The 71,821-nt window shown below is 42.3% G+C and overlaps 1 protein-coding gene and 1 long non-coding RNA gene across 4 annotated transcripts in view; both read left to right on the top strand.

Annotated features, from left to right (window-relative positions):
- The first annotated feature begins 21,237 nt into the window (after positions 1-21,237).
- On the top strand, positions 21,238-54,016 carry LOC139828908 (glutamate-rich protein 1-like). Of its 3 annotated transcripts, XM_071813688.1 has the most exons (6): positions 21,238-21,610; positions 24,025-24,219; positions 28,756-28,948; positions 30,127-30,295; positions 51,049-51,129; positions 52,845-54,016. In XM_071813688.1, exons 1-3 carry the CDS (start codon positions 21,337-21,339, stop codon positions 28,827-28,829), a joined length of 543 nt encoding a protein of 180 aa, XP_071669789.1. In that variant the 5' UTR covers positions 21,238-21,336; the 3' UTR covers positions 28,830-28,948; positions 30,127-30,295; positions 51,049-51,129; positions 52,845-54,016. The 3 variants fall into 3 exon arrangements, with proteins under 3 accessions (XP_071669789.1, XP_071669790.1, XP_071669788.1); XM_071813689.1 differs by lacking the exon at positions 30,127-30,295; XM_071813687.1 differs by having other exon boundaries at positions 28,756-30,295.
- A 13,445-nt stretch (positions 54,017-67,461) lies between these two features.
- LOC136100098 (uncharacterized) overlaps positions 67,462-71,821 on the top strand; it is a 7,344-nt gene continuing 2,984 nt past the window's right edge. The window contains exon 1 of the long non-coding RNA XR_010651153.2: positions 67,462-67,632. This is a non-coding gene — a long non-coding RNA (uncharacterized lncRNA). The remainder of the gene's footprint in view (positions 67,633-71,821) is intronic.

Below are 71,821 nucleotides of genomic sequence, written 5' to 3'. Positions count from 1 at the left end.
CCCTGGAGCCCCAGGGACACATGGAGGGAACCCAGAGGGGACAGAGAAAGGGACATCATGGGCTGTTCCTGTGCTGCTGAGCTGGGCTGGGCTCCTGGGACAGAGGGAGCTCCTGGCAAGCGGCAGCGCTGCAGAGAGACAGCTCTGCCCAGGAGCAGCTCCTCTGCACAGCGCAGCAGGGCTGAGGGCTCTGCCTGCAGCACCGAGGGGACAGGAGCCAGGCACAGAGAGGGGAAAGGCAATGTAGGTGGTTCGTTGCTGAGGGCTCATTGAGAGACAAATCTTCACAGTCCTTACATGGTAAGTCTCTGGCTGTAGGACAATGCAGCTGCATTTCCTGGAGAGAGACCCTAAAGATGATTCATCCCACAATCTACAGGATCTGTCAGGTCTCTCTCACAGTATCTCTGTTGTAGAGAAGAACACACTCCAGAGCAGGGCTTCCCTGCGGCATCATCAATGGGAAAGGGCATCATGGCACCTTCTGCTGAGGGTGACTGCAGGGGGAGCTCCCAGGGGTGCCCAGGGCTGTCCTGCAGAGCAGGGTCCCTGCACCCCAGGGCTGTGCCAGGACAGGGACTCTGCCGCCTGCCAGGGTCAGCGCTCAGCCTGCCCGGGGAGATCCCAACAATACTGAGGGGAGAAGATGTCACATGAAGGAGCAAGCCCGATAGGGCAGGAAATGTGTTTCTGCTGTGGAGAGGGTGCTGTGTGGGTCAGGGCTGCTCACACCTCCAGATCACCCCAAGATTTTTCCAGGGGGATGCCTCAAGGACAAGATCAGTGCAAGGATTACCAGACAGAAAAGGAGCTTTCCTGAGCCTGTCTTTTCAGTTTCCTCTCCCAAGGAGTGGGGGGTGCAGGAAAGGATAAAATGAAAATGAGCTATCATGCTTAAACAAGTCACTGAGACTCGAGAACTGCAACTCTGAGTGATCAGTACATCTGCCAGAAGGCTCATAACATCCCTTCACCACCCCTCTGCCTGTGCACAGCACCTGCATCACCTTTGCTGGACCCCTCAGCCTAGTCTGACCTGTCCTGTTTTCCAGCCTGCAAACAGGAAGATGCCCCCAGGCAGTGCCCTGGGAACAGGCAGGATCTGTAGGGCCAGGGGGAGGGCACAGAGGGTGGGATGGGGTCTGTGAGTACTGACAGGGAAGAGACATGGACAGGGAAACACCTCCCAGGGGGACAATCTCCAGGCAGCAGGGAAATGATCAGAAATGAGAGGAAACTAAACCTGGAGTGGTTATGGGAGGGAGAACAGAGAAAAGACCCTGTGAACCTCTGCAGTGCAGATCCCTCCTGTGAGCAGCCCCCTGGCCTCCTCTCCCCGCCAGCAAAGCCTCTGCCCTCAGGGCCGGGGGCTCCAAGGCATGAAGCAGCTCCTGTGCAGCCAGAGCTCCAGTTCCTCTGCAGAGCACAGGGGCTGAGAGCAGCTGCCCAGCAATGTCGGTGTCTGGGAGGTGGCTGCACAGCTGGGGAAGGGTGACGCTGTCTGAGTGCCCGGCTGCCTCTGCCCTGGCCTCTCTCACACCCACCCTCACCGCATTGTCCTTCTTGCTCCCCTGCTCTGGGTCACTGCTGTTGGGATCTTGTTCTTGCTCTCAGGCTCTCTGGGGATGGCAGTTTCAGCTGCAGAGTCACAGCCTGACCTTGTGGGTCCTTTCCTGCAGGTGTGTCCATGGGAACAGTTGTCCCAGCTTTTCTCTGCCCTGTGGAGCCGTGGGCAATGCAGTCTGTGGGGCTGGGGAATGAGCTGAATCTCCCTGAATCAAATGCCGACATTAGGACTGTTGGCTGTGTCACTGAGGTTTCCTTCCAAGCTGTGAGTTTCCATCCAGGATGCAAACCTGTCCTACAGCATCTGTGTGTTAAGTGAAATCCCCACAGATAAGCACAAAGCTGCTGTGACAGAGAAAATGCTGTTTGGTTTTTGAAATGAGCCATGTGTGTCCTGGTTCGAATGTGAATGCTGAGACCTTAGGAAAGGGTGAGACATGTTTTGGTTCCATTTGACAAAGATGAACCCCAGCTGGAGGAAGGTCTGGAAGAAGGAGAAGGGGGTGTGGAGTAGGGGAGGATGTGTGAGAAATGGCTTTGATTTCCTCAGAGAAGTCTCCTCTTACTTGTCTGTTTTGCCCTGTGACAGTGCCCCATGTGCAGAGCCAGCAAATGCCCAACAGCAGCTCCATCACCCAGTTCCTCCTCCTGCTGTTCACAGACACACAGGAGCTGCAGCTCTTGCACTTCTGGCTCTTCCTGGGCATCTACCTGGCTGCCCTGCTGGGCAACGGCCTCATCATCACCACCATAGCCTGGGACCAGCACCTCCACACCCCCATGTACTTCTTCCTCCTCAACCTCTCCCTCCTCGACCTGGGCTCCATCTCCACCACTCTCCCCAAGTCCATGGTCAATTCCCTCTGGGACACCAGGAACATCTCCTATACAGGATGTGCTGCCCAGCTCTTTTTTCTCTTGTTCTGTGCTACAGCAGAATATTCTCTCCTCACCTTCATGTCCTACGACCGCTACGTTGCCATCTGCAAACCCCTGCACTACGGGACCCTCCTGGGCAGCAGAGCTTGTGTCCACATGGCAGCAGCTGCCTGGGCCACTGGGTTTCTCAATGCTCTGCTGCACACGGCCAATACATTTTCACTGCCACTGTGCAAGGGCAATGTCCTGGGCCAGTTCTTCTGTGAAATCCCCCAGATTCTCAAGCTCTCCTGCTCACACTCCTACCTCAAGGAAGCTGGGTTTATTGTTGTCAGAGTCTTCTTAGTTTTTTTCTGTTTTGTGTTCATTGTGGTGTCCTATGTTCACATCTTCAGGGCCGTGCTGAGGATCCCCTCTCAGCAGGGATGGCACAAACCCTTTTCCACCTGCCTCCCTCACCTGGCCGTGGTCTCCCTGTTTGTCAGTACCGCCGTATTTGCCCACCTGAAGCCCCCCTCTCTTTCTTCCCCATCCCTGGATCTGGTGGTGTCTGTTCTGTACTCGGTGGTGCCTCCAGCAGTGAACCCTCTCATCTACAGCATGAGGAACCAGGAGCTCAAGGATGCCCTGAGGAAACTAATGACGGGATGCATTTAAAGTGCTCATCAACTGCTCTCTAACAGACAACAGTTTTAATGTAACTCATTAGAGGCCCAGACTTCTGGGTGTGTGTGTTAGTGGTATTTATTTTTTAATAAATCATGACATTTTTGTCATCTGCTTTCTAATCCATCACTTCAGACAAGCCAGAAGGGAAAAACTCCAGCCTGGCTGAACAGAGAGTTTCAGGTGGAACTCAGGAATAAAAGAATTCAAAACCTATAGAAGGAGAGACTGGCAACTCAGGAGATACACAGGGATGTCATGAAGCTGTTCAGGAAGGAATCAGAAGGGCCAAAGCCCAACTGGAGCTGAATCTGTCCAGTGCCATAAAGGAAAAATAATATTTCTATAAATACATTATCCACACAAGGAAGGTAAAGAGAAACGTCATCCTTTATTGGATGCAGGAGGAAACACAGTGACGAGGATTAGGAAAAGGCTGAGGTACTAAATGCCTTCTTGCCTCAGTCTTTAATAGTCAGAACAGTTTTGCTCCAGGTCCCCAGCCCCCTGAGCCATAAAACAGGGATGGGGAGCAAATTGAAGCTCAAAAAATCCAAGGGAAATGGTTGGTGACCTACTACAACACTTGAACACCCACAAGTCTATGGGGCCAGATGGGATACACCAAGGGTGCTGAGGGAGCTGACGGAGGTGATCACTGAGCCTCCTTCCATTATCTACCAGCAATCCTGGCTAAGTGGGGCGGTCCCGGTTCACTGGAAGTTCGTGAAAGTGACACCCATCTACGAGACAGGACATAAGAAGGATCTAGGGAACTACAGTCCTGTCAACCTGACCTCAGTCCCAGGGAATAGTATGGATCATATCATCCTGATCATCTCTAGAGGAAGCAGCAAACAAAGTGAAAACATCTCAATTCTTAGTACTCAAATGTAGCATCTATTCTTTTCCAGCCTTCATTCAATATACTAACAAGCTTAGTTCTTTTATGCTTACCTAACAAATTTAGATTAGTTTTCTATTAGCTCAGCTTTTAAGTCTTTAATTTGTCTCATTTCAGTCATACCTATTCCCTTAAGTCTTTATATCTCTGTCCATCATCTATACTGATGCTGACACAGGAAGCTCAAACATATTTGGGTGCTGGTTTAATAAACATTTGTGTTGGGTTTGAAGGCAAAGTAGCTGAATTAAGTATGTACCTTTATTAAGAATCATTCCCCAGAGAACTTGACTTTCCTGAATGCTCAGATCAATGCCCTTTTCATATCCCAAGCTATGTAAAATAGTAAAGATTCTGCTGTGAAAGCCCAAACATATAAAGACAGGAGCGAAAGTACGCATATAGGAATGTGGTTGCAATTGAGACAGTAATGATGGATCAACACAGAGAGGCAGCAAGTGCTGCAGGCTCCAGGGCTGGTCTGCAGGTCTCTAACACCTCATACCCTGAGCTGTGGCAGTTTGTGCAGGGACCTGATTTTATTCTGCCTCTTTGCTGAAAGCGTATGAGAATACCCTACTAAGCTGCTCGTATAATTAGAAGAGTGAGGCAGCTAGTGATATTATAACAAGTGATGATAATGAAGTCTAGCTTGGATCAGACACAGCCTTTGGAGGAGCCTGTTTCTGTGACCACAGAAAGGAGAGTGAATATTATGGTAACTTACATGTCTCAGTTAAGTACCTTAGCTGAACTGTAGCACTTTTACTCGAAAGAACATAGTGTCCATCATTCCTGTTCTTCTGCCAGAGAAAAGAATTGATTAATTCTTTGTTCAGTACTTCTTTATTTGCTATATAGGTGAACACTGTAGAGGAGAGAAGTGTTAATTTGTGCTTGTTACAGCTCTTTAAGAAATGAAAATACATAGCCTTAGGATAAACAAGAAGACTTAAAGTAATAAAACAGCGATACAGCTCTTCCACTTTCATCTCCAGATCCAGGTTTAATATTGTCCTTTTTTTTTTTTTTTTTTCTCCCCAGCTTTTGTCCTGAAAAAAATGCCAGATTTTCTTTTTTCTTGGCATCTCCTTTGTAACACTTGCCAGTGGAAATCTCATGTTTACCTCCATTGCTATCTCACTGTCCCTCAAGGCTGGTGGTTTGTTTGGATTTTTTGGTGGTATTTTTTGGTGGGTTTTGTGTTTGTTTTGCTTTTTGGTTTTTTGTGGTGTTTTTTTTTGTTTTGGTTTGGTTTTGTGGGTTGTTTTTTTGGGGGGAGGGGTAGTTTTGTTTAGTTTCTTTGTTGTTTCTTTTTCCCCAGACATTTTCTGATGCCCCTTCTGGTTTTACTGTTCTTAATGATTCTTTAACTACGTTTGCCTATGATTGTTTTAAGGTGTACAGGTGCCTGGTGAAGTAGGTACTCCTAGTCAGTTCTGAAATGCTGCTCAGCTGAACTTTGATACCATAATCTTGTATATACTATTGATGGGTGAACTTTTTAATGCTAAGTATTATACAGCTTTGGATGGAGATTATTTTTTTTTTTTAAAGAGGAAAAATATATAAAGGAAGAATGAAAGGTTATCAAACACAATATGCAGTGTTTAGTTACTTTGTATGTGTTACGTACATATGTGTGTATCTGTTTGTAATTTCAAGCAAGTTGTGAGGTATTTTAGTGATCGCATGACATTTAGATATATAGAATCATTTTGTTTGGAAGAAACCCTCAAGATCGTGAAGTCCAACCATTAACCTAACTCAGGCACTAAACCATGTCCCTAAGAACCTCATCTGCGCATCTTTTAAACACCTCCAGGGATGGTGACTCCACCACTTCCCTGGGCAGCCTGTTCCAATGCCTGACAACCCTTTCCATGAAGAATTTTTCCTCGTGTCCAATCTGAACCTCCCCTGGTGCAACTTGGGGCCATTTCCTCTTGTCCTGCATATGCAAGTAATCTCAGAAATTACTTTTCCCAAGAAAAACTTCTGTTACGGTATTTTCTTTGACATATATCTAGAAATCATAATGCTATACAGCATCCAGTAATAATAAGAAAGGTTTGCATTTGAAGATAAAAATCACACTTTGTTTAGTGCAAAACCATGTATATATGGATGGAGAACTTCAGCAAATGCATTAGAGATGGTGTTATAACTTTTGCACATATGCAGAAACATATCTAAGTAAAAATGCAATGGTTAAATTACTTGAATGTGTTCTGTAGTGATCACCTACAGTGCTTTTCCTTTGCACTCTACCTCTGGCATTTTTGTTTTATTAAATACATTCTTGATTAAATATGTGTATTAAAGTGAAATGCCTGTAGCAGTTATATTACAAGCTGTATAAACTTTAATTGTGTATTATATATCTGTTCAAATGTATTTACACGGATTTTATACTTCCCTTTTTTATACTTTCGCTTTTAATGGCAGTAATTCCGTACACTTAAACTTGCTTGCAGTGAAATGCTTATTTGGAAAGCCCTGAATTATTTTGAGCTATTTGCAATCTATTTTCTGGTGAACTCCTGCCAGCATTTTGTGTCACCATACTTGCTAGTACTGCAAAAGTTCTCTCTACCTGCTACAGTATAAGGTAAATGGCAGAAATAAATCTTATCTGAAGACTTATTAGTGTGTATCTCCAGAGGATGAATGAGGAGTAAAACTTAGGCTGTGATCTTCCTTGATGTTGTTCAGCCAGAGAAGGAGCCACCACCACAGAGCTGGGCACCTGCTGTCCCCATCGAGGTGGCCACTCCTCCCAGTCCTGCTTCCGCAGAGGTCAGTGCTCTGGCCCATAGATCTCCAGAGAACTAAAGCCATTGCTACGGCTTGTTGGTCATGTCACTTCCTGCAAGATTTTTGTGAACTCTTTGATGTTCCAGAATGAAAAAAGCCCTGTGAACACAGGAACTGACTCCTGAAGTCAAAATGCCAATTCTTTGAGGAGGCAGAAACCTGTGTGGTCTGGCCTCTTGTCCAGCTTCACTGAAGGTGGCTTTTATGAAGGGTCCAGAAGGGGGGACTTATCAACCACTGCTTGTGGTGATTTCGAATTCAATGTTCCAGTGAAACCTTAAGAAACTTGGTTTTGCTAATGAGATGTGCAGATAGCTTATAAACTTACTACAGATTTCTTGGACTTCATTTTTTTGTTTGTTGAGTTTCTGTCCTGCTTTCCCTTTGCTGTTCTTCAGTGTATAAGAAAATGTCACGCTTTTCCATGGTTCTTTTTGCATCTCTTTCAGTTGTCCTTTGGAAAGAGTTGAAATGGAGCTGAGCTGTGCATAAAACCCTGTATCTGTTGGATCTGCATGAAACGTAGTACCTTGGGTTTATTTTGCTGGAGTTTTTTGCTTGTGTTTGGTGGGGGTTTTTTAAAGCACTTTTTCATAAAATAAACAGCCATCCAGGTGTCTTTATACAAAAAATAAAACCATACTTTTCAGTAAAACGATTTTGATCTCCCGTATCCCTGCAGAAAATATTCAGGGTGATACACATGCAATAAATGTTTGTGTGCCTCATGAATAACATGTGATACAGCCATAAGAGTAATGGTAGTATAGTATGAAAACACTTGATAATTCGTGCAGATAGGAAAAGCAACGATCATGTAATATATATAATTATTCCCAAAGCACACAGATCTTTTAAAATTTATGATACCTACTTAGCCAGCCTGCATTTTCTAATCAGCTGTAAAAATTTATGTATTCTCAAGGTGAAAAAGAAAAGGCTAAATAAAGCTATAATCTTTAGCAAAATATTTGCATTTGCAATGAATTTTTTTTTTTTACCAGATTTGCATTTGTTAATTAAAGTTAAGGCAACTGTTACTCCTTAAACAAACTGGAAATTGTTCTCTGACCTGTGTTCCTTGCATCTAAATCCAACATCTTCACCGTATGCAGTTGACTTAAGAATGTAGGGGACGATCTTGTAACTGGAGTCTATATCAGGCTTCCTTGTGTTCTATATGAGTAAAATGAAGAAACAGTTTTTACATTTTCTCATTTAAACAAAATTCTGCATTGGACATCTCATTGCACTCTGAATATAAAAATATAATATTCCTTTAGTGGAAGAAAATTTTATGTAGTTTAGTAGCTGTCTTGGGAAAAATCTGATACAACTTGGCTGTCCGAAGTATTGGTGGAAGCAATTTCTGCAGCTTAACCGTAGGAAGCCTGAATACCCTTTTGACAACAAGCATAAGTCAGATGAGAGAGACCAGAAGCGAAGTCTTTGGGGAAAACGGAGAAGCTATATCTTGTAATTAGTTTCCAGCTTTTGAAAAGGTTCAGATTAAAGCATAGCAGATATCCAATGTACAGGATATAACATCTCAAGTAATGTGATTTTGTAACCTTGTCACGAGGCTAAAAGAACAGTGTGATTGGCTTCAAGCTGAGTATCTTAGTTGTGCTAAAGGTCTGAGTAAGTTCAGAGTACCTCTCTAGTACAACGATGGTGAGATACTCCGGTTCCAGAAACAGGAAGCAGTGTGCTTTTTCACTCCAGACTGGAAGCAACAATGTCAAATGGCAAAAATGGAAACAAGAATTTTGCATCCCATGTCAAATTGCTTCTAGGTGTAACCAGACTAGGAGGACAGAAGCAGTGGGGGCAGGGAAGGGGGGGCGCTGTTCGTGTCCGCTTGTTAAAGGTTTAGCTTCGGATCTGTAGTCTGAAAATGTAATTGCATCTCTTCAGGAAAAATTTACCAGGTAGATTTTAGTGATGAACTGCAGCAATGTTAGAGGCATTGCATAAATACTGACAGTTCAATAAAAGGGAACTCGTGTTGACTAGAAGAGGAGGCACTCAGAACTGTAATGGCAGGAGGATGAGATGACCAAAACAATTCTGCTCATGTTTTTTGCTGTGCCAATCACTTTGTAAGCCTTTGTGATATGTGTTATTAATTACTACTAAAAGGTCAGGAAGAACAAAACAATGAGTTACTCTCTCTCCTGAAGTAACTCTCTTGTAAGCTGTCATAAACTGGACATGGCTCAGTATACAGGTTTTCACTGCATCCCTGGAAGTAATCCAGTTATTTTTATATGCAGTGCATACCAAAAAATTTAAGATTTTTCAAATGCCTCTTGTGAGCTCTTCATACTTGAAATAGTAAGAAACTACTGAATAATAGCAATAAAAATAAGCATAGTTTTCCACAGTACCCCTTTTCATTCTTGAAAATTGACTTTTGGATAATGAAATATGTAAGGATTTTTTTTTTTTCCCTGAAATAATAGATCTTGGCAATGGTAAATCAAACCAAACATGCCTACCTAATCCACCACAGTCGTAAGGATTGATGGAACAGTGAAACACAAATGTTGCTATGCTGTCCAGTTCCATCAGGGTGAAACCATCACTCAGTTACCTTTTTTGAGATTGGAAGTGCACACTTTAAAATTAAGCCAGAGGAAATGTGGGGGGTTTTTTGAGGCTTTGTACACCCTAGGTCCAAAAAGTATCCAAAACTAACTGCATAGGCAATGGTATGTGTGCCAACAGTATCCAGTCCAACTCCAGACGCTTATGGCAAATTGTAGTTTGTGTCCTGAACTATACTCAGTGACAAAGTAGTACAATAGCCTTGTATATCAGAGCTGCCAAATATCTTGTGTCACAATTTTTTTGCCCTAATACGTTGTCTAGATTGTGCAAGATGTAGAAAGGAAACATCATTAAGACCTAGAGAGGTACTTATTAGACCTGGATTTATTCCTCCTTGCCTTCTCTCACAGAATTCCTTCCTACCTCCAGGCATTTCATCTGTGGAAAACATCCTGCCTGAAGTCAGCATATAGGTTAAAGTTAGATGCTTGCGGTTGAATAAGTTATCTTTGGGAGAACCTTTTTTATTCCTTCGCTGAAAAAAATGTCATTTTATGCCAACAAGGGGACTTGCCTTCCTCCCAATGGGATTAATAGTAGTGTACATCAGCCAGTTCACAAAACCTGTGAGAGATTCAATTAGTAATGAACATCTAAGAACATGTCTAGAAGGGGAAAAAAACTGTGTATATCCGTAGCGTATTATGTGTAGTCTATGACTTATAGCTGTTGATACCTAAAGTTCTATGAAGTGCAAAAGAAAAATTATACTTTGAGTTTGTAGAGGTGTCGAGCAGTGCACCAAGTAAAGAAAAAAAGCAATAGCATCACCACTAATCTGTACTGGGGTGCAGAGTGTGATTGGAAAAAACCTGTGTTCTGCAAGCAGATGACAGTGTTTAAAATTTGTATAAAAAACAATTTCAAGTGTAGACAGATGCACACATTTTCCTTTATCATAGCAGGATTATTTCCCAGATCGTGTCATATAGCTGATGAACAGTAAGAAAGTCTCTTCTTTTCAGGCAAAGATACCATGCTTCAGTAAGATGCAGAGCAACTCCTGTTTTTCAACAAATTAAGTGGGAACTTGAAAGGACTTGACATTTCACTAAGCTGAACAGAGAAGTCATTGTGCTTGCATTGCCATTTTGAGTGTTCTTGCTTTTGGGAAGCAGCGCAAGAAATCCTGGAAATGATAAAGACTGAGGGATCCACGTTATCCCAGTAGTGCTTTGCTCTGCCTATAACTAGGTGATATGCTAGTATAAAGCAAATGATGTATAGTAGGATCAATCCTTAGGAAAACAGAGAATGTGTAATATGTGATCTCTTGTTAAGAATATGTGACAAATTTATTTCAGTCACTTTGCAAGCATTTGTGTAGCAGATTGTATTTTTTAATTTGCAATTTCTTAAGAATAATCACATATTTATATCACAGATCATGTTTCCTTATTTGAAAAACCATAGCTCTCTGGTAGAGAAGCCAGGATGGAGCCCTTAGGAGATGAGATCTTTGCGGAGAGCAAATAACTTTCCAGAGCATGAAGGACAAACAGGTTGCAGAGAAATGATGGTGGGGAAGGAATAAGCCTGTGCATAGCAGAGCCAGATGTCTGCTGCGGACAGCTGGAACCCAGGCTTTAAAAGGACATTCCCCGAGGCCCAAAGGGCGCTGTGCAGGCTCCTCTGCAGCTCTGGCAGCCACCGATGTGCTGTCCCGAGGACAAGCGAAGAGGACTGATTTGCAAGGATGCAGTAGGCAAAGTGGATATATGGCTATCTATGGTCTTGATTTTCCTCATTTTGAGTTTTCTGCCCCCCCCCCCAAAAAAAAAAAATGTTTTCCCTAGTGTCTGTCCTAGTAAAACTTAGCTTTCCTATCTAATAAGCCATTTCAGTCTTTTGGAGCGTTCAGTGTGGAAATAAAGGTCTGAGCAGTCTGACCATAAGAGCCTGGGCAGAAGCCCATGGCAGCGCAAACCTGCACCAGGGAGGGCTGGGGCACCAGGTTCCCCCCTGTTACATACTGGCAGGTTACCAGTTTACACAGCTTTTCAACATCTTTCCTATAGCATTTCTCATTTTTACAGCATGCCTGTCTGCGTATTTATTTGTATAATTATCTTAACATAGAGCACTTGGTCGTTAGGAAATTACTTGCATAAATGTTTTCAACTGTTCTTTAGAAGGCGATTAATCACATTTATAATGTGATTAATTTATAATGTGATTAATTTATAATGTGATTAATAAGAGTAAACTGAACCCACCCTAAAATATCCATTTTTACAAAACATCTTAGACAGTATGTGATTACATTTAATTCAAATCAGAGTTAAGATGCAAAGATAAATGGATAATGGAAATAGTTTAAAATAAAACACTTGGAAGGTTTGCATTCTCTCAGACTTTCCTTTTTGCAAAGTATTTTGAAATACGATTTGCTGAAAGAACAATTTAATAAATTGTAGCTGTGGCAGCTCTTTCGTATGCAGGATTAAATGTGATTGGTTATTGGATGCTGTGTAAAAAGTTATGAAATAGTGTAAAATATTGCAAAAATAGAGTTGAGGTATCATTTAAATACTTGTTTACTTAAATTGATAAATTTGGCCTGGGTTTTGCTGAGTATCTCCATTTTGCTGTGTCAGTGTCTGTGTATTTTTAGATAGCTCTTCTGTACAAAAGATTGTACTTTTAGTTTAGATCTGCTCTTTGATATGGTTTTATCACAGGGAAAAACTAGATATCAGTTTTTCCTCAGTTTGCTTATCATTTAGTATTCTGTGATCCTGTAGCCTAAATCACTTCTTACACTTTATACTATTTTAGCTGGTATATTTGGAAAGAACATTTTAAATGCTAAACAAGACTTTAAGATTGCAGCTTTCATAATTTCTGTTGTTATTCTGAGCAAAGGGAGAGCTTTGGATTCTTTAAACGAAGCATTTGTTGAAAACCAGTTCTGGGGGAAAAAAAAAGATTTTAAAGAACACTCTTGAATGTATATTTGTATGCTGCAAAGTTAAGAAAGAACAACATTTTTTAAGTGTAAATGTGACATCAAAAGTTTAAAACGTCTCCAGTTTTTTTAATATGTTAAAAATCCCTCCCTCCAATTCACAGTGTTGCTTTTTGTTCAAATACAAACATGTAATCTTATTAGCCAAAGACTAACAAGGTTTCTGTTTTTAGTACCAATTAATCTTTGCAGCTGCTGAACTGTAGAAACTCCTTAGGCAGCTTTGGGGTCCTGGAGCATTTCTGATTTAGCAGCCTTCAGAACAGTTACCGAGTGTCATTGAATCTCTGTTCTTCTTTCATGTCTGTGGTTATGCTCAGCTCCACGATTTTTTTTTTGTTTCCTTACTAAGTCAACATAATAATTCCCAGGTTTTTTGGGAAGCACCACTGAGCTAAATGGGCTTATTTAGAGAATGTTACACGGTGACTCTGTACAATGGCGACTGACTCAGATTGTTTGCACATCACGCCAAAAAAGCCAAAATGAATGAAGACAGTGAGCTTGAAATGTAAAAAATAAGGAGAAGCACTGCTAAAAGGTCAAAACATTTGCTTTCATTTAAAGATTAAGTCATTGAACAGTACAGGATTTGTATCAGAAAATCTATTTAAGAAAATTTGGGGGGCTTCATCAAACTTTTGCATAAAGCCACAGGTGGCCTGAAATATTATTGTCAAAAATAATTTATTCATTGATATAGTTTCACATACCTCCTGGATGGCTCGTATCAGTGTGTGTGTACTGAGTGTACAGAGTCTGTTTGAGCAGGTATCCAGCTGGGCTTGCTGATCTCCCTGCTGCACACTGAGAGACCAGAGCGGCCGCAGAGGGAGCAATCACAGGGTCTGCAGATTCTCCCCGTTCTCATGGCATCACTCTCTGGTCGGGATGTTGTCAAAAGTCTCATTTTTTAGACACGGCCAATAACCAAGCCATGGGTTGGTGGGGCTGTGAAAGAAAATGTGTCTCTTTGTCCTGGATGGAGTTTGGTTCAAAAGAGGCACATTGCAACAGCAACCATTAACTCCAACATCCTGCTGAAACACCACCACCAAAAATCTGCAACAGTTGTGATCTACTTCAAGAAGGGACACTACACAAAAATAAAACTTACTAAAAAGAAGCTAGAAAAGGTTAACTAAGAGAAGGAAGCTGTACCAGGTGGTGTGGAGGCTACTTAAGGACACCACCATATGTGCTATTCAAGGCCAGCACCCACCACCTGTCATGAAAAACTTGAGAAAAAGTGAAAGGAAGACAGCAGAGCTAGACCATAGAGTAAAGGAAGTTGATAGAAAGAATTAGGTGTCCTCTAAGACACTCAATTCATACCCAAATGGTGTTTTAAACATTTAAATGTCAAAACATGGTAAGACAGGCTAAGGAATATTTGAACAAATTGTAGAAATAAATAAAGTCGGTACTAGGTCTTACTTCTGATGCACAGAAGCAATGTGTCTGCCAGAATCTTTTGAGCCAACGATAATAGTGTAGAAGGAATACTTAGAGAGACCTGTTTCAGAGAAGTTAAAATTCTTTGCACTAGTGTCATCTGTGGAAAAAACTATAGAGAATCCTATGTTGGAGCACTCCTCCTTGGACTTTCTTAAAAGATATGTGAAATTGAACTGATCTAGTGATCATGCAACAAAATAAATCATAAAATCACCCGTACAGATGTTATTCACTTAAAATTTCTAAAAGAATTTATGGAAAAATATTGCCCATATTACTGACAGTGATGCATAACCACTTGCTTCCAAAATTGCCTTCTTACCAGAGACTTTGAGGCTGGATAGCGTGATGCCAGTTTTTTTAAAGAGTTCTTAAATCGTCCTGGGAACTCCAAGTCTGTAATCATGGTGTTTGCCTCTGGCAATTCAGCACAAATTATAATGCAAAATAAGATTTGTGGATGCTTGAAAACCTGTGATCTGCATGGGAAAGACCAACACGAGTTTTGCAAAGAGGAAATGTATCTTGGAATTCTTTGAAGAGCCGGGAAGTGTGTGGGCGCTACAGCTGATGTGGTTTCCTTGAATTTCCACCAAGTGTTTGGTGAAGCGCCTCGCCAAAGAGTTTTAAGATCTAGCATGAAAGGGAAAGGGAAGCTCCAGGAATAGGGAAGCAGATGAGGAGAACGCAGCAATTCTGAAAAAGGAGCGAGGTCCCAACTGGAGGCTTGTGTTCCGTAGGTGGCCAAGTACAAAGAGTGAAATCTGAAAGTTTCCTGATGGCTACACAGACATTGACTGCACTAAAGGCATGAGCATGCAGTGTAGTTGAGTGATTTGTCAAAAATGTCAGGTGAAACACATTTTAGGTAGTTGTCAAGTGATGCACTTAAGACAAAACAACCAGTCGAAATTCACCTGTAAAACGGTGGGCTCGGAGCTGGCTGTTACCAGCAAGAGTAAGATTTTGTGGTATGATGAATAACTCTGTGAAAACAACTTTTCAGCACTCAATAGCAGTCAAAAAGCAAAAAAATGATGGGAATCAAGGTAAGAAGTACAAAAGTACATCCAGTACCACTGCATGAATCCCAAGTTCGCCTTACTGTAAATGCAGTGCATCACTGCTGTTCGGTACAGGTTACAGTACTAAGTAGACATGACCAAGTACGGTTCCTCATATGGTAAAAGTCTGACATAGTTTATAAGTGAGAGAAATTCATCCATATGTACAGTCAGATGGACGTTTAGGATTGAAGACTGTTGCAGACCATGATATCTGCCTTCACTTACTAGTATCATTTCTTTTAATTTGATCTACTTTAAATTGAAGCAGTAGTACTCTGTTGTGGTAGGCAATGTATATGCAATATTTGACAATTTTTAAATGAATTGTTCATTTGTAACTATACAAACACAGAGCAGTATGAATGAACAAACAAAAGACAGTCCCTATCCAAAACAGCTTCCAGCCTTTTGCAATTTTCTCCCAACATCGAATGTGTTGTAGATTACTAAAACCTTTGAAGGGTTTGTGGGGTATTTTTTCTAATTTTAAATGATGATTTGAGACAATTAAAAAAAAAAAAAAAAGTGTAAAAATAGTAATGTCATCTTATGCTCCTGAGATCTTTTCAGCATTGTTTTTATTCTAATAAACTATAACATTTTATTGCATTTGTTAGCCACAGCTTTTCACTCTTGGCCGACTTATAGCTGCCGATATCTTAATTGGCACTAATAATAACATTTTTTCCCTTACAAGATCCTAAATCAAAATTAAACGCCTGTGTACTGGCTGATTGGTACACTGCAGAAAATCCATCCCGTATATCAGGGAGGAAAAAAGAGTTTAAACTGGATGAAAAATCTGGAGAGGCACATGTCCCGTTTCATCTGAGCAAAAGAACAACATTGCCATGAACAACATCCAAAAAGCCAACTGTGGGATGTGATACTTGAGCAGGAGAACCAGCTGCCGCCCTTGAGTCACCATGAACATGTTAGAGAGGAGATTTCTAACGCTCGGAGGATATTCTTTGACTGTGTTTTTCCTCAGCCTGCCTTATCTCTTTTTCTTTTTTTACCTTGTCTTTTTTTTTTTTTATGTGCTGTTCTAAAGATTTGTTCTAATAATATTTAGAGACTTGATTTTTAAAACATCGCTAGCATCAGCAGCTTATCTCAGATGTTCAAATCCAAACTTCAGTTTGGCATGCTGTGGTACTTCATACACCTCAGACTTGCAGACACCCAAGGAAATAACCTATTTTTCATTGTCTGTTATGATGCTTTCCCTGAATGTTTCCATCTGCCATTGTCTGAAGGAACTGAAATAATGCAGATAAATTTAAAGCAGCTCATCTTTTCAGTTGTGGAGCCGTCAGCCATGTGTTCACAATGACAGTTACTCTGGATGGGAGGAGCAGTCAGGAGATGGTTGTTGCCAGCAGCCTTTGTTAGGCTTTGCATTTAACCTCTTTGTGTGTCCAGCTGCCCTGATGATGAATACAAAATAACTTGCTAATGTAATAAAAATTAATAAATAAAAATCAGCTTATTCAGAGTCTGGATGGAAATAATTATTCTTATTCTTTAATATTTTTCCTTGAAGATATAAACTTGTATGCATTGACTTTTCTTTTTTAGAGCCACAAAGATGATTAAGGGAGTGGAGCATCTCCCTTAGGAGGAAAGGCTGAGAGAGCTGAGTCTCTTTAGCTTGGAGGAGACTGAGGGGTGACCTCATTAATGTTTACAGATACATAAAGGTTGAGTGTCACGAGAATAGAGCCAGGTTCTTCTTGGTGACAACCAACGATAGGACAAGGGGTAATGGGTTCAAACTGGAACACAAGAGGTTCCACTTAAATTTGAGAAGAAACTTCTTCTCGGTGAGGGTGACAGAGCACTGGAACAGGCTGCCCAGGGAGGTTGTGGAGTCTCCTGCTCCGGAGACATTCAAATCCCCCCTGGACACCTTCCTGTGTAACCTCACCTAGGCATTCCTGCTCCGGCAGGGGGATTGGACTAGATGGTCTTTCGAGGTCCCTTCCAATCCCTAGCATTCTGTGATTCTGTGACATTTCATTATGAAAATTCAGTAAGCAATATCCACAAACTGAGTCCTCTGTTTCATTTCAAGTCTTTTTTTTGACGTATTTCTGCCTCTGTTGTGTTAAGAAGAAATGCAGTTTGCATGGAGAAACCTTTCTAGTGTTTCAGACCGGATGAGATAGCGTGTTGGAAGATGACTTTTTCTTTTGGTTCTGTCTTTGCTTTTCAGGCTGCTCATTCCCATTTCCACATCATTCTGTCAGTCAGGCTAGTGTGACAGTGCAGCTGCATGGTAAGCTGCATCAGGAAAGTAATCTAGACTAAAAATAATTTTTTAACGAATCTGTTTTTAACTCTGAACGGTTCCTAAGGAGGATGTTCTTATTTAGGCTGAAAGAAAGGCTTGTGAAATTATGGCCATGGCTGGAAAATATACATGGCCGTTCTGTCTGGAAGCCACTTTGCTCAGTCTGAGAGGCCACTAAGTCCGGGCTAAACAGGTTAAAGGCAATTGCTTCTGGATAATTGGATTATGTGATAAATTAAGCCACTTGTGGAGAACTGGGTCTTAGGAGGCAGAGAGGTGACAAGCCTTTATGGAATAGGAGGAGAAGAATCATCAGCTCTTGGGGAATTAGGACAAGATGTAGCTGCAGTTGTGGCTATAGTTGGTGTGGTCCAAAAGCTAATACTCCTATCAACATTGCTTGAATATGTATTCAACACCTTACTAAAATTGCTTATGTGGTACATGTTCCCTGCATTTCTTATAATTATGCTGTTGTGACATAACAAACCTCTTCAGTCAGTGGGAAAACTTATTGGAACCAAATTCATGTTAACTGAAATTTTATCAGCATCCTTGCTGGTTTGAAATGTAGAGAATCAGTCAAAAGTTGAGCTTTTTTTTTCATAAAATAGTGGATTCTGTTAATTAGTAAAAAATTAATCTGATGAGTAGACTCATGTTATGAGGCACCTTCCTCCTTGCTGTTAATTTTTGTAAAAGAGAACAATTCTTCTCAGTTGTTGCAAGCATCCAGTCCAAATTTATTGTCTACGTTTCCTGTGTAGTTAGTGGAAGGAGAGAGAGCTGCAGACCTTCAGGGTGTGTTGCCATTGAGCTGCTCTAGGATGAGGTAAATTGCTTTCTGAGGATGCCGGCATCTCTTGGTTTATCAGAGAGAGCACAGGTCTAAGTGTGCGCTAAGTGTTTTCATTTCACACAGCTAAAGATGTAGGAGGTGAATCCCACTGAACATTACATTTAAGATCATTGTGTGGGCTGTGACCTAAACGTTATGGTTTATACTTCTTGTACAACTCTTATTTATATCTTAGCAGAGCTGGCTATATAAACAAGCAGTTCTTGAATACCTTTCAGCTCTCTTCTCCTGTGCATATCACACACATGTGAATTCAACAAGCTATCTGTACCATTTGTAAAACAAGTACTTACTTTCTTCTATTTGCTTGTGAAACAGCTCACATTAATTAGAAGTCATCTTGTTCTTGCATGAGGAGGCAGAAACAGAGCCCAGTTCATTACTCTTTAAGTCAAATAATACAAATCTTTTTTCATAACTTTTGTGACAGTCCTCTTGTCTACCAAAATGTTATTGTGCTGGGATTATGTTAAGAAACATAGCATTAACAAGCTTGAAGAGTACAACAGATTTATATAATAGCTTTGGAATATTTTTCCTGTTACTTTCCATCCTCTTTCTTACATGTGCAAACAAGGTGTTTGCCGTTTTGATCACTGATACCCACTGAGCAAATGTTTGCATTGAGCTTTCCACAGTGATGCATGTCTGGCTTTTGTTTTGCTTTTCCTGAATTGATAGGACCTCAGTCTAACCCTAGCAGTGAGTTGTTCAAATGAATCTCTTTCATGTGCATTGCTTTGCATTTATCAGCATCTGATTTCATCTGTTCCTGATGCTGAATCACTAGTTGCTCCGATGCATGGAGCAGTAGGTTCTAAAGAGGTATTAAAATACGGGGCAAAGAATGACAAAAACTGTTAGTGGACTGCCAGTTTAACTCCCGAAGAGAACTATTTTGGTTTGTTTTCTGTGTTGGAGGAAACTCGGTACAGTTCTGATTTCCTTTTAATGGGATATTTATCTTAATAACACACCTATGGGAAGACTGCATTCATTCTGCCTTTTAACAGCTTCACCCTGGTCTCTTCAGACCTGCTGTCCTGAGCAACCAAGGATACACAAACTTTTGGACTTCACTCGAAACATCACTTATCTTAAGCCCTGTTCTGCCTTCTACCATTTCTTTCAAGTGGTTTCAGACCAACTGAGGGTGCTTGGCTGCACAACGTGCCGTAGTTTTGCGGAGATTCACCGATGGTTTTATGCTTCAAGAGCATGTTGGGCCACTTTGCTGAGGGCACAGATTAGAGGAGCTTTATTAGAAAACAATGTGGCTCAGGTTAACAGAGGGCTGAGGAATTTTATGGAACAGTGTATCTATGTTTACAGGGGAATTCACCTATTATAACACAAATACTCCCATGAAAATCCAAATTGGGTCCTGAGATGAAACATTGATGTTTTGTTTGTAGGATCCTTCACCATTCATATCTGCTTTCAGTTCTGATATTTTATTCCTACAGAATGACACAGACGTTATTTTTCCCACATCCCATATGCCCAAATCATGTATAAAGATATTTAGCTCAAATACCATGCATGCAAAACATTCCACTCTGTGGGTACAATTTGGTGTTTGGTGTGTTTTTGACGTGCTGTGGTGTTCAATTACAATACAGCAAATTTATTTTTATGCAGCCTTATTCAGAGAAAGTATGGAAAATTGCTTCACAGTGAGTCATCTGTCAGCTAAAGAACTAAAAGTCTTGTAGTGATATTTAAAGAGAGAAAGTGGCTCAGAGATGACAGAGTTCAAGACAGAAAAAGAAACAGAAATGAAAGAGAATGCCTCCAACCACAGAGAAAATAGAGGCAAAGACTGGTGAGGGGAGGAGTGATGAGAAAGCCAAACAAGCTGTGAATGTCAGAGGCGGTTCAGGGGACTCTGCAGATCCTTTGGAAACAAATGTTGGGCTTCAGGTGGCTCTCCTGCGTTACACCAGCGTTAGGCAAGCAGAGATCCTGTGATTCTAAGAGAATGGTGTAAGACCAGGTAAATGAGAGCACTGGGCTCAGTGCACTGTGAGGAATTTAGAAACAGTCAGGTAGAGGATGAGGGAAAGAGAAATGGCTTAACTTTCTAGAGCAAGACATTAGAAGAACACTGACATTCTGCACTCGGTGATGTTCGAAACGTGTGAGGATTTTGTTAGAACATGAAAGAGGGAATTTCAGTTAATTAGGCAGCCATTATTGTAGGTATGCATACGGATTTCAGCAGCAGTGCGGTCAAAGGGAGGCTGGATTCTGGCAATGTTCCCTTGCTAGTGCCACGAGGGCTTAAACTCAGAAGTGAGCCTATGGGAAAGGCAGTCAGTTCAGGGTCGGAGAAGACTTCAGAACTCTGGTTTTGTGTATGGGGATAAGATCTGAGTAAAGAAGTGTCAAAGCTGTCTTGGAGAGCAAGAGGGACTTCTTTCCCTTGACATTTGAGCCTTTTGAAGAATTAGCTAGTAAGGAAATTGTAATGTAGAAAGGGAAGGACAGAACCAGGACAGGCTGTTGGAGGTTACTTACCAAGGTCACTGATGCCTTCTGAGCTTTCCCTATAAACTGATGTCGAAAGCTGAACTAGCAGTAAAATATCCCAAAGGAGGATGATGTTTGAGGAGAAAGTAGAAGAATCAGAAATAGGTGCCTTCTGTTTTTAAGGTACAGCACTATCATGGAGGGATATCATTGATATAAGTGCTGTCGTCTTCTTTTGTGAATTATATGCTTTCTTCTTGGTCAAGTGGTCAAGTTTACCAGCTGATGGTGTGGGGCTCCCTCATCCTGTGTTCCCTACTCTGTCCATAATGGTTTTTGCCCTGGTGATTCTTTTGACTTCACTCTCTCTACAACCGTATTGTCTGCCTTAAAAAAGTAAGTGTGATATAAAGTATGTAGGATGAAGGAGAGTACAGTCTTTATTGAAAGCGGAAGGGAAAGGAACTTGTCTTCTTACTCAATGCATTCAGAAAAGTTGACTTTGACATTGTAGAACTGAAAGGCATTCTAAGCATAAAACTAAGGTTAGAGCCACTCAGACATCCCAGAGTTTGAAGGGAGTAATATTTCATTGTACGCAGTTCCAAAATGCTTATTACAGATCTTAATATTTACAACTATCCTGTCTCTTTTGGATCTGCAGAGGAGGAATATCAAGGACAAACTAAGAGAAAGCGGATTCGAAGAAAGAAACAAAAGAACAGTTTGCAAAGCTCTAATAATTTACATGGAGAACAAAAAGAATCTGGAATGCAAGAGACTCTTGTTCAAGATAATTTACAGCTGCAGCAGCAGATAGACATTCCTAAAGTAAGCAAAAACAAAAAGAGGAAAATGAAAAAGAAGCGACGGAAAGAAAAAATGAGAGCAGCTGGCTTGGTAACAAAAACTACTGGTGTGGATTTTACATACCAGCCTGACAAAAACAACGGAGAAGGAGCAGCAGGTTTAAAAGACATCGATGAAAAGACAGACAGCGTTCTGGACTTCTTGCAAGCAACGCAACAAATATATTTTGTTGACAGTATGTACCACTCTCTCTCCTTTCTTTTCATGGGTATTATTACCACATAGGGGAAAACAGATGTGTGCTTTTTATTACTGTAGAACAGACAAAATCTGGTAGAGAATTATCTCTTTTGAACTCAATAAGACATAGTATTTGTCCTGTTTTCTGGTGTGTACATGGAAGAATCCACATTGATGTAAGAAACTGTGGTCCTTATCTTTTTGTGTCTCTCACTCTTTGAAAATATGCATAATATTCCTTCTTCTTTTTAATACATTCCAGTGCACTTGAGTTAAATGGACTGGTTAAAATGGACCAAATTCTTCTTTCCTCTGCAAGCAAACATCTAGAAGGATGACTTGCTTCCAGAGAGCTTCAAATGAGGACAGTAATTGCTATCCTAAACTATTTTTATGCTTACTCTCTCCGAACCAACCTACTTTGAGAACGTTTTCCTTCCCAGGAGATTTATTTGTAATATATAAGGAAATCTAGACAAACGACATCCAAGAGGAAGGAGGAAGATACTGTTGGCACTGGGAAAGTGTGTTGGCATAAAGCACTTGTGAACAAGATGAATGTGAACTGATGTTCACTGCACATTCCGTAGCACTTTAAAAAGAATTGTATGGATGTTATCCCTGATGACCTATTGAATGTTCACCTGGCCACTAAATTCCTACTGTGGCTTCCTAAAAAGCTGCTTATATGGTGCTTATGTCATGAATGCCCTTTAGAAATAATGGGGTTGTCATGGTTAGTATAGTAATGGTCTGTACATAACACCAGGTTATGTTGGCATCATCTAGAATTAAATATGTTTTCTTGAGGGCAAGTGTTCTTCAGTTACGCAGCTCAGAACATATCTTTAAAATGATTACTGTCTTGTAGAACTGGAAAAAAGTAGTGAACATTTTTTTTAAGTGCATGGCCTTGCCTGTCTTTGTGGAGCTGAATGTTAAACAGCTTACCTGCCTGTACGAGCCCATCTTAAGTCAGAGCTGTCAGCTCCTAGTCCCATAAAATTCATCTTTAGACTACAGAATTACTTTAAAAACCCTTTTAAGATGACCTCAGGGATTTCATGTTCATTTTTTTTTCTCAAGATTTATATGTAGTATTTTCTTTGCTTACTGTTAGAATATTTCTGCTGTGTCAGGTCTTCATACTAAGCCTAGTATTCAAAATCCATCCTACTTTCTGGCTGAGGTATTTCCATCACCAAAAATAAGAATTTTATTACTTCAATGTATGGCTAAGTAAGCTAAACTATGTGCATTTACTATAGTGTAACTTCAGAGTAACTGAGCAAAACTGTAAATTCACTTACAGTTGTGGAGTTAATACGTGACCCAGAAGAGTCACGTGGTAAATTGTCCACAGCTGTAGTGCTTGTTGAATTTTAAGAAAAAGTGTTGAGCTTCCAGATTTTCCTGGAAGTCAAATCCAGGTTTTTCCAGGAAGTCAAATCCAGGTTGGCAGACTGACTGGCCCTGCTGTCAAACCTGCAGATCAGGGTCATCATGGATTGCAGGAGCTTGAGAATCTGTAGAGAGAAATTCTCAGGTAAAGTTAATCCGCAGATAGATGTCACATCCATAGATCAGAGTGTGACTAATTTTCTTGTTAGGCAAATCCCAGTTTATATATAGACCTGACATTACGCGGTTTGCCTTTTCTAGTTGAGTGACTTTAACATTCCCCATTTTTTTCACATAAAATTGGAAGCCATTGCTTTTAGCAGTATTTTTAAATGGTCACATAGGATTGTATTTCTTGTACCTATGTAAGAAAGCTGAATCAGGAAAAATTTGTTCTTAGTTGGCTTGCTGGTAAAAACAGAAGAATTATGGGGAGTCTGGTTAAAGAGACAGACTATGGATTGTTGCTGGAATGGAAGAATGAATTCATGCTTTGGTACTGTAGAAACAACATATGTACTTCTCTGCTGTCTTGCATGCTCTAATGCCTGCTTTTTAAATAAAAATGTAAAATTACAATAATAAGAGAACTGAATGTCTCCAGAAGTGCTTTGCAGTAGTTCCAAGGAGTTGTTCATTGTCTCCACATTTGTGTATGTTTTTGTAATACATAGTGTGTAGGAAGTGAGAACACAGTGCATTGACCACAGTGCACTTTCTTCGTCACAGCTTCTTCCTGTGCTAACCTTGAAAATTCAGATTCCTCTTGCATTCCTGTCACTATGAATCCTATTGTCCTTTTTCCTTTTTCAGTTTGATACTTTTCCCTCTTACCATTGCTTTAGTATTGAACGAAAAATGGGAGGAGCAAGCTGCTCTTTAGTACCTGATATTTGGTTGTAAGTTGTACTAAAAAGGGAGATGCTGTCTTCGAAAAGAAAGTATGATTTGAAAAATTCTTTGTGTTCAATGAATATTTTTAATGTGATTTTCCAATTGTTTTTCCAGATAAAGCAAAATGCACGGATTCTGCTGTAAATTCAACAACTGCCCAAGAGCTTTTACAGTATCTTGAATCTCGCACCATCTCTCCCTCAGATGTGACTCTTCTGCATCAGCTGAAATCCCTTGTATTGCTACAGGATATTGAGAGATTGGAGGATGCTTTGAAAACATTCCAAGAACAATCCATGATGACTCCTGGTACGTACCATTCACTCATGTTCATTCACTGATGTTCTTTTTTGTGTGCATTAAGATTCAGATTTGTCACAGGTTATTTTACTAGGAAGTAGTAAAAAATTATATACTGATAAATGTGTGCTTATACAAGATTTGAAAGTATAATTCCCACCAAAAATGTGGTGATTTTCCCTGTTTCTTGTTTGATTACAGTCAATACAGAAACTTTTAATACTTTGTAGCAACTGTAGAGAGCAAGATTATCCAGATTCTTAAAACAGTATTTTAAAAATCTTAACTGTTTTAAGATTTAATCATGTCTAAAGCATATTTTTAATCCATTCTCTTTTTAAATAATGGGAATTAATTTGTTTGTCTTGGAGATTTCATTCATCAAGTTAAGGATTAATTTTACATGTATAAGAATCAGTAAAGCCCATTATTTCACTTCTTCTTGGTCACCTGCATGACTTTTTGTTTAGATATAAACATCTGGTTTAAGTTTCTAAAAATGTGCAGTCAGTCTTTGTAATAAATGATATTATAAAGTCATTCATAAGAAGAAAAATTATTCTGTTACTAAATCCCTGAGGCACAAGTCTGATTTCATTTGTGTTCCTTTTGTTCTCCATTATAACCCCTATAATTTTAGTAAAATTTCTTCTTGGCCAGCTAATAGTTCCTCAAGTGAATGTGGGGATCAGCATGTAGTCCATAGAAGGTATAATAATTCATTTTCCAAGTAGTCTTCAATTAAGCAATCATTGTTGCTTGTTATTACTACTTCTGTTGCATCATCAGCCAAATCTATGAGATGTGCCTCCCAAAGAATTTAATCAGAATTGAGAGGACTTGCTATGGCACAAGAGAATCTCAAGCATTTTAGATAGTGCTCTGAGTCTTTTGAAGACTTTGCTGGTAGCAGTGTCGTAAATAAGATAGCTACTATCAGAGACTAAGCAATGACATTCAAAGAGGAGACTGCTGCTTGTAACATCATTCAATAATTTACAGCATAATAGTGGCTAAAGATCCCAGTCAAGACCGGACCCTACTGCATGCTGGGCAGTGTGAAAACACAGACGAGAGGCAATTCCTGCCTGAGGGTTCATAGCTGATGCACTTTGAAAAGGACACATTTACAGTAGTGCATAGGTGTTCTTGTATTAATAAGGTTACATATGGAGTATGACAGCCCTTAAGGTTCTAATAGATCTGAAGTCTCATAGTATCAAGTATACATAGAACAAAATCCTTCTGTGCACTCAAGAATTAATTTCAAGCCTAGATTCCATCATATTAATTATAATCAGATAGTCTCATTGCATGTAATACACATTTGCAAACTAAGCAGGACCCAGCAGGAATAGTGGTAATGGTTTTGGCCTTTTATTAAATGACCTAATTCAGCTTCTGTTGATTAAATTAAAACCGAACTGTTGGAGTGACCACATTCAAGATATTATTTACAGGCCTTATCTAAATACTACTCAATACAGTAGGAATTCAGTGGTGTTTTGCAGCCTTGAGGGAAACTGCTCTATTTAGTTTTATATAGCAGAAATGTCAAACAGAAGAGAGAAGCACATTAGAAACAAGTCCATGCAACTACCCTAATTTTCTGGTATATTTGTCACTTAAAAAACAAGAAAACAATTTTCTGAGTGATTTTTAAAATTAGTTTATGTTTCTGCTGATACAGCCTGAATTTGTTTACTCTTCCATTTCACTTTTTTTCCTGGTAACTCTTGTCACTCCGGGCTCAATTCTAATCTCATTCCAAGTTCACAGTGTTGTAACCATAGTAGTTGATTTGATATTCATGAGGTACAACAACATAAGAAAGAGGAAAATACTTTGTTATAAATTATTAAAGGATAATTAAACACCTGCTAGATATTAATTTCCCTCAACAGAGTTTAACAATGCATTCCATTTGTAATTCATGAATTTCAGTGAATGAGAATATAGTGGTCTGAAATTTTACCTTGAATTAAGCTTTTATTATACTTTTTTTTTTCCTAATTTTGTCTCAAAAATAGATTGTCTTGCCCATTTTTTTTAAATTTTAGATTTCATTTCCAATGGACAGGTGATAAAAGTTAGAGTTATTACGAAAAGTTGTTGTCTCAGCAAATTGAAGTTCTTGGTATAGAAATACAGGTTAGGGCTGTTTATGAAGATAAAATGTACAGCACATCACAGTAATCTCAGGGTTTTTTTACAAGTTTGCCTGATTATCTTACCTTTTTTCGGTTTTGTTTAATTTACTGGGGTGTGATGTACTAGAAGAAAAGGTCATTCTTTATTAACATGATGAAAAGAAAACAAGTTTTCTTTATTTTAGCAAGGTGTATTATTTTTACAAAATAAACCTGTTTTATTCCTTGTAATTCAAGAAGCAATATGTTAACCCTTCTTCCCATGGTTATGCTTCTACTTAAGATGCCAGCATCAAAGGAATAATAATGCGTGCTATGTTTTGTTCAGTTTTATCTTTGATTCAAGGAAGGAAAGAACAGGGAAAAAATGAGAAGTGATCCATCTCTTTCATGTAAATGTGTATTCTCCATTAGTAAACATACCATTATATATCTTTCTTCACAAATATATGTGGTGATTTAATCTAATTTTCCACTGGAGCTACAAAGTGCCATTTAGCCATTGTGTGCCTACTGATGATAAAACCTGGTTTACTGATGATAAATTTGCTTTTCTTAGTATCTTTTTACAGACCACATAGAGTAAAGCTACGGGCTGTCCAAGGTCTGCAGATCACAAATGGAAAACCATGAACTGGTTCATGACCATGTTTTGGTATTTCCTGCACACCTCTTAGCATGTCATTCAGATTGGGAATCATGGTTCAACCAAAAGAAAAAAGAAATTATGAAGAAATTAAAAGTTTCTGGTTTATCTTAAGCTCTTAGATCTCAGTATTTGCAGTCATATCAAAGAAGGGTCTAACAGGGTTGCTGGTTGGGTCTGGAAGAATTTATGGGAAGAGGAAATTGCTAAGGAGATTAAAACAGAAAAATTATCAGCCTTCAGGTATTATCTTTAGTCGTTTTTTTGAAGTCAGAAAACATACCTGAAACAAAGCATCTCTCTGGTTAAGAGATACTGGTGGTTCTGTCTAGTTGTCATTGTCCATCGAGTTACCTTGTACTTTGTGCTTCAACTTACTCCTTCAGGTTACCTTTGGCTTTGTACTTCAGAGAACATACAAAGCTGAGATTGGCCAAGAGTTTTTGTTTGAATGTGGCTATTTCAAAATGTCATTATTCTCAGACTGTAGAAAGGAATAAATTGTCCTATTACTGTTCCCATTTATTTGGTAATCTTTAACAAAAGGTGCCTACCTCTACCTGAAGTGTCCCGTCAATGCAGGGAAGAGAATGTTGGGAAGTCAAACAGACACGTGTTTCTCATGGTGGGGGCTTGGCTGGTCACAGTCAGAAATTCAGTGGCCATTTGCGGGAGGAGGCCGGACCCCGGCAGCCTGCATGGGCGGTGGCACAGGAGAGGAGCTGGGACTGGGGAGAAACTGCAGCTTTGGAAATGAAGGGTACTTAATTCCCATTTCACGTCAATTACTAAAGCATAGGTGATCACCTAATTAAAAAAAAAAAAAACACACAACCTCATTATCTCCTAATTTATGAACTCATTCAGCCTGTACTCATCAGCTTTATTCCATTATCTGTTAACACCCGTTGTTGGTTAGCATCAAGTCTCAAATATACTCTTCCCTTGTTGCCTAGGAAATTATCACCCACAGAAGAGCCAGAAGCTTCTTTTAACTGCCTTTTTTTGGCGAATTGTCCTTTATATATGTCTCCATTGTGGGGGGTGTGGGATACATTTTGCAGACCAGAAGTAATAGAGTGACTGTGTGCCAACAATGCACAGACTGGGTATACGGAGGCCCTAAAATGATTAAATTTAACCTTTCTTTTGAATGAGCATTCAAAGAAAAGGAAATTAAATGTGAAAGCTATATTAGCATAACATTATAGAATCATCCTAAATGTGATATAATGTGATAAGAACTGTAGAAAGTCCTGTCATTAAAAATAAATGAAGTCACATACATAACCTCTGAATTAAGACAGAAGCTATGGCATTTTGAGGCTTTAATGCAGCTGTCTATATTACACAAATCATTCTCAAATGGGGCTTCTATGTGCTACTGTAAATTAAATAATAAAGTGTGAAAATACTCTCCAGACAGGAAGAAGCGCAGAAGATTGCATTCTTTTAGCCTTACCCATATGATCACGTCATTTCAATCTCTTTTTTTTCTGAATTATTGAATCATAACAAACAGGACATTCCAAAATATAGAAATAAAATTGTTTCTCATACAAATAATTGACCTCCTAAAAGAAGATGCACCTGTTTATGTAGAAATTTATATGTATTAGTCTTCAAGCTCCAATATCTGCGTTGATTTTACTGGAGTGCTAATATTTAATGGAAACACAAGTCATTTTCTTTGATGTTCAGAAATACCACAGGGGTATTTCAAAAGGAATGTGGTTTTTTTTGTTTCAGATCACACCAAGATAGTCACATCTCTGTTTCACTACTGGATTACAGATATCCTTCCTGTGAAGAACAGGAAATAAAACCTTACCCATCTCAACCACAGCGCCACGTCCACAGAATTTAAATTTAATATACAAACTCTTAATCGGGTAGCGATTGGTCAGGAAGAGCAGTGTCCATACACATTCTTCACCTTCAGGTAAATGAATTATTTTTCTGTGTTACAAACTCCAGAAGACAATAAACAGGGCATAACTACATGTGATTTTTGTGTTTGGTTGGTCAAGAACATATGCTGTGTGGCCTGAGTCTTCAGCTGGATTGGTATGTTCACTTTGGGATAAGGGACTTATCTGGAATGATAAAGTCTATATCAAGTATTTTGTTTAAGAAGTATAGTATTTTTTTGTTGTTGTTTATAATTCGATTGTTCCTTTATGGAAGGTTTCTTTCTTGACTTTCCTTGTTTACCTGATATATCCGTTTACCTAAAAACCAGAAACACATTTTTATATTTAAGCTACATATGTCTTAGGAATATATTTTTGCTGAATAAACTGCTAAATTATGGAAACAGATGAATGTCTGTCTGTGGGTCATGCAGGTACGGTTTGGAGTTATGCAGAAACTTGTGTGGCATTTTCAGAACTTCCCTCAGCCTGTGACAATCCCATGGGCATCACTGACTGCAGAATTATGGGACTGGGTTCTCTCACTGATTACTGTCTTGTCTCTCTGCAACTGAATTTGTCCATGTGTAGATGATACAGTAAATAATATCTATAGTTAGAAAATGTTTCAGAAGAGTGAAGAAAGAAATGCTTCATAAGTGAGAGGCTCCTCTCTCAGCTAAATCATTCACCTCAGAGCAAACTGTTCTTCAAATCTTAGTGTATTAGCTTCCTCATCAGTAGGATAGGGGCAACGTATTTATCTCTTCCAACACGTGCTTGGAAATACATTACTGACAAGACCATATAAACATTGTGTAGGGTTATTTGTTTGTTTGTTGTTTGTTTGTTTGTTTTTAATTATATTGCCTGATATATCCTATTGCAAGGCATTGTTTTTAGTGATGCTCAAAAATGTGTAATAAAAATACAGTCATACCTCTTTCTCATTAATTGAAGAAGTTAGAAGTGGTTCAGTAACATGCCAAAGGATTGCAGAGACAGAAGAAGTGGTCTTATGGCTAAGGCAGCTGTGTGCAGCTCAGCAGAACTTGAGTTAGGTCTGTATTCACTAAGAAATATATTTAAACCAGACTTCGCAGAGGGGAAATGAGTAGTATGTTCCCTGTTTTAATGCTTCTGACTTGCTAACGCATAGGCACTGAACCATAGCTGTGACTTTTCACTGAGATCCTATGTGCCTCAGTCCCATATCTGCAGAATGAAGAAAATATTGCTTGAATGTGAACTACCTGGATATTCTATTGACAGACCCCACAGGAAATTAATCACTTCATCCTCAGATTAAGGTTTGAATGTCATGCAGTAAATGAGGCCAAGGAACTGCACAAAAAGGATATGCAGCAATTCATTAGGTAAGCTTCATCTGTCCTGTACTCTGAACATGAAAAAATAAATGAGATAATGTAATTAAAGACAGTGTTTTGAAACACAGGTACAAACTATGTCGAATTAGGACTGTACAAAGAGCTGTAGCGTCTGCATTTCCTGATGCTCAAGTGACTGTCCCGAGGGATGTTATACATCTGCTGCCTTGGGGGGACCCCAGGACCTGGGAATCCTGCTTGTCCTCTGGATCCCAGGCTGGTGCACCTGGAGACGTGGGTGTCTCTCCATCCCACGCCGGCAGAGGTGACTGTGGGTTTCAGGTTTCCAGGTTCAGCTGGTGGTTCGGCTCAGCACGTATCTCAGGGACACGCTCCCATGGCGGGCTGCACGGGCTGCCAGGGACAGGGCGCTGCCTTTATCAACACCCATGAGTAACCCTGCCAGGACTCACGTAAAACACAGGCAAAGCTGTCTTCTCCGACTGGCTGCAACTGAAATTCACAAGTGACCACACACATGCCCTTCTCTTCCCAGATTCACAAGTGCACCCCTGTTCACAGATCCCTTGAATACCAGCCCAGGCCTCTCTGGGATCCCTGCCTGGATCCTAGGCCCTCTAACCAACCCTATGGGTCCCCTGCTCACCTGCTTGTCCAGCCTGGCACACACTGTCACACGTTCACACACTCATCTCACAAGCACTCACACGCTCGTCTCACAGCTTTGTTTGATGCTTTAATTTCTCTTCTTTATTATTCCTGTTGCAGTGTTCAGCCACTTCGCATAATAATAAAGCAATTTTTTAAATTATGCTGATTTTTAAATATTATAAGCTGCGTACAGAGGGGCAGCTTTGGGTCTCATTGCCAAACAGAAATATTTAGTATTATCAGTAGTCTAATCTGAAAACGTGACTAAAATTTCGCAGGTCAAAAATGTACTTTGCTTGAATCGAGTAATAATGGGGAAAAGCCTACTTTCAGTCTCTTTTTTTTTCTTTAACTGCTGTAAGAGCCTTATATTCCATGCAGAAATCAGCTGGTTCTAACAAAGCAAGCCTGGGAACAGTTTCAGAGCACAGCTAGTTAGAGCCAGTGATATCTGATGTCTTTGTAAATGACCTGCAATAGGAACTGAATCGTACACTTATCAAACCTGCCACTATTATGCTAACAGGGATTATAAAGAGTAAATGATAAAGTAAAATCTGAGATGTTGGAGCGTTTAGAAAATTGGACCAAATTCAGACACATAAATTGTAGATTGGCGTTGTAGATAAATGCAGTCACGTAAGAGTATATTTGTTTTTGAAACAAGCATGCCAACAGTGGTGTGCTGAAGGGCAACATGCATAGGGACACTTGAGAGCAATACAGAGCAGAAAGATCCAGTTTAAAAGCATTACTCATCCTATAACAATAACAATTAGGCAATGTACTAAAAATGGTAGGAGGAAGGATTGTTTTGTTCCCTGTTCAATATTTGCAGTCAAAAAGATTTTACACACCAGAATTTTAATACCTGGTCACTTTTCTGTGCTGCTTCTCTAAAAGAAATGGTGCTGAATCTCCCTATGCCTGTTGTGGTTTATTTGCGTAGCGGTATAACCAACACAACTGGAATATGAAAGCCAGAGAATTTAAATTAATATCCACCAATGAACACAGTGTGGTTTGCATTTCACTGTACATGGCTCTTTCAGCATAGCAATGAAACATTTATTGCTTTGGATTTCCATGCTAAACTAATAAATGGCAAAGGAGATGGCTGTGAATTTTTCCTTCATCCTCATCATTCAGCCTAGTGAATGTAGAGTATTGTGGAATTTCCGAGGAAGAGTTTTTTTAGTGGACTTTGCATCAGAGAACTTTATATTGAACTGTACACACACTGTTATCAGTATTTCAAACTTCTGGGAAGATAGAACTTTAACATTTTGTTTTTAAAAACTACATGGACTTCAATAGTCAGAAGAATTTAAGGATCAACTAGCAAGTAGCCTACATGTAGCTTCAAGAATTAACTTTCTAGTTGCATAATTAAACATTACACAGCAAGGAAGGAACAGTAGCACAGTGGGAGAGAAATCAGGCTCTGAGTAGGTGGTGGTTCCTTCCCAAGAAAAACCACAGGGGCTGAAGTAGTTTTGGGCATCTGTAGTAGTGAATATCTGGTCACTATATCTGTATGCAAAGATAAAAGTTTGAAGCCATTATCTCTCTGTATAGATACATGTTTTATTCTCAAAATTGCCTGTAAGACCTTAATTATTCTCTTTTGTGGATGTTTAATGTGGGAATCATCCTCTAATGTTACAGGTTTTTACTGTTTCATAAGTGGTGCAGTATTTTATATAGTACTTTCCAGTCATGTGGAGCTATCAATTCCTTAATGTGTTTTCTGTGACAGCTGGCTTTTCTCCCCTGCACCAGTGCAAGGGAGCACTGCTCAGCAGGCTGGATCTCTGAAATGACATCTGGGCGAACAAAAAACCAAAAAGCTTTTAAAAAAAAAGAGAGACAAGGAAGGAAAAAAGTGGTGAGTGGCAGCATGAAGGCAGAAAATTGTTGTCTTTGGCTGAAGAACACATATTTCATCCAGTAATATCTGGTATATTATAAAACCAGTCCACAGAGGTATAGTGGAAAGTGGTGTGTGTTATGCTTGTACAGTGTGCTGCACATTAGGTGTGACAACAAGGAGCGGTACTGACAAAAACAGGAAGAGGTTGGAAAAATGCATTATGTTTAATATTTAGGCCAACCTCAGATTATAGCTATGTATATTTTGTGATTAATTGCTTCAGTCCTAGATTGCACTAAGGAGGGAGCTGCATTGCACATGTTTATGCAGCTCATTTGGCTTAATTGCTAACTACTTTATCCTCTGCATTGCATCCAAGTAAATTTTGTTGAATAGGCTAATTGTATTGTCTGAGTATTTCACAATTTTTAATATATGTTTTTCTTAGATGAAAAAAATATATATTTTTAAACTGCTAGATATATGGTGAACTAAGCCATGGGGAAAAAACAGTACATAAGTATAAAGAAAAAGCAGAAATTTACAAATGGTGGTGTTTGTGTTTCCCATCTCTAACGATCTAGGAAAGAACCATATATTCTGTGATTACTTGAAAACAGTGTAAATGCACCACAGCCAGTCAAGGTCAAGTATAGCTTTAATAAGGACATCCTCCAAGTTGAGTGCTTAACTTTGTAGAATTAATAGTCTGTAGTCATTTTAATGAACTGTAAACATTTATAAAATGTATAAGCAAGCAGTAGTTCTCCTTTACATTATTACTGCAGTGCTACATCCTTGTTTAGGGTACATAATAAAAAAAAAAGTGTTATCTAAGATCGAAGAGGACCATGCAAAAATAGAGAAGCAATGAATCTGTGGTTCAATACCTTCTTTTCTGTTGCATCAACCAGACACTGGTTTCTTCACCGTCAAAATCCTTGTCAGTCTTCTCAGTCCCTTAGACAGCGCACAGATGATTCCTCCATCCTCTCACCCTCTGGAACCAGCTTCTATCACCCACTTGCTGCATTTTCAGATGAACACATTTGTGCTTTTTCCCACAGTGCCTTTCCCAGCTCTCTGCAGAGCACTCTTCCTTTTGTTTTACTTCTGTTCTTTAGAACTCTTGCTTTGCCATCATGCTGCCAAAAAGCTTCGCAACAGCTGGGTCAGTAGTGTGCTAAGCCAACTACCTACTGTGCTGACTAATGTTGCTGTGTTGTATCTGTTTACTCCCACATCAATCTGCCTGTTTTCTCCTCTGTTTTCTCCTTTCTTAAACTAGAAGCCATTTGAGGCACGATCTGGCCTGCTGCTCAGTGCCCAGCACAGTGAATTTCTATTACATCCGAGGTGCCAGTGTGCCAGGGGAATATAATAGGCCTAACTACAATCAAGAACATGCTAGAACATGTAAGCAAGGCTGCTGATATTTAAAAATGGCATAATTTTACATTGCACACATGATCAGTCTGGTAGGACAGGGGCCTGGTTCTCCCTAGTGGACACTTGGGAGGCCGTGTTCATCTGCAGCTTGCTGAGGAGAGCTTGGAGGCAGCCGGGGTGGGATTCATTTCTTCTGATTTCAGATGTCTACAGTGTCTACTGAGCTGCCTATCCCAAAGAACTTTATAATCACTGGGATGAGATACATACTTGTACAGCCCAATAGAACTGATTGCATCTCGATACCTATTTTAGCAAAAGAACAATGGTACAAGTAGGAGAACTTAAGTCTTTTTGTTGACTGTTATGGCAGCATAAACAGGTAGGTCAGATGGAAACATCTGCATTGCAGGCATCTGGATCTTGTAAAAAAATTCATTTACTGCATCTGAGAAAGGGACAGGAGCGTACATGTCCCATGACCAAAACATCCCCTGCTCCTAGTGCTGGTCTGGCAGTGGCAAGCTCCTTCCACTTGTTCAGGGCTGTGACCCCCCCTCTCCTTTCTGCTTTCATATCTTCTCTTAGGAAGCCATTGCCTGGGAATGTAAAAGGGAGAAGGAGAAGAGTAAGGAGCTGTTGTACAGCCGTAATTGGAACTCGCCCAACATGACCTGAGTGGGTGCTTCTCCTGCTCTTCCTCTTGTTCCCTTCATGTGATCATGCACAAAGTGGCCTCCACCTCTTCTCAGGCAGGCTCAGTAAAAGATTGCTGTGTGATTAATTCCTCCTCCCAGTAGCACTAAGTAAAAGCGAATATAAATGCACAGAGGAGTAACCATTGCTAGGAAGATCAAACGGATCACCCATTACTGATGATGTAGAGAATGAATCAATAGCAAACATATTTTTTTGAAATCACAGGTGTAATCACCGAACTCTGTAGGCCCAGCAACAGCTGTTTGATCTCTGTCTGGCATGTTGGAGCTTAAAATGAAGGTCATATTCAAATCTGATTGGAATTCAGGGAAGGCATCTTAGCTTATTACCATTATTATAGTGCTGGATTCTACTTACATTGGTAAACAGTTTAAAATACTTGACATGTTATTCAATTAAATCAGTGATTGCTAACTGACAGACCAAAGTGCATTGATTTTTCCAACCACATTAAACTAAGTACATGGCACAGTGTTTCATTAGCCTGTCTGCTTAACCCTTTCACATTTAATTCAATTACCCAGTATAAAATTAAAGTGTAAAAATTTAATAAATCTAGATTTCTAAATTAGAAGGCATTGCAAGGATATATTCATCTCAATAGTTTCTGACATATATTTATTACTGGGTGATTTACAGTCTGCTATATATCATGTTGTTATGCAGATGGCAAAAGTCACTCAGAAAGTTTTTTCTCTGTATTCACTCAGTAAATGGATACATTCATAGAGGGTAAGATTAAAAGGGCATGAGATTATATTTTTTGACCCCATCGAGATCCCTGGTCATAAATTTTCCTTTTACTTCAGGATGAAGACCAGTAACTCGAGTCTTACAAAAGCACAATTCAATTTGTGTATTTTGCTAGAGCAAGTCTTCTGCAGAGACAGGCAAGCGTGGTTTAAAGACGTCAAGAAATGAAGACTTAGCCCCTTCTCTGGTGTTTTATTGCAGAACTCAACCACTCTCACGGTTAGAAACATGCCTTATTTTAAATTTTAATTTGTCTAGATCTAACATTCAGCCATTAATTCTTGGTATGCATTCCTTCACTAGATTCGGTAGTCCCTCAGTAGCCACTATTTTCTGTACATGAAAGTTTTTGAACACTCTAATCAAGCTACACTGCAACTTCCTTTTTGCTACCCCGAACATTATCTGCTTAAGTGATTTGCTTTAAGACATTTCCTACAGCCTTCAAATTGTTTTTGCGGCTCTCTTGTGCATTCTTCCCTCTTTTTTTCCCCACCATTTAGAGAACAAGTGTGCTGGAACTGCACATAGAACTTAATTTAACATCTCAGCAGTGCCAGCTTTTGTACTGACTACTCCATTGTGTGTGCGTCCATTCTTTGCCATAGGATTGTATAGGGAGTCCATGTTGAATCGTTTGTCATAGTAGACAAGTATTCTTGACATGTATTGCTTTCCAGAATTTAGTTCTGGTTCCGTACTTCTTGTTCTTAAGTTCCTGACTTTCTGTTTGGCCATATTAACATTAATTTTCTTTGATTGTGTCTAGATTAGTAAGTGGTGGATTGTTTTGTGTGCCTGTACTGCTTTCATTAGCCTCGACGATCTGCTAATGTTGGTGTCGTCTGCAGATTTTACCACAATGTCTTTATGTTTACTTACAGATCATTAATAAAAATGCTGAGCGGTGTCAAGCACTACTAACTTCATTCAATCATGATTCCTTATTTATAACTTTTTTCGAAAACAGAAAACTGAGATAACGTAGCAGATTTCTTATAGATTTAATGTGTACTTTATTGTCTTCGGTGCTTTTTTGTTTTGATCAGGAAGTCTTGTGGCACTAGGCAACTTCACAGGAGTATAAAAAGCACAAGGTGTAATGGTTGTCTGCTACTGTCAACAAGTATTTCTTCAGTTTTCTACAAGAGCAAGCTTTAATTTTTTTAGGTAAGGATAAGAGTCTAAACTAAACACACTCTACAAGAAGCTATAGAATTGTGTTTTACAGTCTGTTTAAGGGAAAGCAGAATAATTGAAAAAGTGTTCAAATCAAATAGCCTCTAAAGTTTGTCTTATGTGGTTTTAATTTATTGCTCTATGGGGAATGATTTGGTTTAGTTAAGAATGATTGTTGTGAAAGATTCCGTATTTTTAAACATCAAAGGAAAATTAGTATTTCTTTTTTTTACTGCAAGATACGATCCATAGCTTTAGTTATGCAGGTGTGTAGTGTGTGCATTATCTGTTGTGTTGCATTTCTTCCAGCTGGTAATTGAAGAAAGATTAACTTTACATGATTAACTGCTGGTGAATAAAACTGGTTTGAGACTTAGAAGTTTGCTTAGGAAGTTGCATTAACACTTTTATAGAGCGATATGCAAATGTTCACTTTTTTACAGAAGCAGTTCTCTGAGTGCATTTCCAGGCCATAGCACAGACGTGTTAAGTGTCAGTATCAGCATTAACTGTCTAAACCTTAAGCTATTGTTGGAGACTGGTGTAGGGATTCATCACAAATACTCATTGAACTTCAGCTTAGTCTCCCAGCTCCTGCTGCTCACAGAGCGCCAAGTTGCAGTTGGTGTCATGAATCAAGATGCAGGCAGCCTGAACGTTTTCTCTTGGAGCTAGAAATGGCAGAGAGAAGTCTCGTTTAATATCTACCCGGAGCTGTCACAATCTGGAAAGAAGCAGGAGCAGATTCTCAGGAGGATCCTTGTATGAGACAGAACTGCCGGTGGGATTCCCACTTCATCACAGTGGTTCATCACCCTCACGGCTCCCTGGAGTCAAGGCTGTGTCACAGCCTGGCCCCAAAGCTACACAGCGGAGCAACAGAGGAGTAATAACTGCATAGCAGTGCAATAAACAGCAAAGCCACAGTAGGGCTAGTTGTTACAGGAGATAAACATGAAAGGAAAAGGATTTTAAAGCAACTTGCAACTGGAAGTACTGCGCCTGCACCAGCGACAGCAGCCTGCTGTTGAAAGGCAGAGGAGAAAACTGAAGTGTTTTGTACCAGAAGTTACAAAAGAAAAAGAGCCAAAGAGAAGATGTATTCAGAGCAATGCAGTGATTCATTTTCTCAATGTGAATAAAGCAGTTCTCCTGCTTTATTTGAGGAAAGTCTAATGGCTTTAGCAGAAATGGCTGTATAAACCCTCACATAAAAACAGCCCAGAGCCTCCAGCTCCCAGGTTCTGGCTCTGTGTGAACACAGAACATGCCTTGCAGGACTCCAAAAGGTTCCTTAACTCTCCCCTGCACTGGAAGCTGTAGGGAAAAAACATTGTCTGTCAAAATGCCCTGGCAGTATCCTTTCTTTCAGTCTGATTCCCTCATGCATAAGCAGAAAACATCGAAGTTCAGTATCAAACCAGAAACATTTCAGGTGTCCTTGTCAGAGTACCTGAGACACAAAGACTTAGGTGACTGTTGTGTTTCTGGAAGTCCCGTGCCCATCCACTTTCTCCATCATTTGCGAGGCCTTGCCCTGTTTCGCAGAGTGAAAATCAGTCTGAAACCACCTTGCAGGTGCCATGGGATGAGAATCAGAACGTGGGCAGATCCTGGGAAGCAGCTGGCAACAGTGCCTTACCAAGGTGATGTGAACAGGAGAGAAGGAGACACGGGGCTGTGTGGGTGTAGCTTTTCCCTTGTAGGTTGTGATGGTGACTCGCAGAGCTGTTCTGCTCTGACCACAACAGTGTTCTTGTGGATAACCTGAGACTTGCACTTTCAAAGAAGAGTGGTGGGAAACTTGGGAGGTAAAAGTCACAAAGATGAGATGTCATTGAGCAAGTATCTCGAAGAGGATAATTCGTCTTTTGAGTAATAACTAAGTGTCCTCTGTGTCAACCTTGATGCAGCTCCAGCTGTCTAAGGCTGATCCAAATCATAGGAATGGCTGTTATCCAGAAATCATAGATGCTTTGTACATCAGTCTCTTGCATAGTATTTTGTTTGAAGCCAATCAAAGTCTGAAAAGAACCCTATAATACTATAAAAACCATTAACCTATTTGTTAGAAATCCAAACTAGGACAGTCTTTGCCACCATTTTTTTTTCCTCTATAAATTGTTGTTATTCTTTGTGTATATCCAAGACAACAAGCAGGTCACCTGAAAAACCAGCCCAATAAAAACAGTCTACCCACAGTTTCTGTTTCTTCTCTTTGGGTTCAAATATGGGTTCTGAATGTTGTCTCAGTGCAGGGACTGGTGTGCTCGCATTGCCAGTGTGCCCTGCAGGGACATTCATTCCATGTCCCAGTCTGTGCCTGCGCACAGGAGTCACTATGGGGGAGCTGCTGTTCTGAGCTCTGTCCTAAGGCAACGGAAATGTCTGTGGTCTGGCTCTCAGCTTGAGAGTATTGTGCACCAGGATATTAACTGTAAAACTGGCAATATTGCTTTGGTGCAGAGTCTTCCTCTAGGCACCCACAAGACAGATGGCTTTATCAGTGCACAGCCATTCACCTCTGCATTGCAATTGGGAAGAAATACAAACAAATTTCCAACTATCTTTGCTAAGCAATTTTACAGCTGTCTATCTGAAATTAAAGCACCCTCCCTTGGTTGTGCTTTGCATTTTTATAGTGACTGGCAATTTTTTTTTTCCACAATGCTACACTCAGCCTTTCACAGAGTTTTTAATGCTCACAAAAATATGTGACACTAAGTTAATGAAGATGAGTGCTTCAGACTGTAGGGAACCAAGCAAAGGAGGATTCTGCATAATCTGTATAATTGGACGCTTCCTATAGACCGGTGCAAAACCCAAATTGTCTCTGTTAGGGAAACAATTTTGTATAGAAGTTGGGAGGGATGAATTGATGTGCACCTGTGGGAAGCAGAGCCTGTAATGAGGGGCAGCTCCCAGCCCGTCAGTCCTGTGTCCCCTGAACTGACCTGTGCTCCGGTGTCTGAGGTGGTATGAGCCAAGGACTGAAGCAGCGCCTTTCTCAGTAACTGAGGATCTGTCTTTGGCTCAAATGAATGGGAATCCATGAACACATCTCTCAAGGGAGTTTTCCATCAAAAGCTGTTCATAGCTAAATTTTAAGATGAAGCAGTCAGGGCATTTGCACCCCCTGGCTATTGTAGTACCTGTGCTCCAGTTTCCAAATAAAGTTAACACAAACTTGCCATAAGTGAGAGGGAAGACTGGGCCCTGCTTAGCTGGTAGTACCACCTCAACCCCAGGGAAAAAAGCAGTTGTCTGAGATTTCTATAAGCTGTGAAATGGGAGGAGTTTGCGGTCAGCTCTGAAAGTAACTTGAAGGTGGAACAGTGTCACAGCAGCTCCTAAATCACAGAGAAGCCACGCACTGAACACAGTCTCTGTGCCTCTGAACTGGAGAAGTCCGTGTATGATAATTGGTAAAAATCTTGCTGACAAGGGTGTGATGCAGGAAGGAGGTAAAAAATTCCAAGGAGTATTTTTTTTTCCTTCATACTTGGCAGGGGATGGGGGGGCGGGCAGTGAATCCTTCCGCATTTCCTGCCTTGGAGAACTGGAGAAGGAGTACGGGAAGCTCAGAGGAAGCCTTCCCTCTCACTCTGAGCGAGGAAGGAAAACCCCCAAATCCCAACAGCTTGTATTTCAAAAAATCCATTATTCTGCACGTCTGGGAAGGCTGTTGGTAAGAACAGGGTAACGTGAAAAGGAGAAGCAAACATGTAGAGCAAGTACGGAAACAGGGAAGAAAATTAAAAGATCACATCTGACTTGAAGAGTCTTCTTTACTCATTCTTCATAAAGAAACTTTTCTTTTCATTATACCCTTTTTGCCCTTTGCTGTGTCTTTTTCGAGTCTGCTTCTTGCTTTCAGAGATGGGAGGACCAAAACTGCCTACGTTATTAAAAATGCAGGTTCATCATGTTGAAGTGTGCCTTGATTTGTTCTCTAGTCCTTTCCAAATAAATTCAGTTGCTTTCTCGACCCCTTACTGGGTACTGAGTTGACATTGTCATAGAAATATTTCATTCCTGAACGGTCCTTATCAGTTTATGTAATTATGTGCACCACTTTGCTATATCCCACACGGAATTTCATCTGCCATTTTATCACAAGTTGTTCATGATCTTAGTGTTCTTCTGCTGCTCTGCACAGTCAGCTTTCAATTTTAGTCCCTGTGATAAACGTAGTGGCATCAGCAGTCTTTGTTCCCCCATTATTCATCACCTTTTCCAGGTCATTTAGGACTTTGCTGAGCAGCACAAATCCTGGCACGAAGTCCCATAGAATTGCTTTGGCGATTTCCTTCCAGTGGGAAAACTTTGCGTCCCTGCTTTTTCTTTTGTATCTTTTAATTGTTTCTTTATTCAGATGAGGATCTTTGTGGCCCCTGAGACTTCCTTTTTGAGAGGTTTTTTTTTTTTTTTGCAATGAATTTTTTAAAAACGCACTTTAGTACACCTTGTCCGTGTATTCATTGATTCCTCAAAAAAAATGCCAGTAGGCTTGTGAAGTGTGTCTTCCCTTTACAGAAGTTCAGTGGAGTGCTTCCTGATATATTTTCCCATGCATCTACTCATTCTGTTCCTTGCAATGGCCCCTCCTGATTTGCTGAACGAGGACATGAGGTTTGCCGGTCCATAATTCCTCAGATCACCCTGGAATCCTTTGTAAAAATGAGCCATTTCACCACCTTCCAGGCCCCTGGCACTGGGACAATTCCCAGTGCGAGGTTCCACACCACGGCTCACAGTTGTGTTATTTCATCCTTCAGTTGGTTCAGGGCTCTCAGGTGAACACCATCTGGTCCTAGTGAGCTGTTAGCGTTGTGCCAGGGGAAACAGCGTCTCTGCAGAGAGCTCTGTGCGGAGCCCAGGGTATCGTGCTGAAGCGCTAATGTTCGCTTCTTGTTCCCCTCTTGTTTTGTTTTCCACTCCTAGGTAATTCAAATTCTGTTTTAATCACTTCTGCTTAGCCTCGCAGTCAGACAGCCACAACGCCTAATCAGAGTAAAGGCTACCTAATGCAAAAATAAATGTTATAGAAATGCTGTTCTTTTGATTAATGTAGTTTTCATTCTTTATTTCCTGCACAGATTGTTTTATCCTCTTCTTAAGTGGATGAATCTTCCCACGTTCAGCTAGAGAGTTCACAACATAAGATGTGTACCTCTACGCAGGATTATGCCTAAATATAGATTACCAATCATGTTAAATAGCCACAAGTGTGCTGGCACGATGCCATGCCAGAAATAATAGATGTCTCTTTAAAGGATTAGAACGTTTAAATAGGAATATGGATAGTAAGGGATGGGAACCATGTGTAATCAGAAAAGTAAAGGCAATTACAAGGAAGCAAAACAAGGGGACATATCAGAAAGTGTTCAAGAACGCAAATTCATCTAGCAAAGTTCCCACTGAAGCCATGTAATTTAGTTTAAAGCTTTGAACCATTTTCTCTAATACTTGGGAGGCTTCAATAATTTGTATTTTCTTATATTGCACTTCAAAGTCTTACAAGAGAATTTACAGACCTTTTGTGTTTTGGGTGGACTAATTCATTAGCCTGTAGCACTGGAAACATGCAGCATGCAGCAATATATATCAGGATGGATCAAAGCATTTACAGTTTCTTAATTAGAAACTGGTTTTAGATGTTACAGATCTAGATATCCATTACTGCTAAATGTAAGTAACTTTCCTAGTGGATCGCAAAGGAAAACTTCAGAACCTCTCCATGTGCAGATACATTTGCTTATGCAGGAATGGTAAACATCGATAAAATTATCTATTTTTATAATGGCTCCAGGTTCATTTTAACTGTGATCGCATGTAGAACAAGTTCCAGCCCTTCCAAAAAGAAATTCCACAGGTTTGTTTAGAAGGTGGATCAGGTGCTTTGAAGTGTAGACCTTAAAGTTTGGGTTGAAAAAAGAAAAAAAAAAAAACACAACACAAAACCAACCAACTTTGTAGGATTCATGACTCACAATTTATGAAACCATATGGGGTATAGTAACCCACACATTTTGACTATCTGAGATTTTTTTTTTAAAAGAACAGAGAGGTACCAGTGAAATGATTGAAGCCGTTCACTTCTCTTGTAAATCAGTGCTTTAGAATTAAAACTGAAATTGTGGTCGTGCTTTGAATGTATCTATATTAATCTTCTTAGAATAAATCCATCTCCATTCCAGAGCCCTGGTACCTCAGACATCATTACTATTTTTTCACACCATGACTGTGCTCTGAAACAAAATAAAAATGTCCCTGTCTACAGAAGAGCACAGGATACAGTATTTTAGGGTCTTTCTCATACCCAAAAGATGGCAGTTCTTTGCAAGCCTCCCAGTCATTTGCAGCATTGCAGGAGATCTTGTGGCCTTTCATCCTTGGCTGCCATGCCCAAATATCTGCACTTGCAGAACTGCGTGTCAGAAAGCTGCTTCATGAGCTCTCGTTTGTGTGCTTCACAGTGGAGATTTGGCATGTGTGTAACAGGGTTGCAATGCGGGACATAAAGTAGGAGGAAGAATCCTGCTCGTGCATAGTTTTACTGATGAGAAAGTGTCCCAGCAGCAATATAGAACTGCTGGGAATGGTCTCTCCAGCTTTTCACAAACAAGTGGTTCAGATTCTAAAGGCTGTGGGCTGTGTGTATGTGTGCACTGCACAGGTTACTACCCTACGCAGCTGTACACTGCGTACACTGTACAACCCATAGCTGTGTACCAAGCCACAGAAGACATCTGGGATGCTGCAATGGAACCTCATGACCTGGGACCCTCTGCAGAGGAGGTGGAGGGTACCCATGAGGACGTGAAGTCTGACAGTCCAGCTTTTTGTCTCATCAGCCACAGAAACAGCGAAGGACACAACATGAAGAGTTCTCATCACAGATTGTAATATAATTTCTCATATTGACTCTCAGTGAAAAACACCCCCTGAGGACTGGTGAGCCAGGAGCACGTGTTCAGCCTGGCACAGGAGCCAGTCTCTGGTGAGTGTCTTGATGTAGATACCCATTTTAGTGGCCTTTGGGAAGCCAAGTGACAGGACACTCCTCACTCCTTAACAAGCTCACCCCTCTTTGTTCCATCTCTTCTAAATGGAAAGAAAATTGCAGGCCATTCATGAGAGCCTAATGCCTTGTTTCTTTGCAAATAGCAGCCATACAGTGTCACTCCCTTAGAGCAACAAATACTACACTGTCTTGGATTAACAACCACTAATTGGCACACACAGTCACAGGAGTGGACGTGCTCTTGAGTAGCGATCTGTTTTGTGAATCTTACTTATCCAGGTATATCCATAGGTGTACCATAGGGTTCCCTAGTCAGGGCAGCAGTGCCTTGGTAGCTGAAAAATGCCATTACATTAAATGATGATGCCCACCTTCTTCACAAACTGTCAGGATTGCATTGCTTGTCCTTCCAGTGCGCTACCTTGCTGAAGTGGTTGGTACGTACTCTGAATACTGGGATCGTTGCAAGACGGCATTACACTTGTGAGAAAAAGGGAACTCTATTGCCCACTGTTTCCAGGGTTAACTGGGACTCTGGACCACTACCCGAAGTCTATCTGCTGCCTGTCAGATGTGAACCTTCCCAGAATAATAGCTATAGAGAAACATTTCCACCAGTATGCATCCAGATAATTCTCAGACCAATGAGGACAGCCCGTAGAGTTCCAGCTACTCTGATAGTTCATTGTGTTGGTTGTCTGAACTCACCTCAGAAGCAGCAAGGCATAAGCTGTTGCTCGAAGCAGACAGCCATTATTCTGCTATGCATTTTAAACACTCAGGCACTTCCCAGGAGTGGACGTTAGGCAAAAGACACAAGAGGCAAGTGTTTGTGATGCAATGTCACTTGCACAGCAGAGGCAGACGAGCTTCTCCCTGCCCATATCTGCTAGACAAGTTTTCTCTTGCAGTCCAATCTAAAGATTCTGCATAGTTGTACAAATCATTAAGGTGGACCCGAACATCAGAGTTGTCAGTGGCTGACATGAGTGCAGCAGCACATTTTTTAAAGGTGCTGGCTTCCATTGAGGTCTTCAGACCTGCAAGACCCCAAGTCTCTCTGTTAATGCCCATTTTTTATACTCTTGGTTTGGTGGTGGGTTTTTTTTTTCATTTTGGTGGAATCTTTTTGGTTTTCAGTTGTAAAATGAATAAATGAATTTGTACTAGTACACTCTTTAGCTGCATAAAAACTGGCAGTGAGTTTATTCACCCAACTGATCGCTCACAGATTAGTAGCAGTCAGGACTGGCCATGTTCTGTAGGGCAATGACTGTCTGCTGGGACACTGGAGGTGCTTCCCCCCAAGATGCTGTACTTGCACATCAGGTCAGATAGTACCTGTTCATGCAGGGCCTTAAACGCTGGCGTTCTCACATGTTGACTTTTCCATAGGTAGTGGGCCACTCAGTTTTACTGGCACTGCTTTCCTCTGAGGGAGGGCAGATGGAGCTGGGCTACTGACCGCATCTAGTAGTTGGGGAAAAATCAGCGTTCACGGACACCATCACTGTTCATCAGTATCTAAGAGGTGAGGGAGGGTTTGACAATCCTCCTTTTGTGAGGTTAAACATTTTTATAGCTGCTTCCTGTAATACACACTTTTCATTTGCTTTGGGCATCTTAATAGCCGTTCTTCATACCAGCTTCGCTTTGAATTGTCCTGCTGTAATCAGTGGCGTGCAGTTCACATGACTGGCTGTGTTTATTGGTGTGTGTCTGCGCTAGATGTATTAACTCGCTGTACTATCAAGCATCGCTTCTTTCCCTCATCTTAGGTAAATTACAGTGGAAGTTTAGAGCAACAAGTTTGGGTGCAGGCATCTGCGCTGGTCACATGTGGAGTCACGAGAGACTCCAGCGTGACCAGAGTGGGTTCCAGACGAGCTGTGCTGGTGCTTTGAGCTGCGCCTGTGCTGCTGCCAGTGACAGCAGCGCTTCCCTGCCTTTGCCTTCCAAATACTTCAAAAAAAAGAACATTCCAGGATTTTTTTTCCCTGTAGTTTCTAACAGATACAAACTGCAGCAATTTCTAACATAAAACTTCCTTTCAAAGCAGAAGTTCTCCTTTCTGTGTAGCAGAAATTAACTTGATTTCCTGGTATTAAGTATTTTGCTGTTTAATTTTTGTGTTGCTATCATTTTGTTCCTCAATGGTATCAAAGCCCTTTGGGTAGGTAGGCTGGGAACACAGAGGTAACTGCTTGGCAGTGGAGCCGTGGGAAGTGAACGAGTCAATTCTCAGCAGGAAATAAATGAGTCGTTTAAGCTGCTTCAATGGTAACTCCATAAGCCTCAGCAACACAATCTCTTGCTGTTCTCTATCCGTAACCCTAGATGACTTTGAGGACAGAACTATCTGTAATTGTCTGTCTATTCCTCAGCTCTTCCATACAGTGTTCCTGTCCTCTTTTATTGACAGTGTTGCCTACTTCTGTCATCAACATATTCCAATACATCTCCCTAATTTAGTGCTCCACAAAGATATTACTGTGTAATGCAACATGACTAACATTGTTCCTGTTCCTTGCCTGCCTTATAATCTTAAAATTCATTAACCACCTTCACATCCCTTCACACAACACTGTGCTTTGCTGCAACGCCTACAAAAATTTGGAAACAATGTGGCTGTGAGTGAGCTGAGAACATTGCCTGGCACGCCAGCCTTGTATTCTCTTTGTTTGCCCGTGCTCTCCCATCTGGTGGCATCCATCTGCCTCCCCACGGATCGTGGTCTCTTTGGGGCAGGACCATCTCCCTTCTCTCTGAGCTGACAGCTCCCAATCCTGTTACTCCCACAGACACGGTGTTTTAGTTACCTTTGTTTTAGGCAAAATTCCTCTGAGCTTAGCTGTAATTTTCAAGTAATGCGCAGAATGATGTGCAAGGATGTACTCTCTAGATCTAATAACTGTTGAAGTCAAAAAGCCCAGGATTAGTCATACAGTTGTGTGTAGAGGAAGATTTGCTGGACTGTTTTCTTTATGTGGTTTATTTATTTGCCTACAGCGATAGCACTTTGTCTTTACTCCTATCCTGCACAAAGAGCTGCAGTGGAAGCCATGGGTAGGTCCAGAATCCTGCCTGTAGTCCTCAACCCTGGCCTCTTTAAGGATGGTGAATTTTGGAAAGTACTTCTTCAGTTGAATACCTGAATTATCTTTAAAAATTATGTCAAAATACTACATTTTGCTATTGTTGCCCAGGTATAGAATGAAAATTGTGTATGCTTTATGGGAAATCCTCTTTTAAAACGCTGCCCCTGTGTCGATGTGGAAGGCGGAGAGTAAATCAAGCTTAATGACCCGTGAAGCTAGTGAGGAGTCTTGCTTTAAACCAGTTTATTGTTCAGAAATGTGTCCACACACAGGCAATGCCCGGCAGTGTTCTGCTGCAACCTTCATCCACCAGGTAGGAGCAACAACTGTCGGGAGACATCATCTGTGACCACCTGAGCATGCAGCGGGTCCCACGTCACCAGTGCCTGTGCTGAGGGACACTCGCCACCACCTCACCGGGGCTGCCTCAGCCTTGGTGCTGCTGGAGCCTCCTGCCACAGGCATGCAGCCCTGGCCACGGGTCTCGTCACCCCAGCTGCCCCAGGGACAGGACTTGCCCCTCTGTGGTCTCACGTTCTTGCTCCCACACTGTCATTCTCATGGCCTTGCCCCACCAAAGCCATTACTGTGTTGGGTTCTCATAAGAAGCGACTGCGGCAGCAGGAGCATCACCAGCCTTCTCCTGCCATTGCTCGTTGCCCAAATAACGCACGTGCACAGAGCGAAGCAGTCGGTCAGCGCACACCAGCCCGGCCAGCACGCACTGGTCAGCAATAATGGCATCGCAAGCAGGAACCACCAGCAGCAGTTTGAGCGGGTCCCAGTGAGACTTGCGTGCTTCCTGCAGGGGACTTCTTGGGGCGACCCTGCTGCACTGGAGGGGAGCCCTGGGGAGGCTGCTCGCCTGGGCACCCCCATCACCTCTCTTCCCACTGACTTTCCCTTTTTTCCCCTTTTTTATTTTGTCTCTCTCACCTTCCCTTACTTCTCCCTCTGTCATTTCCATTTTTCACCAAAAGCAACTCCATGCGTGCCATCAGCTGCAGACCCCACAGGTGGATCCTTGTATGTGAACATCTGGGTGTCTGTCATTGTTTAACTCCAGCCAGCAACACTGTTATCAACACTTCTCAGCCCAAATCCAAAACCTAGCCACATACTAGCTACTAGGAAAATTAACTCCATCCCAGCCAAAACCAGCACAACATCCTTTGTGTGACAGCCATGTGTTGGCTGCAACTCCATAGTCTGGGCTTCCACACTGTGCTTGCCCTGCTGCGCTGGGTGCTGCTGACAGGAGTGTCCCTGCACCCTGCTCTGCACAAGCAGCACAGATTGCTTTTCAGGGAGTGCCCGTCAATGCTGTGAAAATAAGTTGTTCCTGTTGGTTGATTCCTGCTGCATTTGGGGAAACAGCCCTTGCTGGTCCCAGAGGCACAGGATTACAGCAGAGAAATGTTTAATTAAATTACTGATGTCTCCTTTTAATGGAAATATGGCACAAGGTGGTGAATATTGGCAACTGGCTTCAGAGTGTTCCATGCCTTTAATTTTGGGACTGGGAGGATGTCAGCATATCATTTGCATTCTTATCTGCTTGATGTCTGTTAGAAAGCAGTGTCATCCTCAAGCAGGGAAGGTGTTAGCAGGTGAATGAGGCGAGTGGTCTGCACAGCCCTTTGCTGCTTGTGATTTTCCTCCTCCTTTAGCTGGTCCCGTGCCCAGGAGGGGCACGTTCATCTCTGCATCGTGACAGTCAGAACTCAGTTCTCAGAGGCTTGAACTTCAAAAAGAACAGAGTCAGCCCCTTGTTTGTTCAAAGTTCTCCTGGAACAGCCTGGGAGGGTTGTTCTTTCAGAGACCTTGGAAAAGTAATACAGATTTTGATAACACCTGCAATGATAGAAAATGTTCTACAATTCAATTGTGTTGAGTGTGGCCAAGAAATCATTTTTAAAGACAGCTGTGGTATTCAAGGCATACTCTTTCCCTTCCCTTTTATTTTCCAAAGAAACTTGGGTGGAAAACTCCCCTTTTCTGAGTACTGTACCACAGGAATCTCACTGCCGTTCTCCGAACAGAAAGAATTACACTCAAAAGGACACAAGTTGCTAGTAACACATTTTTTGCAGCTGGTGAAACTCTTGTACTGCACTAAGTACGTTCTCCGTTGAAGGCTGGAAATGGAAAGCTCAGCCGTCTGTGTATTTCCAGAAGAACATGGGCTCTGCAGTTTAGCCTTGTCCTGCCCTGGGCAGCGTATGCTTTCCTGTTCACAGTATCACAGTATGTTTGGGATTGGAAGGGACCTCGAAAGATCATCCAGTCCAATGCCCCTGCTGGAGCAGGGACACCTAGGTGAGGTCGCACAGGAACACGTCCAGGCGGGTTGGTGCAGGGAAGTCAGCACAGGGCATACGGTGAGAAACAAGAACGAGAGAAAAAAGCCTTTGCCTTTTTATAGTGCAGCTCTTCATCCTAAATGCGTTTGGGCAGTGTCTTCTGTTTCCTGATACACTTTCCATTAACTTCAGTCGGTTCCCAATTTTACGTTGTTTCCCGTTAATACATTTCCTATAGCTAAGTTATACAGCACTTTGGGTGTAGCATGAGGTCACTGTGCAAGTTACATATTTAAAAACAAAAAACCCCATCAAAACACAATAGATTGACAGGTTCTCAGTCCCTTTCTTTCAGTATTTGTATTGATGCTATAGGACAAGTTCAACTCAAGTTACCTTTTTTGTGAATGAGCCATCGCTCTGCCGGTGCTGATGGGGTTCATGTGGTATAAATGTGGTGCAGCGAGAGGAAAATGGGCTCTGGCTGCTGTGTGCTGTGGAAGACAGAGCCTCAGAAAAAAACAGCAATGTTCCTTTATATAGCATTAATTAAGCATCTGCTGAAAAAGTAAATGAGTTATGAGAATTCTTGATATGTGATATCGTTGTGGAATGCCTAATGTAGAGTGTTTCTCCAGGTAGAAATATTTCATGTTTCTGTTCTTTTATGTCAGGACTATTTCTCAGAGAGCTTTAGGCTGCCGTAGCAGAGACTAAAGGGGTGTAAATCAGCACTACTCTGTGGAGCACGTGTGATGAAAACCAATTTGGCCTCACGGTGCACACTGGTACTGTACTGACTTACACCACCTGAAGATTTTGACCCTGCATGTTTAGAAGTACGGCTGAAACTGAAGCCAAATTCTGCCTTGCTATCCATCTTCAAGGTTGTGTGTATTCAGCTTCTCAGCACAGTCTGTCCGTGGACACTCCTAAAATTAGGAGAAATTATTTTAGTGGATTAGATTTTACCACCATTTCTCACATTTTGTACTATATGACCTCAGGAGAAGAACTGAATCCAAGCTCACTACAGTGAAAAGGTACCACAGTTAACAGAAAGTAGCAGTAACAGTAATAATAAGTATTAGCTTAGGTATTTTTAGTGGCAAAGCTTTAGCAATAGAAAAAGGGGCAAAAACATGCATAATGCTGAGTAAAAGAGAAAGCTATCAGAAAAGAAAGAACTTATTTTTAAATGTGCCTCCAAATAACCCTATTATAATAGTACATCCTTTCAACTCGGGGCATGGCTGCATTAAGCTTCCTACCCAGTCAGGTCATCCTATGGGTATATATATGCTCAAAGTTACATAAAAGCCATCCAATACTATTTGCATTGTCACTCTATGACACAAAATGCTATTATGACCTCCTTTTTTTATGTCCAGTGCTATCTATAAAGCAGGCTTAGGCCCTTTTGTTATTAAGGAGGTCAGCTGTCGCCTTGCTCCCTTAATGAGCTTCAGGCATTCCCGGAGAGGTTCCAATATTACAAGACATACCTGGGATGGTCGGGGCTCTGCCAACACCTGAGGGATGCAGACAGGTCCCATGTGACAGGTTATGCAACTGAGCTGGGCTTATATACCCCTGGGAGCTCGGGGAGGTAACGGGCTCGGGAGAAGAAAGCATCAGGTGAGGATGAAGCGTTTGTATATGTTGCTTCTTGGAGTGCCTTGGCATTGTAGCAAACTGTATTAGATTTAATCTTCCGTTTCATTAAGGGGTCAACTTGTGAAAAATCCCTGGGATTTAGTAATGGTTTGTGTGTTCTAAAATTGTAGGGGCTGGAATTCTACGAAGACTCAGAAATCATGGTTATTCCTCTCCGGAGAATGACACCTGGGTATATAAGGTTGTTGCAGGTATGAAAATTCAGTCTTTTTTTTTTTCTGCTTTTAATTAGATCTTCAAAATACTGGTATTTCTCTTGCTCAGACTGATTTTATTTCAAATTCTTGTATGACCAACCCAAGGGAACACTGGCTTCTGGTGGGTTAACTTGCATAACAACTCAAAGAAGTCTTAATTAAGCCTCTGCTGAAAAGTAAATTGGTATCCTGATAATTGGTATCATGCTGGAATACCAAATGCGGAATACTTGGAAGGAGTTTATGTTTTTGCAGTGCTTAAACAGAAACTACTTCTACATCATTTTCTCTTGCAATGGCTTTGTGTGTTTGGGGCAGCAGGAGAATGTTAGTGGGAAGATGGATGTTGGGTTTCTAGGCAACTCAGATGAGCTGCTAGTCAAACGCTTCAACCAGCTTCTATGGTTATGATAAAGAAACCTCAAGCATTATTGACCTCTGGAACATTGGGGGACTAGAGCTTCAACCATTATATACAGAAAAAAAAAAAAGCATAGAAAATCAGCTAAATAACTGAGAGTAAAACAGCCCACAGCCTCACAGCTCTTACTGATGTGATTTGCATCCAAAATCATAGACTACAGTAGCTGAGAGGTGATAGTTGAATAGTTGAGAGGCTGAGCTAAGGACACCATGTTTCAGTCCTAGCAGTGATTTTCTTTCATGCCTCCCTGCGTATCTTTTGATACCATCTTACCTAGTAATTTTATTTTGAATTTATTTTGTCTTTGTTTATTCTGCTGCTGAAGTAGCCACACTGTTGGCCACATTTATCAAGGTAAAAGCACTGAGCTCTGATTATTTACGCTCACATTAAAGAAAATAATCTGGAAGTGAAAATCAGGCTACTTGGAATCTGTCACTCTTGTTAGTGGTGCCATGCCTTCTGTCCATGGACTGCAAGGGAAATCATAGAAGAAATCATCATTTGAGGCCCAGTCATCATTTCACATAAGAAACACTGCAACTAGAAAGACACATGATCTGTTTTAACTCATGGTGCCAATATGTATAGGAATTTGTGTTTTGCTCTCTCGGGAGTCCATGCAACTATGCTTCTGCCTCTTGGTCACTGTATCGTATGTACTAGGCAAGCAGCAGTAACTTAATTTGTTTTCTGATTGTTATTCAGATAATAATTTCAAGTATTTTTTAATCTTTACTTCAATTGGCATTTCCTGCTTCTCTGTTGGACTTGACAAAGAGACTGTGTTAAAACTTGTCTGCTTGGTCTTGTCCTACCCATGGAGCTGATAAAAGCTGTTACTGAACCCTTCTGGCCTTGCTTCCCTGAATTCGTAACTAACATTCAATGGAACATCACTGTGTTAGGAGCTAATCTGTGGGAAGGAAGAGATCTTTGTACTCCACAGAACAAGAAAGTCCCTGCTCAGTTATGCCTCAGCCTCCACGCTTGACTCAACTCTCCTCTCAGCCTAGGCCAGAGGGAGCCCCACAAAGTCACTGGAATCAATGAGTTACAACTGAAAGAAAAATCTTATCAGAAATGTGTCCTTTCTATTACAAAGGGACAAAAAGGGGGGCCTTCCAAAATGGGCAATAGTTTGTGCCAAATGCCCTTCAGCAGAAAGTGAAGACATTATATTAAATGACAGGGAGAAGGAAAAAGCCCTTTGTAGGTTCCGAAGACCTGCGTTTGTGCTGCACGCAGCTGAATCAGCGGGTAACTTGCCGTGTTTCTCCCGTAGACTCAAGCTGCAGGAAAAATCGTTATCAACCCATCAGACACGCTGCTGCAGCGGGCGGCCGTGCTGCTGGGGATGTTTGGGGTCAGTATATCCAGCTACAGCACACACCAGCTGACCCAGAAGAAGAGGCTTCCCTTGAGCCTCTGAGCCGCGCTGGGCTGTGACCCGAGGAAAGGTCTTTCGGTGCCACCGAGCGGCTCGTCTGCTGCGGTACCGCGGTGCAGGTGATGAGACACTTCGCAGCCCTGAATTCCACATGCCAGGCTAAAAAGGTGGAAGAATTACAGACTTCTTCAAGGAAGAAAAAATGAATAATGACTAGCAGGGGCATCAGATTTCCAAATGAACTGTCTGTAAATACAATGGACTTGTTTTGTTATGCAGCATATCCGTAGAGATCCAAAGGTATAAAATAGAGTTAAAATCAGAGCAGGTGCAAACAGATCGATGGGGTGCCGTGCTTCGTTAGTGTCACCTCATTGCAGCAAATCGACTCCTATGCAAAGACTGGTTTTGAAAAGGAAAAGTTAGAAGCAATATATTCCTCATGATAAAAGTTAGACTAAATAAAAATAATCTCTCATAGATTCTTTGTACTGTTATATCTAACTAGGTATGTACATTTGTGTGTATGTTGCAGAAGTTGTACAATTTAACCTTTCGCATTGAATCGTAAATATTTCTCTACACCCTTTGGGTAGGAATGTTTGTATATTGTAACACGGGCTGGCAGCCTTCTGCAGGAGCAGAGATGGACACAGGCTGCACCGCCCATGTGGTGCTGGGAAGGGACTGTGCCACCAGACCAGGTAACTTTGTAATTCTGTACAGAAACTCCATATTCTAGAAAGTATCATTAAAAATATTGGGTCAGGTTTCATAGCAGAGTTCAATATCTGACCGTATTCATTTGCAAAGCCCACCCATCCCATAGTATACATTCTGATTAAAAGAAAAGCAGAGATTGACCATTTTCTTCCTCCTTTTCCCATATTTTCTTTTTCTTCTCAATGCAATTTATTATTCAGGAATGTTCTCTTATTATTTGTTTGCATTTTTCCAACTGTTTCTGATGTTTTATGTAAACATGGTTTTGTAGGCTCTTCTGTGCATATGTTAGCATTTACAACACTTTGTTCTCAGCTAATAAATACAAATATTATTTTATTGGGTTTTGTGTGTGTGTTTAAAATTATTTCTTCTGTCAACAGTGTTTGTATTCAGCCACTAAGGGGCATCCTACACAGCTGAATATTTTGAAGTCTTCAGATTGCGTATTGCAACATTCCAAACCACAAATTGAATCAGGTTGAAATTCTAAACTTTTTAATTTTTAAATTGTTCTTTCCCCTGTTTTCTGTTCTCACCCACATCTTTCCTCCCTCCACAATTGTTGTTAAATTGAAGAAGATTAGAAGATCAGTGTTTACAAGATCTTTTTTTTACAGTGTACCAGGTTGCAAATTACCTCCATCTTGTATAGCCATCTGTTTATATTAAAAAACCTAAATCATATGATGGAATATTCCGTCTTCTGCCTTCACTTATAAGAAGTGGAAAAAAAAAAAAAAACAACGAAACAACTTGATCCTTTTGACAAAAGTAAGAATGATATCGCTGGAAAGCATTTAATCACATTGAAGTTATATAGCATGACCCCGCCACCTCCCTCAATTTGCCATATTTATGGCTTTTTAATCAATGCATATGATTTTGGGCAGCTGTATTTTTGTTAACTGATGTCCTGCCCCTATCCAAAATGAATGTAAGATCATCAGCTGTTTTCAGTGTCATTACTATCATAATATGAACGCTTCTGTTCGACAAAGGTTACATGTCATAACAATATACTTTTCAGAAGATACACTAGAATAAAATAAATCATAACTTGACCACTGAGATCTTTCCAATTTACTCCATCATGAAACTGAATCTCATGAGGAAGATGCATTTTTTCCATGAGAATTGCTTTGAATAATTTTGAAAGTGTTATCTGGTACCACTGAAAATGGCAGGAGGACAACACAGACAATAGGTAAGTTGGGTGTGGAGAGTCTCAGTAAAAGCCTTACGAGCCTCAGGAGCATAAAGTGAAGCAGCAGGAAGGTGTCATTGAAATAAATTACAAAACAGACACATTTCAACTGGCTGCTGATGATTTGGGCCTGTGCTAAAAGCCATATTTGGGTGAAAAGTTGGGACTCCACCCATCAGAAGGTGTAGGCATCTCTAGCCAACCTATCTGCTGCTGCAAATGTCTAAATCCAGAATCTAGGCTTCCTACAGCACACGCTGGGTGTGATGGATGGCCACGTGGCGGTCCCTGGAAGATCTGCTGTCAGGTTTGCCCATAGCCGGGGGTACGTCAAGCACCAAGACACTGAAACCTTGTGAGGGTGGGTGACAAGATGCCCATCTTCTCATCCTCCTCTGGCTGGAAGCACCGAGGTGGACTGGAGGCTGCCCGAAATATGACTGGAAGCTGACAGCCCCCGTCCCCTTTTGTCCTGTTGTGTGTTGGAGAAAACACTGTTGGGCAGAGGAAGGAAAGGTGTGGAGGAGGCTGCGGTGCTGCATCTTCCCTCTGCCTGTTCTTCTGAAGGACCAACATGGTGCTATGGAGCCCTGCATCCCAGAGGAGCCTCACCGCATGGACCTCTCCCAGTGCTGCATCCACTACAGCAATGGGGCCCAAATTCACAATTGCGACAAGCTAAAGGTTCTCTTCTTCTAATTGCCTATTAGGTAAGTTGGCCCTCACCCCTCCCTGCAGTCAGTGTGCTGTGTGCTTGAATCCTACCTCCATTTGTCATGTTTGTAGACATCTAAATCCAGCCTGCAGGCTCAGGACACGGCAGGGCTCCCAAAATCTGAGCAGGATATCGCTCCATCCTGCAATTCCCAAACCTGTCTGTGAATTTAGTCTTCAAAGCTCTAAACATGCCAAACTTCAAGCATATGTTTATGTCCTACTGAAGTCAAAGGGGGATTTAAGGAACATCCTTATATCCTTTGCCAGACTGAGGTATTTAATCTCTTCCTTGATCTCCCCCAAAAAGCATTTACATTTTAAACATATTTGTACTTTTGTTTATATGGCTTTTACTTCAAAAATGTTGGCAATTCATCAACAACTGAATGCTGATGAAAGTCAGGAGCCTGGTGAGCTTGGGGAAGCTAATGCTGCTTTACTTAGTTTTGCAAAGGTTTGAAGAAACACCAGTAATGGATTTCATTTGGCACATAATTTTTTATGTTTGATGAGTTATGCTCCAGGAATTACTTTTTACCTTCCCTAGCTTGTAAAAGTATTTAAATAGAAGTACCATTTAAGCAAGTAAATGTTAGACCGTCTTCACAAATACACTTTAAAAGCCGTTTAATAAAATTTATCATATTGGTTTTACCTCTAAAATCAGGAAAATACAGGTTAATATCTCCTGATGCCAAACAATTTTAACTAAACTAATCCGCTTCTATCAGCAATAACTTCCCTACTTTGAATTATGTCTTGATACATCAAGTTAATTACATTGTTCTGTGAGAAGGAATCCCAAGAGATTTTGTAGCTGTTTGGTTTGTATGCCTGAGTCCACCTCTTAAAGGCAAGTCAAATGAAAGTATTAAATAATCAGAAAATCAAACATTGGTGCTCTAATCAAACAGATGTAGCGTAGACTGGAGAGTCGTTTGAGATAAATGGCATTGCTAGCAAATATCAGAGAACATTCAAGCTTGAGTGCTGTGCTAAATAAAGTCAATTAAATTCACCTGAAATGGCATCTTTTATGAAAAACTCTTTCACCTATATATACATTCAGTTGTCTAAAGCAGAATTTCTGTCTTCTTCCATCAGAACATACGGCCTAGGACTATTACTCAAGCTAACACTCATTTACTAATAAGGGAAGCATAAAATGAAGGCAACATCTCTGATATATTTTCATGGATCCTCTGGAAATTGCCTTTATTATTATTTTTTATCTCTGAAGCTGAAGACTACAGAATTGCAGGTTGTGCATTTCCAGATATGCTGCAGATCCCGAAGGCAAATTTCAGTAGTTACCAATCAGTGGACATGTAGTCACTTAGAGGCAATATTGTCATGTTGCTGCGCCTTTAATTCATATATCAAACCAAGAGCAGAATCTGAACAAGGAAATTGATTTATTTACCCCTAAATTACGTGCATGTCCTAAGTAACTGCCCAGGCCCTTGATGGGCAGGCTGGGGGTTGTTCTGGCAGCGTGACCCAAGCCACCCGTGCCTTGCTGAGAGCCCCTTTGTGTCAGACCATGCGTTTTCCCTAGTGCCAGATGCATGGAAGTCTGGCCTCAGCTGGGGTTTTGGGTGCTGCTGTAATGGTAATCAGTGTCACCAATAAAACTGGGGCACTGATGCTCCATGGGAGCTTCCTTCTGAAGAAGTTCTATGTCTGCAGCACTTTTTTGGTCACAAGTTGCATGGTGGGTTTGTCAGTGGCAGTAATTCACCTCCCTGGCTTCAGTCAAATGTGGCCATGAGGATTTAACTTCAAAATGGTTTTACCTGTGCAGTACTTTCGCACTTCCCTATGATTATATTAGTGATAAAACAATACAAAAAATATATTAATGCTTGTCACGTCTTTTCCTACCTTAGATAAAATGCCTCTCATTTATGAACAGTCAATGACAACACAAAATACCCCCCCAAATCAGTCTTATCTTTCATATGACTTTCTTGTTACTCTTCTGCAACTATCACAATTTAATAAGGAAGCTGCAAGGTTGTTTAATCAAGTGGCAGATTAATACAGTTCCTGGAGCTATGTTCACTTCAGTTTTTAACTAAGCTACCGTTTGTTGCTGACTTTTAATCAGAAGGCCCGTCTTTGTAGTGAGTGTGTTTGTAAGCACAAAAACAGTCCAAAAGGGCCCAGGAGGAGATGTTTCTTCACCTCTGGAGTGGCATTTTTGCAAGTGACTTCTTTTAAGAGCACTAGGTGCTTCAAAACCAACAATCCAGAACTTTTCCAAAGCTTTTGGGAACTTCATGCAATCCACAGCACCAGATACTGGAGCAAGGGTGGTCAAAGGAGGTGTCTGACGCCAAATGGAGCAAATACATGAATTAAGTCTCAGTGGGTGCTTCGGTGTGTTTCCATTCAGAAGTGACCGGTGAGGTTCAGGTCAGCTAATGGGAGCATTGGAAATGTTGACCAAGTCTGCCAGGGCCCTGAGCTCCCTCGACGGACAGCAGAGGTGGGTCCTGGGGGTGCCGCCTCCACCATGTCATCCGGCAGCGGCCTGAAGGGGCTTTAAGATGAGCTGAAGGAATGTGAGTGGTTTCCTTACATATAAAAGCACTTTATGTTGGGGTTTCTTTTATTTTTCTGTAATTTTCCTGACCTGGGGAAGGGGCTGTGTCTTGTTGCTGTTATTCAAACCAGAGTAAGGAAAAAATACCAAGGCAGAATGATCCTGCTGCTGCTAAAGATTTTTAATCTTATTTAAAAAAAAAAAAATAAGGAAAAGAAAAAAATAACAGATTGGTTTGTCCTTCACTCTGTGTGCTTCAGTAATGAACTAGAAGAACTTGAAACTCTCAGACCAAAAGGGATGGCAGCAAGTAAATCCAAACTTCATGAAAGCTTGAACAGAATCATCACCACCTGGGAATAACTCAAATACCACATGCCTTCCCTGTCATAGCTGAGCCACATATCCTTCTAAAAAGCAAGCTTTGCCCTAAGGGAAAAACAAAACCAAACCAAAAACTGCTGTGCTCTGCTCCCTCAGGAGCTCTTTAGCTGTACCGCAGTAGGTCCTCGCTGTAGGAGAGGAAAGGTGGAGGAACAGCACTTCACCAGGACCCTCTGATGGCACAAGAGCCCCTCAGCTACTGCTTCAGGCCAGCACAACCAGAGCATTGCTGAGCCTTCAGCTGCCTACAAGAAAGACACTGAGGTGCTGGGGAAAGTGCAGAGAAGTGCAAGGAAGCTGATGAGGGGTCTGGAGCACAAGTCTGATGAGAAGCGGCTGAGGGAGCTGGGGCTGTTCAGCCTGGAGAACAGGAGGCTGAGGGGAGACCTGAAAGGAGGTTGTAGCATGGAGGGTGTTGGTCTCTTCTCCCAAGTAGCAAGTAATAAGATGAGAAGAAATGGCCTCAAGTTGCACCAGGGGAGGTTTAGATTGGATATTAGGAAAAAAATTTCACAGAAAGGGTTGTCAGGCATTGGAACAGGCTGCCCAGCGATGTGGTGGAGTCACCATCCCTGGAGGTGTTTAAAAGACATGTAGATGAGGTTCTTGGGGCCATGGTTTAGTGGTGGACTTGGCAGTGTTAGATTAACGTTTGGATTCAATGATCTGAAAGGTCTTTTCCAACCAAAACAATTCTATGATTCCTCCACCCAGAGCTCCTCTGAAGTGTGGGGAGCTGTGACAGACCCCGTCTGTCTGCAAGTGCACATAACGGAGCAAGGGCGAGGGCAACGACCGGCCCTGAGGCTGCAGGAGGGGGTGAATACCAAAGAGGCATGAGGAGGGAGGCCAGCACAGCATCAAAGATTTGTGCAAATCCCTGGCTCTTCCCCGAGTAACATGTGATCTCCCGCTGGGTCTTTGCTTTCATCTGCAGCCCAGCTCTGGCAAGAGTCCTTTCATCAGGTAACTCAGAGTCCCTTTTCCACTCACTTGCCGGTTACGTCCTGTTCATTAGTCCCAGAGCTCGCCTAAGGAATTTGTAATGTTTGATTCCCAAATGAATTTGACTGTGAATTTGATAACATAATATCAAGAGGAGAAACTAAAGAAATGCTGAGAGTGTTTGTCTTGAAAAGATACTGCAACGATTTTTGCCACTTTCTTCCTTATTGTCAATTATTCAATAACAGTTCTGCTCATGTATTTGTGTCCCTGCATCTCCTTGCCTTTTCCTTGCCAAGCACAAAGGCACCAAGGCCCCAGCTGACCCCACGTTGCAGAATGGTGTGGGATGGGAGGAGAGGCATCACTCAGTGAGGAGCAGGAGAAGAAGAGTTAGCATCGTGAGAGGGGCTGTAAATCTCAGCTCCTGGCCATGCAGGGAGCCCAGCATCACGCTGAGCCCTGGATGGCTTTCATGAGCTAGTGCTCCTGCAACCATTCTGCAAAGCTTCGAGTAGTTTTAGCTGTGGTTTCACTATGCAACTGTCTCAATACAAGTTTGTGCCAAAGTGACGGGAGGATGAATGTAAAGCAAACGGTTTGTACTGGGTGACTAACAGTTTGGGGTTTTTTTTGGTTTTTTAAATCATACAGTCTGAATTCCACTTTATAATTGCTCTTTCACATTAAAGTAAAATTATTTCCTTGTTAGACAGCACATTAAAAAGCCTAGAGTTTACTCAAAGATATTGGTACAGGAGTACAATGCTGCACGTTTATCTCACGGAACCTTAGCCACTGCATGTTAAATATTCAGCGTGAGCTATTTCCATAGGTTCTCCCCACAGCCAGTACAAAAAATGAGCACTTCCAGAGGTGTCTAGAAGAAGGTGGGCCAACTCTCCCTCTGAATGTGTTCCTCTGTCCTTGCTGACTACAAGCTGAACACCTAACTTTTAGAAAGCTCAAAGTAGGGGAGACAAATCATCCCTATCTCTACAAAAACATCCTATTCCAATAATAGCAATTTCCCACTCAAGACAGACACGGAGATAATCAGCAAATTCAGAGGCATGATTGCTGGGTTCTGGGCAGCTTCCAGAGGAAGCCACTGAGCTGCAGGACACTGTCTCTGGGTCCAAGAAAAGGGACTCTGGGCCTGGACCAGCATGGGCAGCCCAGCTGCAGCTCATCTACTGCATGGAGACACCTACAAACCTCCGAGAGCAGAAGCAGCTCATAGTAAGTGCGAGCTTGCGCCAGAGAGGTGAATGCAGCGGTGTGTACAATAGTAGCAAGGGGGACTTACATTAAGAAAGGCTGCAGTAAAGATGCACAGCCCCAGGCATCCACATGGGAAGTAGAAGCCCACAAAGGACATTTTGTATTTCCTTGGAAGCTGAAGCCCTTGCCACTGCTTGTCCGCTGTCATTGCTCTGTGACAGGAGCCACTGGATGGGATGTTGGCCTGTGCCTACTGACAACCCTCCCTGCAAGCAGCAGCCTCCAGAGCTGGATGCAGAACTGCAGGTGGGGTCTCACCAGAGCGGAGTAGAGGGGGAGAATCACTTCCCTCCACCTGCTGATCCCAGTCCTTTTAATGCAGCTCAGGATATGGTTGGCTTTTGCACATTGGCAGCTCATATCTGGTTTTTTTGTCCACCAGTACCCCACATCATTCTCAGGGCTGCCCTAACCCATTCCCCCACCTTGTGTTGATGTTGGGAATTGCCCCAACCCAGGTGCATGACCTTGCACTTGGCCTTTTGAACTTCATGTGGTCTGCAGAGGCCCACTCTACAAGCCTGTCAAGGTCCCTTCCCTCTGGCATATCAACTGCACCTCTCAGCTTGGTGTCATCTGCAGACCTTTTCAGGTAAAAATAATGTTAATTAGAGATACCCTGCACCTTGGCACCACACAATGGATGTTGAAAGAGGCGTGAAGCAGCACAGCAAACGATTGCATGTGTCAGCACTGAAGTCTGTCCAGCTCTGGGCCATCTCATGTTGCTCCTGAGTTTCACTGTCATCCCTGAGAGACTTGATTAAAAAAGTTAATTGTGCTCCACCTCAATATTCATACTTTCTTTAGAGCTGGACTTCATGTACTTGTTGTAGTCTAGTAGTCCTTCAAATGAAATATTCTTTTGTCAATACCTATACTATAGTATTATTTCTGTTAACACAATGTTTGGCTTACAATGTTACTGGTTATTATATTCTTTAATCCTGGGGACTGCTGAGAAGTCCTCAATACATAATATTTTTCATTTGTTTTCAACATAGGCATCTATAAGTAAATGTGTAGTATCGCTGAGGGTGAATTATCTGCAAGTACATGCTGAACTGTAAATAAAGTGCTGCGTGTGCTTTGTGCTGTGTGAGCTGAGGTGGTGCCAAGAACCTGAAATCATCCACTTTACCAAGAGAGAGCAAGAAAAGGCAAGGGTATATGGAGAACACAGCTCTAGTGTTATGTTTCGGTCTGATTTGGCCCTCCAGGAGTTGTTTCAGTTCCTCACCTGCAACAGGCAAGTGATGATATTTCCTTTTTCTCAGGCTTCTGCTCTGTGGGTGGCACCTGAGGGGTGGCGGTGGCCGCCCCCACCAGGCAACGTGATCTCTGGGTGCCAGGTCCCACAGAAAGAGACCTGCTCTGCGCTAGGGTAGCACTTTGGGGTCACCCTGGTCAGCCATAGCCCTCCTCCCCGCCCAGTTGCCTGATACCATCAGGTGCTTGTGCCAAAGAGCCTTGGTCTTTGCAGGGAAGAATATGAGCTGCTGCCATAGGTCACGATACAACAGTAAAAAAATAAATGGCCTGTGGCGTAAAAAACCCAATCTCTTGAATAGAAATGATGGCCTCCTGGGTGCTTACAGTCCTCTCCTTCTGAGAAAAAATCAAAACCTGCCAAGATCTTAAGTCATCTGGCTGCATATCTATCTGCAACCGACTCAGCAGTTTTCCCTTGCTCCAGCTGCAGAAGTTGTGTGTTAAGTATCCTAAAGCCAGGGGTGATTTCAGTCCCTGATGAATTAATGTCTACTCCTCCTGTTGCAGACGCTCCAAGAGGCCCCCAGGATGTCCCTGCTGTGCCAGGCATGGACCAACACTGAACACCATTTCCTCCCCCAATACGCTTTCCAAGCAAAACAAGAGGTAAAGTTTTACGGGCCGCTCTTGTGACATGTTAGTGTTTCTGAAAAGCCAAAGGTGAGTAATGGACTTGCTTTCCTTGTCTTTTTTGCCAGTGGCTCCTATTCAAAGGAGTGGGAAAAATATCAATATGCTTGCATGGTGAGAACAAGGCAACAACTGAGTCACTCAGACCATCAACCTCGCTGAGAAAGAGCTGTATTGGATAATCTTGAAAGGGAGTTATGCCAATGCCTCAGATGCTTTGTACACACCAAATCAGAAACAGTAGTATCTAACAGTTGTGATATCTAATTAATATAATTGGTCTATGGTTATTTTAAGTAATATTTCAGTATCAAAACCAATTTGCTTCCATTACCTTAGAGGTGCTGCAGCCAGAGAGCAAGGTTTTACCTAATAACTATGCTATTATCAGGTGGACCTGAGGAAATTCACTTTGGAGTACTTTGGGATCTGACTGAAGGAGTCTCAGAGCCATTAGTGGTTATAGCTGAGGTTCATAAAGGATGGGGGAGGCCCCAGAAGGCTGAAAAAAGGGTAAATATCTTTCAGATGGAAAAGCCTTGGATCAGCTTCCCACTCAATGATGATCAACAGACACTCAAGAGTACTTTACAAATAATCAGAGCTATCTGCAAACCCACAGAAAAATAAGAGGATAAAAAGCAGCTAACGTGTTCATCGGGAATAAATCATGTGCATCCAACCCAGTTTCCTTCTTAAACAATATTACAAGCAAGTGAGCAAGCATTGTAATGCATGACTTCAGTAAGATGGTTGCAAACAACATTCTCATACACAGGCTGAGGGAAAGCACTCTTAAATGAACCACAGTAATGAGATTACAGGTCCTGTCCTTAAACCTGCAAAGAATGAACAGAATTGTCTGAGTGTCTGGGAAAAAAAAAAGTGAGGAACGGGCTGCTGCACACTGCTGTGAATGGAGCTGCCTGATATTTTTACTAATGACTCGTCATGAGAGTCGGTATGCATAAAACATCAACCTCGGAAGTTCTGCAGGCACAAATGACAGGAGCAGAATTCACAATTATCTGAAATCTGCAAAGCGCTCTCAGATTGGCAGTGGGATTCAAGAAGGACAAGCACAAAAAGCTCGATGCTTTGGCAAAAGCTGTGTGAACACGGGGTGAGGAGCAACGCCAGATCAATGGAGTGAATCACAGCATCAGCCAGCAGCATCACATCCTTGCGGGGGCGAGAAACAATCTTGTGGGGGCATTAAGAGCAGGAATGTGGGCTGGAAGGTGTATGGAGGGGTCCTCCTGCTTTGCCTGGTGCTGGTCACTGCTGTGTCTCATTTTGGACATCACCCTTCAGGGAAGACATGGACCAGTTAAAGAGAGCTCAGAGGAAAGTGACAAAAATAAGAAGTGCAAAAATGTGACCTGCACAGAAAGACTGAGGAAACTGATAGCCTGGAGAGAGGAAAGCTGATAAATGCCATGGACCCGACCATCTCCCCACCAGCCCTGATCATGGATACCATACCCACAACATGCACTGCCACTGATTCACAAAAAGCAATTTCTTTTTTTCACTGACCTACCATATGCTCTGTGTTACCCTTGCAAAGCTAAGGCTGTCCTGCTTCGTGATGCTCTAGCAGATACGTAATACACACTGCTACATCTGCAAAATTAATGCTGGATAAAGCTGGTTCTGACAGCAGGCTGAAGAGAGGTTGGTTATCCTGGAACCATCCAACATGTCCTCCAATGCTCAGTACTGCAGAATTACCAGAGGGAAGATGCCACCTAAGGTACAAGCAGGGATGAGCCATTTCAGACCTTTTTGATCCCGCAGGTTGACAGTCAGCGACATGTATGTGCATGGCTGCATTGCCAAGTGATACAAAGGGGTGTCTGGTATAAGGGCAGCACTGGAACTTGTAGCTTTGTTTTCAGTTTCAGTTAGTAAAAGAAATTCCAGTAAAGTTGATCTCTTGCTGTTCTGCCCACTCTGCCTGGGAAAGGGCCCATAATATTGGGAGGAAAAAAAAAAAAAAACAAAACACAAAACCCACAAACGAACAAACAAACAAAACATATAAAGGCACTGAAGTCAAAATCATGACTTCCTACTCTGGGTGCCTTTCTTTAGATACCACGCATCTCACCCTCACCAAAATGAGCCATATCATGCCAGTCAGGTGCCAGGGCTCCCTGCGGAGGCAGGGGAAAGCAGAGAGACTGCAGAGCAGCCCAGCAGGTCTGCAGGATTCTAGAAATACCTCTGAAAAATCTGAGCCTTCATCAGTGGTTGGACACTGCTGGTCACTGAGGACCCACCAGTCAGTGGAAACCTCTTCCCAATGCATGTGTCTGTGGACAGTCAGTGCCCCTGAACACGCAGCTGGAGGGGAGCAGATGCTGCCGCTCACTCCTTCCAAAGAGCCCAACAGCCAAATCACCTGTCCCAGAACGACAAAAGCTGAAGGTGGTACCAGGCTCATCCCCAGGGCTGCTGTATGCCAGGCGCTGGTCACCTCCCAGCCCCATCAGAAACCCCCAGCAGGAGGCCTGGGTTGGGGGCAGGTCCCTGCTGCGGGAGAGCTGGGCATGGGGACACCAGGGGAGCAGGAGCACAGCTGTAGGTGAACAGCTGGAGTGAGAAAGGAGGACAAAAAGCTTTAGACCAGAGATCTCGTAGTGCCTGCCCTGTTCTTCCTGTGGCTCCACAAACAAATGTAATTAAACACTGAGAACAGACTGACTGAACTTCAGCATAAATAATCTATTAGATTTCTTCAGTTCTTCTTTCCATTATAAATTCTGAGACAGACCTGTGATCTTGTCTGTGCTCTGTAGAAGATTGTTTGCAAGTGGCAAAGAACCATCACTATCTCCAGTGCAATACTCACTCAAATACTCAAATGTGTCACACACGGCAAGACCACTCAGCTCAGCAAGTCTGCCATCATACATGTGGCAGACAGAGGCGACTGTCTCATGTCTGCACTCGCCTCCCCCTTCCCCAGCAATGTGGGGTGGTTGGACCCACTGCAAAACTTAAGCGTGCGACATCTGTTCTCACCAGTCCCAGCCGCACATCCACAGGACAAGGTCTTTCCCACGCATGTTAGGTGGATCTGTGTGAGCCCAGCTTTGCCTCATTGACCAGGCGGTGAGGTTGGTGTCCAGCTTTCATGCAGGAGCCCAGTTTCAGGTGTGTAGGATATAGGCAAAAATATTCATACTTTTAACACATTTGATGCACCGACTGGGAGCAGGAAAGCTGCCTGCAACTTGTAACATTACCGTTGTACTATGAAATGCCATAAACTGTGCACCCAAATGTCCTTTTTTAGGTAACAACCTAACAGTTTTATGCAAGTATTTGCTCCTTTCAGGACTGTTTCACTCCCTATCCTGGAGTTTTAACTCCCTTCGTAAGTCCATCTTACAGCCATTTCTAGCATTTGACTTTAAATACATGTGATTTCTTTTGTTATACTCATTGTTGCATAAGGTCTAATTCACCAGCCTGACTATTTTTTCTTATTCACTATTCAATATCATGCAACCCAAATAATGGTTTATATGCCTAAGGTAAAGTCAAGTTAATGTGACAGCAGAAATCTCTAGTTTATTTTTAGGAATGGAGCTTTTATTTCATATGCTATTGATCATGGAGAGACAAAATGTTATTGCAGGTTTCCTCTGAACTGTTCCTATAGCACCAGCTTGGGGCAATTATGAAGATCAAAAGAGCAGAAAAAATACGTTTCTTTCAGAAATTTAGATGTAAGTAGAACTGGTCAAAAAAAAAAAAAAAAGGGATAAAAATATGTCATTAAATGTTCTGTCTCTCTGTTAATCTCCTGTTGAAATCTAGCTCTTCTTTGACCAGCTCCAGGACAACTCAAAGGACTTGGGCAAACACCAGACCAAAACCATTTTTGATAGTGTTCTGAAAGTACTGGCTGCCTTTTGCAGTTGGACATGCAGAGAGGTATAAATTTAAACCTTCACTCTCAAAACTGGCATCATTTTATCCTAGTTGCAAAAGCCAGTCAGCGCCCTTGCCCTGGTGAAGGTGACTACCTCTGTGCAAGCCCTCACCTGCCTGTCAAGTCAGTATAAATGAGCTCTCCGAGCTGCTGTCCCACAGCTGGTGTCACACTGGGAAAGAAAGGGGGTCTGGAGCTCAGTGTGCCCTCAGGATCTGTTTTAATTCACTGTACATCTCTTTTCCATGTTGCCTGCCAAGGCTCTTCTATAAAAATGATGTACATGTTTCATTTTAAGTAATCTCTGGTGAATCATAGCCTTGCTCTTTGAAATAACCAAATCTGAATATCCATTACTGCAAGGATTTTGAGGGCAGATTTCCATACGAGATCCTTCAACCATCCCTGTAACATACATGTGTTCACCAATCCACCTGTTATTTTGAAACAACTCTAAATATATTTAAAGAAGGCAGAGGTTACAAATCTGATGCAGAAGCAGCTGGGTGAGGCTTTTCTGGTGTGCTGCGGTCTCCCACTCTGATTTCACACACAATACGTGCTTCTGCCTGCTGATGCTCTTGCAGAGAGCACGTGGTGAAATACACGGATTTATTACTACTGTAGGAAATACTAGGGACCAAATGCAAGGGTCCGGCTTTTTGTAGCGGTCCAGTTTGCTCCTGCACCAGGACGGTGCAGGCGGGAGGTTTAAAAGCGGCTGAAACTCGATACTAGCATTCAGTCAGCTGATCGGAGCCAGCCCAGCGAGGGCCACAGCCGGCGATGTTCAGCCGACCACGAGGTTCAGCAGAGATTAGGAAGCTCAGAGGGAAACGTACAGGGACAGCGTGATTCCCGGCGTGTCCCGAACCCCGAAGCCCCGGCAGCCATTGCGAGAGAGCGGCTGACGTGGCGGGGGGCGTTCCCACGGTGACGGCGACCATGCTGCCTCCCCTTGCCTTGAAAAAGCCTTTGGGAGGGCAGCCCACCAGGTGCAGAGAGGAGGAACCGGCTTGTGCAGAGGGTGAGTCCCACCCACACTGTGCTGCGGCAGTGGGTGTGGTACCTTGTGCAGCAGGGTGCAGAGAGCACTTGTTGCTTGTCAGTCCCTCTAACTTATTGCCAGCGTCCCAGACTGCTGATGACCATGGTCGCCTGCAGAAGGAGAGCTTGTCTCAAAAAGGCTGCGGCAACACAGGCTGAGGTTCTGTCCCGAACTGTTGATGTTCAGGTCTCCAGCTGCGGGGAGTGCCAGGGCCTACTTCTGCCAGGGGAGGGAGGCCAGCACTCCACCTGTGTGAGGTGTGAGCAGGTGCAAGATCTGCTCGACATGGTTGTGAAGCTTAAGGAAGAGGTTGAGATACTGAGGTCCATCAGGGAGTGCGAAAGGGAGATCGACTGGTGGAGTAACACCCTGATGTGCCAGTCGGAAAGGCCCCAGGGAGGTACCCCCCAAAAGGAGATGGACCTCCTGCCCTCTCGGACAGAGGCAGAAGACCTGAGACAGCCCCACCCTTGTCGCTGTCGGGCAGAGGTAGGGGACCTAAAAGACGACAAGGGTTGGAAGCTTATTCCAGTTCGGCATCACGGGCAGCCCCCCTCCCTGCCTGATTTGCCTCCCCAGGTGCCCCTCTATAATAGGTTTGAGGCCCTGGATCTTGAAGAAGAGGTAGGTGAGGAGGTGGTTCCAAGCTTGCCTACAAGATCACATGGGAAGAGGCGGTTGACTTCACAACTTAAGACTGCCTCTGATAAGAAAGAAAGGTGATTGTAATAGGAAATTCCCTTCTGAAAGGAACAGAGGGCCCAATATGCAGAGTTGACCCTCATCTTAGGGAAGTTTGTAGTCTACCTCAAGCCCAGATCAAGGATATTGCTAGAGAGCTCCCCAGACTGGTGCACCTGACAGACTGCTACCCGCTGCTGGTCTTCCAGACAGATGGGGAGGAAGCTGCTTCCCGTAGTCTGAGGGGAATGAAGAACGATTTCAAGGTCTTGGGAAGGATGGTGAAAGACTCAGGGGCCCAAGTGATCTTCTCTTCGCTCCTTCCATCTTCATGTGGCGATGTGGGATGGAATAGGAAAACTCAGTCTCTAAATGGTTGGCTCCAAGACTGGTGCTACAGGCAGGGCTTTGGATTTTTTGATAATGGTTGTTTTTATAAGACTCCAGTCTGGACAGTGTTATGCAGGAAAGGCTTATCTCACAGGGGCAAAAGGATGCTGGGGCAGGAATTAGCTGGGCTCATTTGGAGAGCTTTAAACTAGGCTTGAAGGCAGATGGGGTTGTAGCTGGGCTTGCCCCAGTGGGGCAGCATTCTAAAACAGATGAGGACCGGATGGGCTCCTGTGCCCCTAGGGAGAAATTGGTGTGCTCTGCTCGCTCCCTGAAATGCCTGTACACCAATGCGCGCAGCATGGGGAATAAGCAGGAGGAGTTAGAATCCTATGTTCGGTCGGGAGATTATGATCTGGTGGCAATTACAGAAACGTGGTGGGACAGTTCACATGACTGGAATGTGGTCATGGATGGCTACGCCCTTTTCAGGAAAGACAGGCCAGCCAGGCGTGGTGGTGGAGCTGCTCTCTATGTGAGAGAGCAACTGCAATGTACTAAATTCTGCCCAGGAGCGGATGAGGAACGAGTTGAGAGTGTATGGGTCAGGATCAAGGGACAGGCTGGCAGGGGTGATACTGTTGTAGGTGTCTATTACAGGCCACCAGATCAGGCTGAGGAAGTTGATGAGGCCTTCTATGCGCAGCTGAGAGTGGCCTCACAGTCACAGGCCCTGGTTGTTGTGGGTGATTTTAACTTCCCTGATGTTTGCTGGAAGGACCATTCAGCCAGCCAGCCACAGTCCAGGAGGTTCCTCCAGTGCATTGATGATAACTTCCTCATGCAGATGGTGGAGGAGCCAACTAGGAGAGGTGCACTGCTGGATCTCATCCTCACTAACAAAGAGGGTCTGGTCGAAGCAGTAAAGGTCGAGGGCTGCCTGGGTTGCAGTGACCACGAGATGGTGGAGTTCAGCATCTTGTGTGGCGGGAAGAAAATAGAAAGTAGAATTGCAACCCTGGACTTTAGCAGGGCTAACTTCGGCCTTTCCAAGCAATTGCTGGGGGAAATCCCATGGGCAAGGCTGTTTGAAGGAAAAGGGGCCCAAGAGAGCTGAATTGCATTCAGAGATTGCTTCTTCCACGCTCAAGATCAGAGCATCCCCACACGAAGGAAGTCAAGGAAGGGAGCCAGGAGGCCTGTGTGGTTGAATAGGGATCTGTTGGGTATGCTCAAGCAGAAGGGGAGAGTTTACAGGTCATGGAAGCAGGGACTGGCCACTTGGGAGGAATATAAGGCTGCTGTTAGAGGATGTAGGAAGGCAGCTAGGGTAGCCAAGGCCTCCTTAGAATTACAGCTGGCGAGAGGGGTCAAGGACAGCAAAAAGAACATTTTCAAATACATGGCAGATAAAACTAATACCAGAGGCAATGTAGGCCCACTGATGAATGGGGTGGCTGCCCAGGTGACAGAAGACACAGAGAAGGCAGAATTGCTGAATGCCTTCTTTGTCTCTGTCTAGTCTGGTGGAGGCTGTCCTGGGGAGCCCTGTACCCCTGAGACCCCGGATGAAGCCAGGTTAATGGAGGAGTTTGCTTTAGTCAATGAGGACTGGGTTAGGGAGCAGTTAGGCAATCTGGACATCCACAAATCCATGGGTCCGTATGGGATGCATCCACGGGTGCTGAGGGAGCTGGCTGAAGTCATTGCTAGACCGCTCTTCATCATCTTTGCCCAGTCTTGGGAAACGGGAGAGGTGCCCGAGGATTGGAGGAAAGCAAATGTCACTCCAGTCTTCAAAAAGGGCAGGAGGGAGGACCTGAGTAATTATAGACCGGTCAGCCTCACCTCTGTCCCTGGGAAAGTAATGGAACAGCTTATCCTTGGTGCCATCTCAAGGCATATCAAGGATAAGAGGGTCATTAGGGGCAGTCAGCATGGCTTTACCAAGGGTAAGTCATGCTTGACCAACCTCATAGCCTTTTATGAGAATGTAACAAGGTGGATGGATGATGGCAGAGCGGTGGATGTGGTCTACCTTGACTTCAGTAAAGCCTTTGACACAGTCTCCCACAGCATCCTCACAGCTAAGTTGAGGAGGTGTGGTCTAGACAATAGAGTAGTGAGGCGGGTTGCAAACTGGCTTAAGGAGAGAAGCCAGAGAGTGGTGGTCAATGGTGCGGAGTCCAGTTGGAGGCCAGTAGCTAGTGGAGTGCCTCAGGGGTCAGTACTGGGGCCAATATTATTCAATATATTCATTAACGATTTGGATGAGGAAATTGAGTGTACTATCAGCAAGTTTGCTGATTACACTAAGCTGGGAGGAGTGGCTGACACGCCAGAAGGCTGTGCTGCCATCCAGCGGGACCTGCACAGGCTGGAGAGTTGGGCGGGGGATAACCTGATGGAATTTAACAAGGGAAAGTGTAGAGTCCTGCATCTGGGCAGGAACAACCCCAGGTTCCAGTATAGGTTGGGAAATTACATATTAGAGAGCAGTGTAGGGGAAAGGGACCTGGGGGTCCTGGTGCACAGCAGGATGACCATGAGCCGGCACTGTGCCCTTGTGGCCAGGAAGGCCAATGGCATCCTCGGGTGTATTACAAGGGGGGTGGTCAGTAGATCGAGAGAGGTCCTCCTTCCCCTCTACTCCGCCCTGGTGAGACCCAGTCTAGAATATTGTGTCCAGTTCTGGGCCCCTCGGTTCAAGAAGGACAGGGAACTGCTGGAGAGAGTCCAGTGTAAGGCAACAAAGATGATTAAGGGAGTGGAGCATCTCCCTTATAAGGAAAGGCTGAGGGAGCTGGATCTCTTTAGTTTGGAGAAGAGGAAACTGAGGGGTGACCTTATTAATGTTTATAAATATATAAAGGGTGAGTCCCACGAGGATGGAGCCAGGCTCTTCTCGGTGGCAAACAATGATAGGACAAGGGGTAATGGGATCAAGCTGGAACACAAGAGGTTCCACTTAAATTTGAGAAGAAACTTCTCAGTGAGGGTGACAGAGCACTGGAACAGGCTGCCCAGGGCGGTTGTGGAGTCTCCTTCCCTGGAGACATTCAAAACCTGCCTGGACATGTTCCTGTGCGACCTCACCTAGGCATTCGTGCTCCAGCGGGGGGATTGGACTAGATGATCTTTTGAGGTCCCTTCCAAC

The sequence above is a fragment of the Patagioenas fasciata genome, chromosome 12 (assembly GCF_037038585.1).
Source record: "Patagioenas fasciata isolate bPatFas1 chromosome 12, bPatFas1.hap1, whole genome shotgun sequence".
In the NCBI taxonomy this organism is placed as follows: Eukaryota; Metazoa; Chordata; class Aves; order Columbiformes; family Columbidae; genus Patagioenas; species Patagioenas fasciata.
The sequence above is the reverse complement of the archived record's forward strand: the minus strand, read 5'-3'. Positions and strand labels throughout refer to the sequence as shown.

What these genes read in the sequence shown, in the direction of transcription:
- LOC139828908 (XM_071813689.1), top strand. Translation starts at nt 21,337, where the DNA reads ATGCAAGAGACTCTTGTTCAAGATAATTTACAGCTGCAGCAGCAGATA. An exon ending in ACAAATATATTTTGTTGACA is followed by an intron (nt 21,611 to 24,024) that starts GTATGTACCACT and finishes TTGTTTTTCCAG; the next exon opens with ATAAAGCAAAATGCACGGAT. An exon ending in ACAATCCATGATGACTCCTG is followed by an intron (nt 24,220 to 28,755) that starts GTACGTACCATT and finishes TTTTTGTTTCAG; the next exon opens with ATCACACCAAGATAGTCACA.